This window comes from Coffea arabica, chromosome 2c (assembly GCF_036785885.1).
Source record: "Coffea arabica cultivar ET-39 chromosome 2c, Coffea Arabica ET-39 HiFi, whole genome shotgun sequence".
In the NCBI taxonomy this organism is placed as follows: domain Eukaryota; kingdom Viridiplantae; phylum Streptophyta; class Magnoliopsida; order Gentianales; family Rubiaceae; genus Coffea; species Coffea arabica.
Window position 1 is genome coordinate 63372755 of NC_092312.1, and position 72089 is coordinate 63444843.

At 36.6% G+C, this 72089-nt stretch overlaps 4 protein-coding genes across 5 annotated transcripts; all 4 read left to right on the top strand.

Moving 5' to 3' along the window:
• The first annotated feature begins 3478 nt into the window (after positions 1 to 3478).
• LOC140035732 (uncharacterized) lies at positions 3479 to 4168 on the top strand. The gene has a single exon (XM_072077084.1). It carries the CDS (start codon positions 3479 to 3481, stop codon positions 4166 to 4168), a length of 690 nt encoding a protein of 229 aa, XP_071933185.1.
• Positions 4169 to 23535: 19367 nt separating this feature from the next.
• On the top strand, positions 23536 to 24789 carry LOC113724482 (uncharacterized). The gene has a single exon (XM_027247381.1). The coding sequence runs from the start codon at positions 23536 to 23538 to the stop codon at positions 24787 to 24789; it is 1254 nt and encodes a 417-aa protein (XP_027103182.1).
• Positions 24790 to 34286: 9497 nt separating this feature from the next.
• Positions 34287 to 39290, top strand: LOC113727425 (light-inducible protein CPRF2). Of its 2 annotated transcripts, XM_027251583.2 has the most exons (7): positions 34295 to 34875; positions 35277 to 35379; positions 36815 to 37028; positions 38195 to 38270; positions 38352 to 38477; positions 38662 to 38842; positions 38923 to 39290. In XM_027251583.2, the coding sequence occupies exons 1-7, from the start codon at positions 34372 to 34374 to the stop codon at positions 38988 to 38990; spliced, it is 1272 nt and encodes a 423-aa protein (XP_027107384.1). In that variant the 5' UTR covers positions 34295 to 34371; the 3' UTR covers positions 38991 to 39290. The 2 variants fall into 2 exon arrangements, with proteins under 2 accessions (XP_027107383.1, XP_027107384.1); XM_027251582.2 differs by having other exon boundaries at positions 34287 to 34875; positions 38662 to 39290.
• Positions 39291 to 41649: 2359 nt separating this feature from the next.
• Positions 41650 to 43398, top strand: LOC113724483 (endoglucanase 17-like). Its single transcript, XM_072077296.1, has 3 exons — positions 41650 to 42084; positions 42181 to 42383; positions 42476 to 43398. The coding sequence occupies exons 1-3, from the start codon at positions 41821 to 41823 to the stop codon at positions 42477 to 42479; spliced, it is 471 nt and encodes a 156-aa protein (XP_071933397.1). The 5' UTR covers positions 41650 to 41820; the 3' UTR covers positions 42480 to 43398.
• The last annotated feature ends 28691 nt before the right edge of the window (positions 43399 to 72089 follow it).

Genomic DNA, 72089 nt, shown 5'->3' on the forward strand with positions numbered 1-72089 from the left:
CTTGTGAATTGCATTGCACTAAAAGTAGTGAAACCAATAGGTAAAAGAATAGTGGAACCAGTAGTTGAATTATGCTCAAGGAATAAGAAGACAAAGATGCCAAAATAAGATGGGTCAAACCCTAATTTGTAGATTTTATTCTATCTAAGTCGGGTGCTCATCTTTATTCCGCAACTTTATTAAAGCGCTTTGATGCGTGCAAAGTATTCAACTCATTTTCAAAAATTCTATAGACTTTAGCAAAAAAAAAATCCAAGTTGATTATTTTGGCAATTTTTAGTCTTAATTGATTAGGCCAATAAGATATTTGACATATAATCATCCTTTAAATTTTGCATAAAGAGTATATAAATGTTATTTTATCAAAATCAAGTGAACTGTTAAGTAACTTTATTAGGTAACCTTGGTGCATACAAATAATTCAGCCCATATTGCAAAAGTTATGGGTAGACTTTAGCCTAAAATCTAGATAAGTCATCCGTCAATTTGTACTCCACACTAAGCACACCAACAAGAGATTTGACAAACAAATTGCCATTTAAAAATTGCACAAAAAAGTATAAAAGAGAGGATAGATTTCAAAAACACACGGTTTGAAGAAAATCATAACTTTGAAAAATAAATAAAACTTGACAATAACACAACAACAAGAGCATTTGCCCAATCAGAGAAATAACTGTTAGTAATATATACAAAATAACTAGGATGATTATAATGCTAACTTAATATGAAAAGAAGAAAGATGAAGTGCAATATCTTAACAATATTTATAAATTAAATTACAAGGAACATAATTATAATGAATCCATGTGTAAATCAAAACCATTCTCAAAAGGAAAAAGTCTTATCAAACTAGAAAAGAATGAAACTCGGAAGAAGAAGTAGAAAAATCAAGCAACAAGGAAAAAATTGAAGATTTTATGGTTAATTATCGTATTACTCATTCTAACTGTCATAACAAAGAAAATAAAGACATCGTTTAAAGTATTTCATTACTTGGATGGATGCTACATATGTTGAATTTAATTTGAAATCTAAATTTTACATATGTGGCATTCATTCAACCATAATTGTATGCACACTACTAGTGTATATAAGGTTAATTCAATGAAAAATGTGATAAACGATACATACTCTTTGAACTAGTATTAAGTAAATTTCAAAACTAGTCTCATATTTTTTGAATTTTAAGATTTATACAATTAGTATCAATTCCTAACCAAAGCCAATACTAATCTTATGCTTTTTTATTTTTAAGGTTAGTTCAACTTAAAATTTAAAGATTATTTATTTATTTAACTTGTTGATGAATGATCAACAAAACTTGGACATGACTTCCTACTTTTTTTGTCTCATTTCAATATCAATTTATTTTTAATATTTTTTGTTGATTAATTACATAGTTAATTAGAATGTTGGTTTTTTAACATGTGTTAGTTGATAAAAAAATTGAGACTATGTAAGACATAATTACTTTACATTTTTCATTTATGAATTTTTAGTTACTATAAAGTTATAGATAGATTTTTAATTGAAAAGCTCAAGATCTTAAAATATTTGGAGAAAATTATTGTAAAATATTTTAAGAGTTTCATAAAATATTTCAAAATAAAATCTAAAAAAGATATTTTATATCCGTTTGTCTGTCCCTTTAAAAATTAGCTCTTATACATAGTTATTGCAAGTGCAATTATTGAGAGAATGTTTTTTGGTCAAAAAGGTGTGGTTAGTCATGTCTAAAAGAAACTAACAATAAATTGATTTTATAACATCAAATATCTATGATCTCGTACTAAGCAACATTTTAGTAGTTGTTTGTAACGACCCCACCTCCCCCTAGGGCGTACCCCAGGGTTGGCCGTGGTTGTATGTTGGCTCCTACTCCCTTCTCGCGATCGGCTTGGGCAATTTGCGATTTGATGATCTGCGCTCCCACAACGCAGACATTTTCTTCCTTTTTTCCAGCAGACATCCTCCGTGTGATTTGGCTTCCCGCAGTACAGAGAGGCTCAGTCTCCGCTTCCCGTGGTTCCTGCGGGTACTGCGGGAAGCCAAATCACACGGAGGATGTCTGCTGAAAGAAAGGAAGAAAATGTCTGCGTTGTGAGAGCGCAGATCATCAAATCGCAAATTGCCCAGACCGATCGCGAGAAGGGAGTAGGAGCCAACAGACAACCACGACCAACCCTGGGGTACGCCCTAGGGAGAGGTGGGGCCGTCACATTGTTTTAGTTAATTGTAAATATATATTAGTCATTTTTTTCATATCAATTCAAGCAAACTTTGTCTTTTTTTTTTGTTTGGTGTAAAAAATGTAAAATTCTAGATGATGTTGAAATTGTATTTATGCACATAAAGTGTTACACTAAAAGGTGACGTGCTAGATCTCATGCATTTCTTTATTGTCACTGGTGTGGTGATTAATGTCACCAGATTTTATGCATTTCTTATTTGTCACTGGTGTGGTGATTAATAATCAATCAGTGTTGCTTACATTGTTAGATTGAACTCTCGATTCGCTGCTTAACATCAATGGCATGTGGAACTTGCTTGATATTGGATTTACAAATATCGCATGAAGGCTTATTAATCCTAAAAGTGAAGTCCTTTATGTACAGGGTTGTGTTATGAAATAACAAAAATGTGGATGTCCCTTTGTATTCCCAAGGGGATTAATTTATGATTTTATGGCTACTTATGTATATAAGTTACAATTCATAAATCCATTCATGTAGTGGAGAAATCGTTTCATAGGTTTCTTCATATTATTGTAGTAGTGGATGATTAATAAGATTTATGTACCTTTAATCTTGTAGTGCCTATATATAGAGGTACATTGAGACCCTTTGTGTGGACTTTTGTATCTTGTTGAAATATAAGGATATCATTCTCCCTTTCTCTACTCCTTTCTCTAATACTTCTTCAATTCCTATTGTAGTATCTTCATTTTATTAGTTTTATAACACGTTATCAGCACGAAAACTCTACTTTTGAGCAAAAAGGTGAAAACGGTGGCGCTACTTTGAACAAAAGTGAAGCACAAGATTTTGCCGAAATTCTGCCCGTATTTCTTCAAGTGACTTTTGAGGTAAATTTCTAAGTCAAAATCTTATTTCAATTTTTTATGGCTAATATTACAAAACAAGAGTTTGTACCTCTTGATATTTCTGGAAAAAATTATTTATCATGGGTATTGGATGTTGAAATCCATCTTGAGGCAATGGATCTTGGTAATACTATTGTGGAAAAAAATTAATTCTCAAACCAAGACCGTGCCAAAGCTATGATTTTTCTTCGTCATCATTTAGATGAAGGATTAAAATCAGAATATCTTACTGTTAAAGATCCTCTTGTCCTTTGGTGAGATTTGAAAGAAAGATTCAACCACCTGAAGTTGGTCGTTCTTCCAAAAGCCCGATATGATTGGCTTCACTTACGGCTGCAAGATTTTAAATCTGTCAACGAATATAATTCAGTTATGTTCAGAATTACTTCCCAATTATCATTATGTGGCGAAAAAGTCACTGATGAAGATATGTTAGAGAAAATATTTTCTACTTTTCATGTCTCTAACATGCTCCTGCAGCAGCAATATCGAGAGAAGGGGTTTAAAAAATATTCTGAACTTATTGCATGTCTTTTCTTGGCTGAACAAAACAATGAATTGTTGCTGAAAAATCATGAGTCCCGACCAACTGGTGCAAGTCCATTCCCTGAAATGAATGTGATCCAATTTCAAAATTCTGGTCGAGGTTGTGGACGTGGCCGTAGAGGTGGCCGTGGAGGAGGCTGCGGACGTGGTCGTGGCCGTGGACGTGATCGTAGTAAATTTGTGCCTCGTGAAAATTTTAACCGTGGCAAGCAACAAAATGTTTCCCAAAAGAGGAAAAATAACTACGATCAGAAAAATGGAGAAAAGAAAGTTTATGAAGAAAAATGCTACCGGTGTGGTATGGAAGGTCATTGGTCTCGTACCTGTCGTACGGCCGAACATCTTGTTGACCTCTATCAAGCATCATTGAAAAAGAAAGACAAAGTTGTTGAGACAAATTTCATTGATCAAAAGAATGACTATGATGATGGTGATGATGCTGACATGACACACCTCGATGTTGCTGATTTTTTTGAACATCCTGAAGATGTCAACAAATATCTCATGATTATTTAGATATTTTAATGATACTTTATATCTTTCATGTAATTTCCTTTCCATTGAATATTTATTTTCGCATCTTTATTAATATTTATTTTTGTTTGAAATTTTCTTCCTGAAGAAGAAATGGATGTCAAATATTTGGAATTAAATAATGGTGATGATGATATTTGTCTCATTGATAGTGACGCACACCATATTGAAAAATAAAAAATATTTTTCTTGTTTGAAAATGGGAGAGACAAATGTTAATATCATTAGTGGTACTGCAAAATTGATTGAAGGCTCCGGAAGAGCCACTATATTTCTCCCTGAAGGGACTAAAATTATTATAAATAATGCACTATTCTCTCCCAAGTCTCGAAGAAACTTATTGAGTTTTAAAGATATCCGCGAAAATGGATATCATATCGAGACAATGACTGAGACAAATGGTGAATTTTTATTAATCACAAGTATCATTTATGGGAAAAAATGCGAAGTAGAAAAATTACCTTCTTTTTCTTCCGGGTTATATTATGCACAAATTAGTGCAATTGAAATTCATCACCTAGTAGACCAGAAGTCTACTCATCCCGATGATTTTATGATTTGGCATGATCGTCTCGGACATCCTGGATCTATAATGATGAGACGAATAATTGAGAATTCACATGGCTACTCATTGAAAAATAAAAAAGTATTAAAAGCCAATGAATTCTCTTGTGTTGCTTGTTCTCAAGGAAAATTAATTATTAGACCATCACAAGTTAAAGTTGGGACTGAATCCCCTGCATTTCTAGAACGAATTCATGGTGATATATGTGGGCCTGTAGATCCACCATGTGGACCATTTCGATATTTTATGGTGCTAATTGATGCATCAACTAGATGGTCACATGTATGTTTATTATCTACTCGCAACTTGACATTTGCGAGATTGCTTGCTCAAATAATTAAATTGCGAGCACAATTTCCAGATTTTTCAAAAAAGAAAATTCGTCTAGATAATGCTGGTGAATATTCGTCACATGCTTTTGACGATTATTGTATGTCCATTGGAATAACTGTTGAACATCCTGTAGCTTATGTTCACACAAAATGGTCTAGCCGAATCACTTATTAAACGGCTACAATTAATTGCTAGACTATTGTTGATGAGGTCTAAACTTCCTTCATCTGTTTGGGGACATGCTATTTTACATGCAGCAACACTTGTGAGAATTAGGCCGATAAATTATCACACTTATTCTCCCCTACAATTAATTTTTGGTTATGAGCCAAATATTTCTCATTTACGAATATTTGGTTGTGCGGTGTATGTTCCAATTGCACCGCCCCAACGTCGTAAATTGGGCCCACAAAGAAGATTGGGGATATATGTCGGATATGAATCACCTTCAATCATTAAGTATATGGAACCATTAACAGGTGATTTATTTACTGCGAGATTTTCAGATTGTCATTTTGACGAATCACATTTTCCGACATTAGGGGGAGATAAAAATCAACCGAAAAAGGAAATCACTTGAAAAATATCATTGAATTTCCTTGATTGTCGTACTAAATAATGTGAATTAGAAGTTCAAAAGATTATACATTTGCAAAAAATTGCAAATCAATTACCGGATGCATTTAATGACTCCAAAAGAGTTACTAAATCACATATTCCTGCTGAAAATGTTTCGATTAAAATTGATGTCCGTGAAGGACAAATCACAAGTGCTAATAAGTCTAAAGCACGCCTGAAGCGTGGGAGACCTCTTGATTCCAAAAATAAAAATTTTTGAAAGAAAAGAGGAGTAGATGAATCAACAATTAGTGACAAAATTCAACCTCCTGAAGAGGTCGCTCCTAAAAAGCCAATTCTTGAAGAGAATTAAATTATAGAAAATTCAATAAATTTTGTCACTTCAAGAAAAAGTTGGAACCGAAAAGAAATAATTATTGATAATATTTTCGCATATAATATAGCACTTGATATTATGGCAGAGGACGAGAATCATGAGCCTAGATCGGTTGATGAATGTCGAGGTAGAAATGATTGGCCAAAATGGAAAGATGCAATCCAATCTGAATTGGACTCACTGGCTAAAAGAAAAGTTTTTGGACCTGTAGTTCAAACACCTGAAGGTGTAAAGCCAGTAGGATATAAATGGGTATTTGTGAGAAAAAGAAATGAGAAAAATGAAATTGTGAGATATAAAGCAAGACTTGTAGTTCAAGGATTTTCACAAAAGCATGGATTTGATTATGATGAAACGTATTCACCTGTAGTGAATGCTATCACATTTAGATATCTTGTGAGTTTTGCAGTACATGAAAAATTAGATATGCGTCTAATGAACGTCGTTACTGCATATTTATATGGGAATCTTGAAAATGATATTTATATGAGAATTCCCGAAGGATTCAACATGCCTGAAGCATGCAAATTAAATCCTAAAAATATTTATTCTATTAAATTACAAAGGTTTCTGTATGGGCTCAAACAATCTGGACGTATGTGGTATAACCGTCTCAATGAATGTCTGACAAAAGAAGGTTATACCAATGATCCAATATGTCCATGTGTTTTTATCAAGAAAAATGGATCAAATTTTGTGATAATTGCGGTATATGTTGATGATCTAAATTTAATTGGAACTCCTGAAGAGATTCAAAATAGTGTTGAATATTTGAAGAAAGAATTTGAGATCAAAGATTTTGGAAAGACAAAATTCTGCCTTGGTTTACAAATTGAGCATTTGAAAGGTGGAATTTTTTTCCACCAAACTGCTTATACCCGCAAGGTATTAAAGCGATTTTATATGGACAAAACACATACATTGAGTACCCCAATGGTTGTCAGATTATTAGATCCTAATAAGGATCCTTTTAAACCACGAGAGGAAAATGAAGAGATACTTGGTCCTGAAGTACCATATCTCAGTGCAATTGGTGCACTAATGTATCTTGCTAATTGTACAAGACCTGATATATCATTTGCAGTAAATTTATTAGCAAGATTTAGTTCCTCGCCCACAAGACGACATTGGAATGGTATTAAACATATTTTTCGCTATCTCCAAGGAATACTAGATCTTGGTTTATTTTATTCAAATAAATCCAAACTTGAATTGGTTAGTTATGCTGATGTTGGGTATTTATCTGACCCGTATAAAGCAAGGTCTCAGACTGGTTATTTATTTACATATGGAGGCACAGCCATTTCTTGGCGATCTACAAAGCAATCACTAGCCGCCACTTCATCGAATCATGCTGAAATAATAGCAATTCATGAAGCCAGTCGAGAATGTGTTTGGTTAAGATCAATGACCCACTATATCCGGAAGAATTGTGAGTTATTCTCCGGAAAAGAAAATCCTCCAACTATATTATATGAAGATAATGCAGCTTGTATAGCTCAATTGAAAGAATGATATATTAAAGGAGATAGGACGAAACATATTTCACCAAAATTCTTTTTTACTCATGATTTGCAAAAGAATGGTGAAATTGATGTGCAATAAATCCGATCAGATAATAATCTGGCCGATTTATTTACCAAGTCATTACCAACTGCGACATTTGAGAAATTGGTGAAGAGTATTAGAATGCAACGATTAAAAGATCTCAAATGACGTTTGCATCAGGGGGAGAAATTATTACACAAGAATAGTGTACTCTTTTTCCTTCACTAGGGTTTTTGGTCCCACTGGGTTTTTCCCTAGTAAGGTTTTAACGAGGCATATTCTCAGTGTAATGGACATCCAAGGGGGAGTGTTATGAAATAACAAAAATGTGGATGTCCCTTTGTATTCCCAAGGGGATTAATTCATGATTTTATGGCTACTTATGTATATAATTTACAATTCATAAATCCATTCATGTAGTGGAGAAACCGTTTCATAGGTTTCTTCATATTATTGTAGTAGTGGATGATTAATAAGATTTATGTACCTTTAATCTTGTAGTACCTATATATAGAGGTACATTGAGACCCTTTGTGTGGATTTTTGTATCTTGTTGAAATATAAGGATATCATTCTCCCTTTCTCTACTCCTTTCTCTAATACTTCTTCAATTCCTATTGTAGTATCTTCATTTTATTAGTTTTATAACATCGTATTTTTATGAGTTTTAATTCTCGAATATCACATAAAGCACTAAAGAATACCTCAAGGAAAAATTTATTGTTCCTTTCTATGTGATTGACATATTTCAAAGCATTGATGGAGTGGAAAGCCTCTCAAGACTTTATGTGATGAGAGATTTAAATTATATTGACAGCATGTCGAAGGAGATGCTGTAAGTTAACAAGGTGTTGTATGAGATAATTATTAGCTCTTTAATAAGGTACTGTATAAGATAATTATTAACTCTTACTTATAATTAAAGCCTTTAAAGGAGCTATATGCCTCCAAATCAAATCAATATAGAAGTCAATCTTCTTATCGATTGTGCTGCACGTATGGGATTAAGATTTGGTAATTATATAGATTTTGATAGTAAGGAATGGCAGGAGATAATTCAAGAGTTTGAAAATTTTGTGCAAGATGGTTCCTTCTATTGTATAAAAATATATATATATAGTGATTAGAAGATCAGATCTGCCTCCCTTACATGCCAAGCTGAGAATGAGGCTAAAAAACTCTCATGGTGTTAAAAAAATGTTGAACGAATAATGTGAAAAAAAGTATTCTATTATAATTATTGAACACAAATTTCTATGTAGCATATTGATTGTATCAGAATTGGTTATATTATTGGTTACATCATTATTTGGTGGCATTGAGATATATTTGATTTTCTCTAACCTATCTAGAGTTATTTGGATAGTATTTTAGACATTTGAATTGATTTTGTTTAATGCTATTTTATATAGTATTTTAGATATTTGGATATTTTCTATTTGAATGGTATTTTAGACACTTGATTTGGCTTTATTTTGATTGGAACTTTTGTTTCTTTCATGCCAAAGTTTAAAAATCAATATTGAAAATCAACCTTTTTTTATTTATTTCAAGTGATGATTTGTAGACTTCACCTCTATGATACCAAAACTTTTTCTGTATTGAGTACTTAAAATTAATATTGAAAGCTAATATCTTTCCTTTAATTTATTTTATACTTATGATTTGCATATTTCAAAAGATCAAAGGTGTGGAAAGCCTAGTTTGTATACTAGAAAATGCAGATTATACTATTTGCACATCAAATGGAATTGTGAAAGTTGACAATATGCTATATGAGAGATTTACCCGTTCTTGTTTGCAGTTGAAAAAAAAATCTTTGTAGGAAATACATGCCCTTCAAATCACAAGAGAAGTCAACTTCCCCATCGATTGTGTTGCACATATAGTAGTGAGGTTTAACGATTATACAGAATTTAATAATAAGGAATTATAAGAGATAACTGAAGACTTTGAAGAATCTATGCAAGAAGATCATATCCGTCTTCTTTGCATGTCATGCCAAGAATGGCCTTGAAAAAGCCGTATGTGGTGTTAAAATGAAAGTTAAAAGCAACACTGCAGAAAAATGATTAAAAATGCTAAAAATGGTTTTCTGTATAGCATGTTCGGTGGTTCAATTATTACTAGCAGTTGTATGATTATTGGAGGATTGTTGATTGCAATATGGTACACGTAACTTAATATTTTCTCAAAAGCTATTCAGATGCTATTTGAGCCACTTGAGTTGAGTTTATATTGAAACCGATATCTTTTCTCTATTTCAAATAATGATTTTTAGACTTTAGCATTATCTATGATACCTAAAATTTTTTATATTGAGTATTACTTTATCTTGAGAAAGTTAATTTGGTTGTGTAGATTTTCAAGTTCATTTGATTGTGTAGATTAGGGTACCTGAACTTTTGCAACATGTTGATTTTTTAAAAATATATTTCATATTTTGCTTGAGCTACATATCATCTTTTGGGATGGTTATTATTATTGCGAAATAAATATGACTAAGTAGTTCTTAGTCTTTCTTTAGCTAGTTTTTAAGTTTGTCGTGTCAATTGAATCTAAAAATACATCACTGATACTTGCTGTTTCAACACTGAACATATTAATGCTATTATCGTTCCAATTTCAACACTGATACATACTAATTACAGAATTTGTTCTTTTATTTCTGAAATATTAGTACAAACTGTCCTTTGAGTTGGCCGAGATAATAGAGTAAATATCATGTCTTCTTGCCAATTCGATTTCGAATATCTTTTAGGACATCTGCCTATCGCACAGGACTTGTCTAATATTTTTCACCCCTTTGTGTGATTGGCAAACTATTACACGGGATGGGGTTTACCCTCTACCCATTCTCGGGTTGCGGCTGCGGGTTCTCTTGTCAACCCAAAAAAAAAAAAAAACATTAGCACAAACTTAGACTTTACAAATATATTTTGGAAGAAAAAATCAACCTCTAAACTTAAGATGCATTTATCAATCTATAAAGTCATGTCTCATTTTTAAACTCTATACCGAGATTTGGTTACAAAATTATTTAGAATTTACTTGGTAGGGGCACTAGAGTAAGTTGAGATTTGTCTCCGCTAAGACAAATACTATTCGTAGTTAAATAGACCACTCCAACTTATGAACTACCTTGCACAAAAAATAGTGAAACCAACAATTAAATTATACTTGTGGAATAGAAAGAAAAATGATGCCAAAATAAGATTGGTCAAACTTATTTGCAAATCTTATTCTGTCTAAGTCGGGGGCTCATTTTTGTTTAGCAACTTTATCGAAACACCTTGTTCCACGCAAAGTGTTCAGCCCATTTTCAAAAACTCAGTGAACTTTAGCAAAAAAATTCAAGTTGATTATTTTGACAATTTCTAGTAGAATTTGATTACAGCAATAAAATATTTGACCTACAAATCACTATTTAAAATTTACAAAAAAAAAAGTGTGCAAAATAAGTTATTTTACCAAAATTGAATGAATTGTTAAATAATTTTACTAGATAGCCTTTGTGCATACAAATAGTTCAACCCATATTACACAAAATCTAGACACACTTTAACCAAAAGTCTAAGTTAATTCTTATCAATTTATAGTCCAAATTGAGTACACCAATAAGAGATTTGACAAACAAATTGTCTTTTAAAGATTGCACATAAAAGTACAAAGGAAACAACGGGTTTCAAAAACATGTGGTTAAAAGAAAAGTATGATGTTGAAAAATAAATAAAACCTGATAATAAAACAGTAACAAGAGCATTTGCCAAATCATAGAAAACACTTTTAGCAATCTGTACAGAATAATGAGGATGATTATAATGCTGACTTAATATGAAAAGAAGAAAGATGGAGCATAATATCTTAACAATCTCTATAAAATTATATTACAAGAAACATAATTATAATGATTCAATGTATAAATTAAAATAATTCTCAGAAGGACAAAGTCTTACCCGACTAGAAAAAAATAGCGAAACTTAAAAAAAAGTAGAAAAATTGAGCGACTAAAAGAAAATATAATATTTTGTACCGCTCATTCTAACTGTCATAAAAAGAAAATAGAGATATCAAAGTATGTCATTGTTTTAATGATAATTGATAGGTTAAATATGACGGCTTTAAATTTATTCAAATTCTACAAAAAATTTAGAAAAAGAAAACCAATAAACTTGAATATGGTTTTTATAGTAATAGTTTAAAAGAGCATTGTTGCGCATAGTTTTTAAAAACTTTTAGAAATAAATTATAAATTCTATTTTATAGTTATTTGTTACATTGTTATGAATGTATAAAATATCCATGCAAAATGGAATTGCAAGGAGGAAAAGCTCATAAGCTCCTTTTTTTGGTGCAATATTTGGAGACGTGCATAAAAATTCAAACCGTACCTGCCCCCATCCTTTTGAGACTATGCTTATTCATTTAAACTTGTACATCCTTTCTAACTCTAGACACAAAATACTGGAACATTTTGGTAAGAATTTCCAACGTGCATAACAAGATCTTTTCTTCTTTCTTTCCTCTTCCATGCTTCTATTGAAGACTTCATTGCAATTGGAGTTCTGAAAAATTTTGGAAGTCTCAATCTTTACCAGGAAAAACAGAAACCAAGCTTGGGACATAATCAACCACATAATAGGAATCAACAAAATCTTTACATTTGAACTCTTTTCCATAGGTTCCTCAACACGCTATTTGTTTAGGCCATACATGATCAGACCATTTGCCCTTCCTTTTGATGCTGCCAAAAGCTGCCCTGATGCTATTAGCCTTGTTCTTTGGTACAAGGGATGGCTCTTCGAAACCTTAATATGCATTATGCAAGAAATATGTTCACCATGTTCCTTCATCACCCATAACTCATAACTTTTTGATGCTACGTGTCTAAGATTGGATAATGCAAGACATTCTTGAAATTCTTCTGGAGTAGGATACATGAAATTGGGTAGGCAATCTACTAGCAATAATTATCAAATCTTTTCTTGATTTATGTCCAACGCATTCAAACAAAGTTTGAATCCATTGGATTCCAAGCACACCAATGAGCAAATCCATTGTGAACTGCTAACTTCCATCTACGCACCATGGGGGACGCTACAAGATTTTGGTGAGGAAGGGACTTATCTATTTCCAGAAATTGTTACTTAGACTATATATGTCAACCTTGAAGTAGCCTTCTAGATGTCAAACTTTCACCACTTGGTAATCATGACTAACTAGATTATGAATAAAGTAGACATTAAGTTTTAAACAGTAGTTGATGCAATCGAGCCAGGGAAGAGTCTTGCATTGATTTAAAACAGGGTTTCATAGATGCATGCAAAGCTTCCTAAGACGATTGCAGTGGTGATATAAACATACTATACAATTACAGTAATCTGCCAAAAAGAAGGCACTTTCTACAACTATTAGCCTGCAAAGATTAATATTTGCTCTAGGATTAACTCTGAATTGCTCTATCAATTGTTTGACACCTGGAACAAAGCTTTAAGGGCAGTCACAAGAATCGCGTGAACAAATTGCAAGAGTGTCCATGAGGATATTTCTAATTTGGCCATAGTTGTTGTTGTTTTTGAGGGACTTTCATAGATAATAATAGATAAAAATAGGATCAGAGATCAAAAGGTTTCACCACGACTTGGATATTCAACAAAATCAAACCAATGTCTTCATAGGTCGTTTAGACAAGACATCAAAGATAATCTCTTCCCGTATATGCAGGGATGATGATGGCGGTATTTGATATTGGGTGAGGGGATTACAGAAGAAGAGTAACTACCGTCTCTTGATTCATTGCAATGGAGTTATTTGATACTGAGAAGAACTCTAATTCCTAGTTCAGATTGCTATTGGATGATAATCAATTTATCAAGAACCTTTCATTTGATTAGACTCAAGTCAAACTCAAATCTTACATACATTTTTTGTTTTCCAGATGGTTGGGGAAACCTCCTAACTACATCGGATTCAACATTGCTGATTCTTTCGCTCATAAGCTCATGTAGCTTGAAAAAAACACAAAATATGTAAACATTGAACAATAATAAGGGAATTTGATCTATTTTATCTTTGATAAGAATTTCTTGATAAACAAAATTTATTCACAAAGATTTTGTGTAAGAACCACTGTTAAAGGTATTTATGAGTAGGCAAAAAGAAAATTTAATCACAACTATATAAGATTAGCTTTGATCCCATTTCGCTTTAGTTTTATGTTTTTTAAAATTTAATTTTATAATATGATTTTACAAAGATTTTAAACTAATATTTGGTTAGAAAATATGTTCCTTTGAATAGAAAATGACCAAAAAAACTATTGGTTACTTTTCTTGCCAAACAAAAGATAGACTTTTGTAAATATCAATTTAAATAGCTTTAATTCTTCTTTATCGCAGTTTTTTATTAACAACATATTTGTTGAACATACTTACAATAGCTATTAAAAAAACTTAAACCCAAATCTAATTTTATTTCGCAAGTTTGTTCAATTTCTTTTTTTAAAAAATCGCATTAGCTTAACTTTGTTGCAAATCCAACTATGTTTCAAATAGAAATTAAAAAGTTATCTTCCTTTTGAGGCTGTGGAAGTTGACTATCTTTGGAAAACAAAGAGTAAAAGTTTTTGCTTTTTATCTTGCGGCTATGTTTTGGTGAGAATGATGATTTGAATTGCTAATATTACTATACAATATTTTATTTTTCTTGTGGCCCTTTATGGATATGCAATACTCAACTCGAATCGACTTCTATTTTGGATTTTTTTTTCCTTTTAGAAATTAAAAATTACGTAACTTCATTCCAAACGAATTCGCTTCATGGGATTTCTGTTAACTTTTTCAACATATTAACATAAATATTTACCCTAAATCCAATGATATTTCAATATTAATATCTTGTACATACCTTCAAACAAGGGTTATTACCACTTTACCCCCTTAAACTATATCACTACTATCAATTTACCCCTTAACGTTATCTTTTAGTCACTTTATCCCTATAAGCAATTCAACTCAACATGTTAAGAAATTTGGACAAAAATACCCTTTTATTTTATAGCATTACTACATTGTTATTATCACTTTATTCGTTTAGATTATAGTGATACAATTACTTTAGTTTCTAACATTATTTTTTAGGTATTTTATCTCATCGTTAATCTAACTAATATGGTCAAAAAATTTTAAATATATTTACCCTTTTATGTATAATTAAAAATAAAAAAGCTGGAATGGTTATTCTTCTTTTTTTTCACTTTAATAGATCCAAAAACATAAAAATAAAAGGATTTTCTCAAATTTCTTTTTTCCACATTTATTAATACTAGGAAAAGAAAAAGAGATAGGAAAGAAGGAAACAAAAAATTAGATTTTACAAAAAAAGAAAATAAAGAAAAGTCTAACATTATCGTATTACTTTAAGGTTGTCGAGATTAGAATTGGAATTTGGTGATAAACAAAAAAGTGAAATAATTTTAAAATAATAAAAGTATTTAATTCTTTCTTATTTGTAATTTTTAAAAAAAGAATTGAGCTCTCTCTCTCCCTTTCCCCCTCCCCCTCCTTCTCTCCATCTTTCTTTTTTTTCAATATTAATAAGATTGCCAAGAAGAAAGAAATTAATACTTTGACTTTTTTTATTGATACTAAAAAGGAAAAGAGTCACTCTAAATTTTTAGTATTTTTATTATGCAAAGAGGAGGGTATTTTTTTCTAAAATTTTTTAACTTACTCAGTTGGTTTAATGGTAGGATAAATTGACTAAAAAATAACTCTAGGGGGTAAATTGATAATGAAACTACATTTTATGGGGGTAAAGTGATAATAATTTTAAGGGTTAAACATATCTTTTCACTTTAATTAACAAACTCCGTTTAGTTTGATCGTTAATCTTGGGGTAAAGTGACTAAAAGATCATGTTAAGGGGAAAATTAATAGTAGTACCAAACGTTAAGGGGGTAAAATGATAATAACCCTTCAAACAATGTCTGGAACAAATTCTCATTTTTGGAGATCTAATGTATTCTAGGGGTGGCAATTCCTGAAACGACCCGAAAACACGACACGAACCTAACACGAAATTAATGGGTTTGGGTTGAGATTTTGGGAGTTCGGGTCAGAATCGGGTCGAACCCGATGAACCCGAAAAGAAAACAGGTCAATTTCGGGTCAATCCGTGGTGACCTGATATGACCCGATGTGACCCGTTTACGAATTAAAACTAATTTAATAAACATAAAAATTATTTTATCTAACTAAACTAAATCATTCTTTTTTCCCAAAGGCATTAATTACTTAATCCTAAATAAATTTATTTAACTTGTGTGAAGTTAAAATTATTATATTTGGACAAATAATATATTATGTTATTTTTTACTTTTATGTTGTTTTAATTTAAATTATATTTGGTTTGGGATAAAACACTTTTATGGTGTTTAATTTATTTTAGATTTGGTTTGAAATTATTTATTTAAATTTTTATTACTTGATGATGTAATTAATTTTGTGAAAAAATTGATTTTATTAGAAATTACAGTGATAAATTAATAAATTAAAATTAAGTTTCGGGTCGTTTCGGGTCGACCCGCCAACTCGAAATTTTCGGGTTCGTGTCAGGTACCCTGACCCGTTTCGGGTTGGCGGGTCGGGGTCGGGTCAGCAGGTTCTTTGTTATACTTAAGCCTCAACCCGACCCGCCAACCCGAACCCGACCCGTTTGCCACCCCTAATGTATTCCACATTATTTAATGATAAGGGTATTATTGAAAAAAAACTAAATTGCTAAATCACAAAATCATATTGGCACTTATAATATAGTAGGGATTGGCTAAATCTAAACTCCTACAATCTAAGTTCACATCCTAAATTCATTGATGATTTGTACCATTCTGACTTATATTATATACCATCCTATTCTTACCAAGATGGTAAATAGGTATAAAGAGATGTGTTTACTAAATGTTCAATGTCATTTTCGTCATTTGGTGTCATTGATTTATTGTCAATTAACCCTTTCTTTTGACACCGTAAAGTGATAAATAAATTTTATAATTAGTGAGACAAAGTTCATATTACATGGGGCAAAGTTTAATTAACCTAATTAGACTTTTTCATAATAAAAAATGAATACGAGAGATAACTAGGAATAGTTTTTAAGTCTTAACTATGCTATTATTGACTGACACCATTGGATGCTTACACTAGTATTATTTGTGTAAATTTTTAATATTTTAAATTGTTAAAATATAGAACCTCCCATTAGATAAATGCCACATCATTAATTCATCCCTACTTAAAGTCTTAAGTTCATTTGCATTGCAAATTTTGTAAGGAAAAATTTTTAGAATATTTGTGTGACGCATATGTGAATTACTTTTTAACATCATATAAATCACATTGCAATATTATATTTATCTACGAAAAAATTTCAAAAATTCCAATTCAAATGGGGTTAGTGGTACTTGCCAAATTTAAAACTAAAGAGATCATTAATTTGGTTATGGGTACATTTTTTAGCCTTAAATTGAATTGGACACATATTGAAATCCTAGCAAGTTATTTCGAAGAATAAAACTTATAACAATTAATCTTATACATATGGATAATGTATATACTGGTGGACACATGTCACAAGAATTGAAATTTAAATTTAAATTAAAATTAAGTGGCATGCATGGCCATGCATACAATATTAATCCAGTTTATAATAACTAATAGTAATGTGACAACATGAAAATATATCGAACTATCTTCACAATAGATTAGGGCTAAAAAACACAAGGGTGATTGCGGAATATCTTTACATTAGATTAGGGGTTAAATGAGAATATTGTTATGATATAAATCAGAGGTTAAACAATTTGAGAATATTGCAAAATGTCTTTTCGATATATTAGGGGCTTGAGATTTATCACGCCATACAAAATGTAAGAGACAAAATAGGGGAAAAAAAAGGATCTGACTCTTACCATAGAACGTAATCTCATGGTTGAGACAACATATGAGATTAAGGGATTTAGAATCTGATGGTTATTCATTAATCATGATTAGAGTTTAAAAAAATCAAAATAAAATAATAAAATGGATGGGACTCTTAATCCTCTAAAGTATAGGTCTCTTATCCCCAAATTATACGTTGATTCTCATTTTATTCCCTTACTTTCATTTTATGTCACTTAACTCCATGAGAGACAAAAATTCCTCTCTACCTAGACATGGCTACGATTCCAAAATCACCGCTTCCAATTTAAAAACTGATGGTTCTGGTTCTTTTGAAAGGTGGAATCTAAACCAACCCTTATGGGAATAGTTATGATTACGGTTCTTGAACTTCTGATTTCGATTACAATTCTGGTTTCTTCCAATTATGATTCCAATTCTTTTGCTGTATTTAAATATTTGTTCTTATAAAATTGATTTTATGAAAATATCACAATGAGAAGGAACATTAAACGATCTATGAATCCATGAAACTTCCCAACACATGCAATCTTGACATAAGACAATGGCATCATCAATCAACAAACTACATGATGAATCATCAGATACCAAATGGTCCAGCATTTTGATGACCTTTTGTGAATCTCCTTCCAAAACAATCTTATTGAAACCCAAATCATGTAGTATTTGAATAGCATGTTTGGCCACATATGATTCAACTACATTTGGTTCCAATATCCCAAGAATTTTTTTTGGAAAGTCCAGCAATGAAACTTCCTTTATCATCGGATAATAACACCAACCCCTAATGATTTATCATCCATAAACATAGCTCCATCAAAGTTTGCCTTAACAAAATCTACATTAGGTCGTATCCAATGAGATATTGACAATCTTGATTGGATAGAAGTAGGCATATTGAACTTATCTTTGGAATTTGCTTCATAGAATTGATTTAGGAATGCTATAGACAGGGAGACTAAACTAAGAGGATCCCTACAAGGCCTATAAAAATCGGTCCATTCTAGTTATTCCATAAATTCCAAAGAATAACACCCACCAATTTCATCTCTTTGCTTGATAGTCAAAAAAAGAAGGATAGGAAGCTAAGATTTGATCTGATTAGTCGAATGCAATTGAACTTTCTAGCTTAAGAAACTAAGCGCCCACGATTGCATAGGTACAGGACAAGTTAAGAAGGTATGATCAATATCATCAACTGGAGCAAGACATAAAGAGTAAGAGGTATCTAACTGAAATCCTTTAGTAGTGAGTTTAGTGCTAGTTGTTAGTACATTTTTACATGCCCTCCATAAGAAAATTTTAATTTTCTCTAAAAGATTCAAGTGCCAAAGCCAAGACCAAATACTTTGCTTTAGAGTGCTACTACTTGATGGCAAATTCTCCCAATTAGAAGATCGCTGCTGGATCAAGTGATACATACTCTTCACAGTAAAAGATCCATTCTTTGAAAAGTGCTAGATTAGCTTATCCCTATTGCGAGCGCCACCAACTGGAATGCTTTGAATTAATTCAATCTCCTTAGGCCAAAAATCTCCTGTAATAAGTGAACTCGCCAAGTCTTTCATTCATAGTCAATTAGGCAATCAACCGTTGGAATTCTCTAGTAATGCAGTAGACCGTGACACGATTTTAAAAGTAGATGGCCGCGGAAGCCATCTAACGTTTCGGATTTTGATAGAATGGCCAAAACGAATTCACCATCTGCTTCCTGTTTCAATATACTTCCTAACCTAACATAAACTGCGCCAAGACCAGGAAGGCCAAGATCCTTCTTGAGCTTGAAAGAAATTAGTATTGGGAAAATATTTAGCTTTATATACCCAATGAAGTAGACTAGACGGTTATGTAACAATGCGTCAGGATTGCTTAGACAACAATGCGAGATTAAAAGTCTTAAGCTGCTTGAAATCTATTCCTCCATCTTCTTTTCTACTACAAAGTTTATCCCAACTTACCTAGTGAATTGGTCTAGCCTTATTTCTATCATCTCACCAAAAATTGCTCATCATTGATTGGATGTCCATCAGCAAAGAATTTGAAAATTTGAAACAAGAAATCGAATATGTGGGAATTGCTTGAACTACTGCTTTCAGCAAAATTTCTTTTTCCTCTTTCAATAATCGTTGTTCATTCCATCCTTGAATTCGTTGCCAAATTCTATCTTTGATAGAAGAGAATACCTTACATTTGGAGCATCCATTAATGGTGGGAAGACCAAGATTTTTTTCATGTGCGACCACTTTTTAATATTCAGGAACTGATTAATATCTTTTTAGGTTGACAAATCTGTGTTACTATTGAAAACCATAGCTGATTTCTCAAGATTGATCTCTTGCCTAAAAGCCTTCTTATACAGTTGCAAGATATCCTGAATATGTTGAGCTTTGTGTAGTGTCGCTTTGTCAAATAACAAAGTATTGTTTGCAAATATGAGAAAGATTGGGACCACTCTGTCCTATTCGAACTCCTAACAATTTACCACAAGCCTCAGCTTCTTGTAATAGACAAGAAAAAGCCTTTGGACATATAACAAATAAATACGGAGAAATTGGATCGCCTTGTCTAATGCCCTGCTGAGGTCACAGATAACCAAATTGAACACCATTTAGTTGAAAAGAATAATAAATAGTAGAAAAACAACTGGAAATAATATCAACAAAAGATAGATGAAAACCTAGATCCAACAACATTCCTTTAAGAAAAGGCCACTCAACCCTATCAAAAGCTTTGCTCATGTCCAATTTAATGGACATGGTTCCCTCTTTGCCTATAGACTTGGATTTAAGAAAGTGATTAACTTCATAAGCTATCAAGATATTATCTGTAATGAGACGATCAGGAATAAAAGTAGATAAAAAGGGAGAGAGAATTTTTGAAAGAACTTTATTTAATCTATTAGCTATAACCTTAGAAGCTAATCTATAAACTACATTACATAAATTAATTGGATGAAATTGAGTTATATTGGATGGACATTGGCATTTTGGGATAAGCACAATGTAAGTGAAATACAATTAATCATTAAAAAGCCCATTGTTTAGGAAGTCAAGAACACATTTAACTACATCCTGACTAACGATATGCCAAAATTTCTGATAAAATATTGGAAACATGCCATTAGGACTGGGAGATTTAAAAGGATGCATTTGATTTAAAGCTTTTGTTACCTCAAAAGTTGAGGAAGTTTGCATCAGCGAATCATTTATTCGTTTAGATACTTTAGGTTGCCCCCTATCTAAAACTACATCAATTATCTCAGGGGATGGCTTTGAACTAGAAAAAATGGATCCAAAGTGGTCTAAGATAATGTTCTCAAGATCATCATGGGAATTGCATCACTGCCCGACATCGTTGAAAAGGCCATTTATCTAATTTTTCTTTCTTCATTTGGATGCATGTGCATGGAAAAAAGCTATATTCTGATCTCTCTCTTGATACCACTGAGTTTTACTCCTTTGCTTCCACATAGTATTTTCCCGATTCAAAACATCCTCTAATTGATTTGTTAAAGTTCCAATTTGAACCTTAATAACATCAGTGAGAGTCCCTTGCTATAGTTTAGCAATCTTTTTCCTTAGATCATCTGCTGCAGAACAAACATTACCAAATTTTGATTTGCTATATTGTAAAAGACCCATTCGACATTCATCAGTGTTCTTTAACAAATTAACACAAGCATTTTCTGCAAATGTATTTTCCCAAGATTGACGAATATGTTTTCACAATTATCCGCTTGTATCCACATGGCTTCAAACATAAAATGCTTAAATCTCTTCACCTTATTTTTAGTCTTTGAAAATTTAATGAAATTCTCAAAGCTAAAAACTATAGGCAAATGATCAGAGAATGTAGAGTGCATATGTTTGATTTTTGACTCAAGGAATAAGTCTAGAAAATCTTGAGTTGCATAGGCACGATCAAGTCTCGCTCTAATTGTATTTGAATAAGTCTGACTACGGCACCACGATCAAGTCATTGATGATTCGATTGGATTGGTCTTTAATTTATATTAGGCATGGGATATAGAATTAGGGTATGTTTGATAAAACTGAAATATGAAAACTAAAACTGAAATCTAAAATTGAAGTGTGAATTCATTAAGTTATTAAATTATTGAATTGTTAAGTACTACATCTGATACATTCAGGGGCGGAGGGAAGGGGGGCCAGGGGGGACAACCGCCCCACTCCAATTGTTAAAAAAAAATTTCTAAGTAAAAAAATTTTTATTATTATGTTTTGCCCCCCCAAAAATTGATCAAAAAATTCACTTTGCCTCCCCAAAGGGCCCAAACAATAATGTTTGAAAGTTATTTGGACTTGGTCCAAATAACAGAGAATTGCCACTATTTTCTTAACGGAGAATAACAGACTTGGTCCAAATAACTTACCTACTATTTTCTGAACTTCACAATTGCCGTTTTTCACCAATTCATCTATTATTTCCTTCTTACAGAAAAGCCTCAACTCTCAACTCCCAACTTCAATTCCCTCTTCGATCTCCAGTTTTTTTTTTTCATTTCAAAATACAAGCCAATACTCTATGGCAAAGAATTGTAACTCCTCAGTTCCCACCCGAATTTTTCTGCAAAAGTTGAAACGCACGGCTTTGAAACTGGATGTACCAAAAGCTTTGAAATTTCAAGCTATTACCATTTACCAGGTTAGTTTGACATTGCATTTATTTACTGAAATGTGGGTGTAAAAATTTCGCCCGCCAGTTGTTTGATGAATTGCTCGAGAGGGACTTGTATTGTTTTTCGTACTTGGCCTTCTGAATTTGGATGATAAGCATTTATTTTAGTTGATTCTGAGATTGGTTTCCTTTTCCAACTTTCATACTAATTTTATTTTGAGGATCCTATTGGCTTCCTTGGGTGATGGCCGGGCTTTTCAGTCAGGCTGAATGGCCGAAATTTGTAAAGGAATTAGGGAAACCAGTCTTTTGCATTGGTCAAATTCCCATCTCTATAGGCCATAACCAGCATTTCTCAATCAATTTTATTTCGATTACAGGTTGTTGTTTTGTTGCAAATGTAGTGGTAATGGCCAACAGGACAATTGATTCTTTTTTCAAGAAAAGACGTCTAGAACCAAGTGGAAGTGGTGAAACTCTTTGTCCTCTTCGTAATTCTTCTCCTAAGCATCAAACAAAGAAATTTTGTAGAGCTGAATCATTAGAGTTTGATATTTCATCCATAGAACGTGATCCTGGAAAGCAAAAATCCATTTGGGAATATCTAGAGTATCAAAGGGATGAGGTACGGAGAGCATATATTAAGTTTGGGCCATACCAACCTGAGCTTCCGATTGAATCAATGGTTGTTGACAAGAAGGGCCGACGTTTTCTTTTCTCTTGGTATAAATTGTTTCCAGATTGGTTGGAATTTTCTCCAACAAAGAATGCTGCCTTTTATCTTCCTTGCTTATTTTTTTCCGAGCCAACGGATCGTTTTGGATCAATGGCCTTCACAACTAGTGGATTTAGATCATGGAAGAAGGTAAATGATGAAAAAAATTGTGCTTTTTAAAATCACATTGGAAAAGATCCTAACTCATCACAGAAAGTGGCAATGCAATGCTATCATGATTTGGGAAACTCATTGCAACATCTTGATAAAATTATTGAGAAGCAAAATTCTGAGCAGGTTGCAAAAAATCGCTTGCAACTTCAAGTTTCCATAGATGCTGCAAAATGGTATGCATTTCAAGCGGTGGCTTTTAGGGGTCATGATGAAAGTTTAGATTCTAACAATCGAGGTAATTTTATTGAGTTGATCAAGCATGTGTCTTCTTATAATGAAAAAGTGGCTGCTGTGATCCTTGATAATGCTCCTCGAAATGCATCTTATACTTCTCCTACGATCCAAAAGGAGATATTGTCCATTTGGTCGAGCAAGATACAAAAGTATATTTGAGAGGAGATTAGTGATTCAAAATTTTCTATACTTATTGATGAGGCTCAAGATAGATCAAAAAGAGAGCAAATGGCTATTGTTCTTAGATTTGTGGACAAGCAAGGCTGTATTCGAGAGAGATTTTTTGACATTGTTCATGTGCACGAAACCAATTCCTTGACTTTGAAGAAGGAGATATGTGATGTCTTTTCTCGCCATAATCTTAGTGTGCAAAACATTCGTGGCCAAGGATATGATGAAGCTAGTAACATGCGTGGAGAATGGAATGGACTGCAAGCATTATTTATTCAGGAGTGCCCCTATGCATATTATATTCACTGTTTTGCTGATCGACTGCAATTCACATTGGCAGCAGCATCTCAAGAGGTAATTCCTGTGGAACAATTCTTTACATACTTATCTCTTCTTATAAATTTAATTTCATCTTCTTGCAAACGTGTGGACCAACTGAGAGTTGCTAGAGCTGCTAGAATTGCTGAATTGATTGCTATTGATGAACTTGAGACTGGTAGGGGTCAGAATCAGATTGGTACCTTAAAACGGCTAGGGACTACAAGATGGGGGTCTCATTTTAGTTCTATCTGTAGCTTATTCACAGAATATGAAGACATTTGCTCTGTCCTAATTGATGTTATCAATTATGGAAATACATCAACTCAAAGAAGTGAAGCTGACAGAGTTTACGATTTCATGACATCTTTTGATTTTGTTCTTGTTATGCATATGATGAGGGACATTTTAGGATTTGCACAAGTACTTTCTCAAGCTTTACAATGCAAATCTCAAGATATTTTGAATGCCCTTATATTGGTTTCAGTAACAAAGGATCGACTTCAAAGTTACAGAGATAATGGATGGAATGAATTGTTCACCAATGTAAAGACATTTTGTGATACACGAAATATAGAGATGCTTGATATGAATGTCATTTATAAAGCAGGTCGAGGAAGAATTCGAAAACAAAATGATCCAATTACCATGGAGCATCACTACAGGATTGATGTGTTTTTGGCAACGGTTGATTCTCAAATACTTGAAATGAAGAATAAGTCTAAGGAAGATGTAATAGAGTTGCTTATTCTTAGTTCAGCGTTGCACCCCAAAGATAATTTTCAGGCTTTCAATATTGAACAAATTTGTCAACTTGCAAACAAGTTTTATTCAGCTGACTTCACATATCAAGAGAAGTTACACTTAAGAACTCAATTAGAGCTTTTCCAGATTGAGTTTTCCTGTAATTCTCAGCTTCAAAATTTGTCATCACTTCAGGAGTTGTGCCAAGTGTTAGCAAAGACAAGAAAGTCAATGTGCTATACTCATTGATTCATCTTATTTTGACTCTTCCTGTTTCAACAGCTACAACAGAGCGTGCATTTTCTGCTATGTAAATCATCAAGACTTGTTTGCGTTCTAGGATGGAGGAAGACTTTCTTGCTAACTCTATGATAATGTATATTGAGAAAGAAATTGCTAGAACTTTTGATATAAATTCAATCATTGATGACTTTGATAAAATTAAAAGTCATCGTACACAATTTCATATGTCCCACACAGTCAAATAAATTTGTAAATAGGATGATATTTTTGTATATGTGAAGGGAATAAGTAATTTTCATTCTATATAAGGTTGTTTCTAATCTTGTGGTATATATGTTCACATTATTTTTTTTGAAAATATATTTTACTTTCATTGCTATAGACACACCCCCCCCAAAGTTAATTCCTAGCTCCGCCACTGGATATATTTGACTATATAACACATTAAGTGATAAGTAAATACTTTATCATTTATATTTTGGAGCAAATTTTGTTTAGAAAATTTAGTACCACTTAATTAATTTCGATATTCATTTTTTTTTGTTATCAAATGCTTTTGAACATGTTAATATATGAATCTATTAAATTTAAATACTGAATTGGGTTATTAAACAAGGCCTTACTAATGGAATAGGACAATGGTCAAGCAACACCTCTTCCTGCTTCTTTATGTGATGAGCTAGATAGAATTCAAAGGAACTTCCCCTAGGGCTCAACCAAAATTTTTTTAAAAAAAAACTCCATGTTAATTGGGATTTTGTTTGCCCCTCCCCTTTTGGTACAGAAGAGTGAAGGGAAGAGGTAGACGAGGAGGGAGGCAGAAGAGGATGAGGGAGGAAAGGGGGAAGGGGAGTTGATCTCAGGTATTGGTAGTGAACGGGAAAGGAGGTGTAAGAGTTAGAGGAGTGTGGTGGTAGGTGGTTGAGGAAGGGAGGATAAAAAATTTTAAAAATATCAAACAAAGTTTTAAATTATAAAAATTTCCTCAAAACACATCTACAATGAAAGTTTTCAATATACAAAATTACAATAAAGTTTTTCAAAACACTTAATCCATACGAATCCATAATTTTCAAAAAAAATTTCACCTGTTCAATAATTTTTCATGCTAAAAATCCACTAAATTTCATCTAGACCATTTCGTTATATCTAGCTATTATGTTAGACTAGGAGATGTTCACCGTGCTCGCGCACAGTGGTAAGTTGTAGGTATGCCCAGGTTGAAAGTACAGTAAATATTTATTTTAGAAGAGATTTGTTGTACAGGGAACTTATTAAGCTTGGTTGGAATTTTTTTTAATTCTATAGGTTATTTTATATTTAAAGAGATAGTCAGAACATTCAAAATTCCTTGCTTTCCTGGTGTACACTAAGTATGCAAAGAAAATGAATATGCTATACTTTAAAATGTCCACATGAGAAGTTAATGCTATTCCAATGTAATGCATTCAGTTTCAGTTGGATTGATGCAAATTTTTCTTCTTCCCCAAAAACAAAGACACCATAGTGAGTCTACAGGGAGAAGAAACTCTAAAGCATCATCCACTCAATTAAGCTAATAGCAAAAGCTGCTACATATTGACCCAAAGAATCCAGTATAAGCATCCTGACATCCTATACCCAATTGCAACAAAAGGAAAAAGAACAAGGCAAAGAAACACAACTAAATAGCAACCTAGGCAAAAAGTAAATTATCAAAAGGACACCAAAGCTTTCACAGTACCCTTTAATTTTCCAGTTTTGTGTGTGCATGTGAGAGAGAGCCAATAATTAATAAAAATATTACAATGCAAGTTCCAAATCACCGTGGTAAGGAAAAATGACATAATCCAAATACATTTTCGTTTTCTTATCCTATAGCCTGTGATATGCACTCTGGTTGCTTTTTAGCAGTGAATGCAGATGCATAGAGGCTAGAAAAACGAAATGTTTGCGGGCAACTTTTTCGGTAGGAGGGTTTTTCATTTGTTAAGTTTAAGCTAGTAAAGAAAAAGGAGTTATGGAGGATGGAATAATACATGAGCAAAAATAGTCCTTATACTAAACGCTGAAAAAAGAAACACGGCGCAGGGAAATTTCTTATTTTGATAGATCTAAATTCACTCATTTTTCATGATGGAGTACACATGGAAACTATGATACCATGAACTGCTTTTCGACACCATAAAAAATTAGAACATTGTAGGTGTAAGCTGATTCAGGAAGGAAAGCTAAAATTTCATCCAGTTCCAGTTGATGCTCAGTAGCAAAGACGTCCCAGAGATTATCCTTCTTTTCCTGTGGCATTTTTGCATAACGCTTGCAATGCTTGGTATTTCTATCCATTAAGCTGGTACCAATGAAGTAAATAATTCACACACTCCCAAACACAAGTTAGCTATCAGCCAAAAAAGGCCAGAACAGCGGCAAGACATGAAGGTGATATATATGGTTACTTTCATACCACATAACATCTATAGTAGACAAACTATCCAAGCAAACTAACAGAAACAAGACCAACAAGAAAGGAATAGCAAATGATAGCAGAAAAAGTAGGAAAACTTGCAAAATAAAAACAGAAGAGGTTAAACAAATTTACAAAAAAAGAATGAATGAGCAAGGAGGTTAAACAATAAAAGTCACATAGTTCGAAGAGTAGAAAGTGGCTACAACTCCAGGAGATGCACATACAATCTGCATGTAAGAATGGGAAGCAGCACATCTAGTGCAGCAACAGTGCGAAACCAAGGAAAAAGGAGCAAACATCTAGTCTAAAAGAACCTGGATAGATATCCAAGAAACAAGAAATATAATTTGATTAAAAGAAGTCTAAAGTGGAAACAGGAGGAACACCTCTTCCATCTCATGGCAACAAGGAGTATACCGATGCTGATGCCAAGAGCCAGAAAAAAGAAAACCAGGGGAGGCTGAGCAACTGGTACAGAATGAGCTGCATGGGAGGAATATAAGGTCTGAAGTTTGCATGAGAAATGAATGGAAAGCTACTTTCCATTTCCGTTCATGAAAAGCCGGGTGGAGAAACTTCATGAAAAGCTGCGAAGAGAAGCCTCACAAGCGTGCAGTGCCTATGCGTTACAAATTCAAGGAACCATTAAAGCGTCAGAAGCTAGTGTAGCCAGTGAATATATGGCTGTCCATGCACATGAAGAGATGTACATTGTCGGCCAGTGTTAGTAATTCACTAAAAATCATGTTCCTATTAGACATTCTTATTTAACCAATAAATCGCACAATAGCGGTATTTAACATAACACAATTAGCATAATTACATGGATCACTGCCATGTCTCATGCACTAAACAAAAATTATTTAGCAATTTCTTATCTATCACACTATAAAGTAAAGGTAAGACAAAAATAGCCAAAACATGTACATTATTGTCAAGTGCTATTATTCCACTTAAATACAATTTCCTGCAGTAATTTAATATAATATACGATTGTAATTAATAAATCACAAAACTGCAGTAATATGATATAATATTATTAGTAAAATTACATGGGCTATTGACATATTCTATAGCTTGGGCAAAAGTTATCAAGCAATTTCATAGTTATCACACTATAATTTAATATAACATATCATTGTAATTAATAAACGGCACAATTGATGGTAATTTGATTAATATTATTATTAAAATTGCATGGGTTGTTGACATATTCTATAATTTGGGCAAAAGTTGTCAAGCAATTTCCTATTTATCACACTACAATATAAACCAAGACAAAAATACCAAAAAGCTGTATAGGGGCGGCAAGTTCTGGTAATTCATTCAAGCTCTATTATCTGCTTTTAATAGGAAGCAAATCATCACTTCCTTGCTTTTAACAGCTCGATAGAAAGCATTCTGCCTTTCCATAAGGCTCTTAGTAAAGATGTAATAATTGCTCCTAGGTTCCAAGGACAGAGAACATTTGACGCCTTTTTTGGTTCCAAGGACAAGAGACGCATGACGCTGAGTCCATACAACAATAGAAAGAATAGGACAAAAGAAAGAACAAGTATAAATACAAAAAAAAAAAAAAGAATTCCAGTTTCCGCACGTGAGGAAGACATGGAGGACGACCATGCTTTGGCACCCTCTTCCCAGTTTATATACATTCTTTAAACAAGAGACATCCTGTATGAGAGGAACATTTTGATCAAAAACCACCAACTTGAAATTGATGATGTGGCCTATTAGTAGAGACTCTTGAGTTCCTAAATTCATGCCTGACTTTTATAAAATTCCCTAGAAATCCCAAATCGTTTAATCTAAAGATCTCAAAATCACACAAAGAAAGAACTTGGATAGACTTCAACAATTAAAGAAAAATACTTAAATCCCCAGCTATGTAAATTAACTTCCACAATTCTCTTACCTCATTAACAACAAAAATAGCAAACATTCTTTTGGGGTTCTAGGGTGTCTCTGAAGTTTCAAGTATGCAATTCAAGCCATATGGGCAATTCGGGATATTTGGAGGTTGTTTTCTTGGCACCTTTCAATTTTCTCCTTTTATTAGGCTAACAAATTTGCTTTCGAACTTTGTTGGCCGGAGATGTGTTAATTGATTTTGGGCCAATTGGTTTTATGTGAAATATCCTCAGTGTGCCTTTAGAATAGGTGTGCCTTTTACGTGGCTTGACTCCCAACCGTTTAATAGTAATATTTAACCAATGTTTTTAACCTTGGACCGGAGAGTGAACCAAAAAACCTTCTAGTTTATGGTTCGATCAGTTCAAAGGTTTAATAAATTTTTATTCATTTTAGTATTAAGAATTTTGAATAAAACTAAAATATTTATTTTATAAAATAAAAACCTAATAAAAACCTGTTGAACCTCCCAATTTTTACCAGTATTTACCGGTTCTTGATCGGTTCAATTAATTCTTTGCTTTTTAATTGAACCGGACCAGAGGCATAGCCAGTTTGACTAGTTGAACCGTCCGATCTAGTCTGATTTTCAAAACATTGTATTTAACAAAGCACTTTTTATAGCGATGACAATGGAACCCACCCCGCGGGGGAAGAAATGAGGTAGGGGTTGGGGTTTGGCCAGAGAGAGGGGATTTTTTCCCACCTTAAACAGGGTGATCCTCGTCCCTGCTTCAATTAATATATATATATATATATATATATATATATAACTATACGTAAAAACTACTAATTATAAATTCATTCTAATTAAAATAAACTAGCAATTAGTTATGTTTAATATTAAGTAATTAATCTTGTATAAATTTTATATTTGACTAATTTAGGAATTAGTCAATTTGACTATCAGTCTGAAATGTTACATCACTGAGTCAAATTGAATTGTGCCACATGAGTCAATTAGAATTTGCTTTCTCTGTAATGCCTTAAATTGTTGTTTTGATGTTAGTTGGAAAGACGACTTTCCTTTCTGGCTTAAAAGTGCATCTAGGAATGACACATGATGGAGTAGTTGCCCTAATACCTTGTAAGGTTTTGTTGGCAATGAAATCTGTTACCATTTGAAAAAAAAATGCTTAACTTATGACTCATGTTGCTATTCTGGTTTTTGGTTCTGTTGGTGAATTGAGTTGCATTAACTTTTTGTTAGTTTTTGTGAAAGCAAACAATCAAATGATCGAATTTTTGTCCTTTCCCCCAAGCACCCACAGGAGGAGATGGGCAGGGAAAGGTAGGGCAGGGGTAGGTATTTGGCAATGAGGTGGAGGACAGAGAGGGGATTCCCCACCCCATCCTCGTCCTGTTGCCATTCTTAACTTTTAGGTATTCAATGGCCTATGTGATGTAGAAAATAGTTTAATGGACAAGATAAAATATTAAAACATTTAATAACCTATAGTGTATTTTACCCTTATAAAGACCCAAGGATCTAGCTCATTCAGTTGGCTCTCTTAAGTTTCCTCTTTCTTCTTTCTCCTTTCTCCTTTTTCGTTGTCAGAGTTAGAGTACGTTTAATAAAACTAACTCTGAAAACTGAAAATTGAAATTTGAATTCATTAAATTATTGAATTATTAAATACTAAATCTGATACATTTGAGTATATATTATATTAAATAATAAGCGAATAGCTTATAACTTATTTTTTTGGAGCAAATTTTATCTAAATAATTCAGTATTAGTTAATTAATTCAAATATTTTATTTTTTGTTATCAAATGCATTTGACCGTATTAAAATTTGAATTCATTGAATTTAACTGTTGAATTGGTTTTTCAAACAGGCCTTAGAGTCTTAGTCAAACAACAAACAAAATAAAGAATATTAATTTTAGAAGTAAGTAATGTGAACTATTGTAAATTGGAGTCACTAAACCTTAGTTGTAAATGCATACGTGGCATCAATTAGGCAGAGTCACATTCCGCAATTAAATATTAGCAACAAACATGTACAAACAAGCGAGTGACAAGGCAGTCTCCACTTCGTTTTGTTATGAATACAATCCATTCCATTAGCTCTAAAGCAAAAAGTGAACCTACATGCTGTAAATACTGAATTTTACTATTTTGTAAAAGGAAAATCCTATATTAAATGCTATATGATTTAACAGATAAAAATAAATTAGAAGATGATTCGTCTCCTTAATTTTAAAATTTAATGTTTATATTTATCAATTAAAAATGTCATAGTTTTCAGTCACTTTTCATTGATACATTTTTTATGAAATATCATATATCATTGGGCCATCTGACTGAATCATCTCTATCCTATAACCCTTAAGAGTTGAATGAATCTCTCAAATCATAGGCCACGTTTGCATCACCTTTGAAAATGTTTCGACCGAGTGGGCATTAAAGAACTACTAATATTTCGACCAATTAATGATAATGATCAAAAAGGTGACATTGCATTAGGAATTAGCCACAAACAAACGGAGCTTTATGCCACCCTCTTTAAATTGGAAAAGCATTTTGGGTCCACAAGTAAAAGTGGGCCAACAAATTTTGTAGGTCAAATTTTATGTTTATCCACAATTGGGCCGCCGCTTCCCGACGCTAATTATCCAATGAAATTTGTGGAATTGAGAGATGGAGAGAATGTCGCCTATTTGCATCAACAATGATAGGCAAATTGCTCGAGCAGTGATAAAACAAATCTTTCAGTTGTTAGATATTTTGGGTTGAGATTTTGCAATATTCTATTATATTTTGGAAATTATTAGCTTCTATTCTTATTAAGGCAAGGAATTAATGATTGAGAGATTTTATGTAATAAAATAAGATTTTTTTTAATAGTGTAAGTAAGAGAATTCGAACCCAAAACTTCTCGTAACATAAGACATTGTATGGATTAATTTTCTATACATTGATTGTGTATATACATTCATTATTAGATGTATAACACATAATCCAAATTTATATTTGAAATTCAAATTTTACATATGTATTTTATATCCAACCGTGATAGTGTATACGCCGTTAGTATATATAAAATTTACTCATATTGTATTGTATCATAAGATTTTTGTCCCAATCATCAGGGCAAGGGATTTTAGTCTCTTCCTTGTTGATCCCTCGCTGGCAGTTTGGGAATGAGAGGGAATCGGGGGAGGGATAAAAAAAAGGAGATTTTTTTCCCACAGGATTTACCTAATTGATGTCTCGATGTTAATTCAAACAATCTTCATTTATTAAAAACTAAATTAATTCAAGGAAAAGGGACCTATTGCCAAAGGACGGTAAAAGTAAATATGTAAATCTATTTTGTAAGTTGTGTACATCCACTGCTCCGACATATTCCGCAAAAAAATTCTCAATTTAATAAGGTGATCTTATCGTTGCACCCTTCAGCTCTTTTAGGCTCATCTCCTTCTACTTTTCGTTTTTGGATTTCTTATTCTTTTTGTTTTGATTTTTCTTATAGTCTTCTCCGTCAATACGCATACACGTAGCTAGAACTAGAAGTGTTTGTTTGGATAGGGTATTATTTGAAATATTTTGTTTGGAATAATTACTGTAACACTTTTTGTGATGTGATGTATGTGAGATAAAAAACTGTATTGAAAATTATAATGATGATGTCAGCAAATATATTTGACCAAATATATTTTTATCTTCCTCTCTTTTGGGAATAAAGTAACAAAAAATTTAGAATGTGTGCGTTTTGAAATAAATGAATTTTAGGATGTTGATGCCCATTATTTGTTGCATCATAGTTGAATTATCTATTGAATGAAATCGTACTGGGAAAAATTTGGCTAATGGGACATGGGGCTTTGTGTCCAATGGTCACTCATTAACAAGCTTTTATTCCATTAAACCTATTATGTATATATACATTAACAATTTATCTGTCATTACATTTATACACTATGTCACTATCCATAATTAATTTCCTTGCATTTATATGTTTTCCTTAATTAATTTTATATTTTTAAAAATTTAACATCTCAAATACATCTTGACGTGTGTTTGAAAGGAAAGATCAATAAGACAAATCAATAAGGCGCTGGTTAATCAAGATTAGTTTTATATTTATAGGACACTCGTTGAACAGGTCCATAAGATATTTTAGATTAGCAAGGAGAGTTGGTCCAGTTTCCTTGAATTCTAAAGCATGCACACCGGATTATTGGGTTCAAGCCTTCAAGGGCCTTGCGGATAGAGATATCTTGAGAGAAGGTATTCTAGAAATAAAAAAATTTCCTACCATAATCATAAAACGATAAAAAGGGCATGTGTCCTCATCCAATCATTAGACAAAATTAGACTCTTTCACACGCCAACCACAAAAAACTACATATATGACCGAAATTAAAAATCTATCTTCTTATAGTAAACTTTTTTTTCCCACACAAGCGGTTAAATTTTCAAAAATTTCTTTTTATATATTCAATTATGTATTTAGACTCATCTGCGTTCAACATCACTATGTTTTGGTTATGGATGCATGATATATAAATTTCTTTTCAAATATCCAATACCCCTCAAATACCCTATTGTAACAAACAGAGTGTAAGATTATTGTTTGGATGGCAGTTTTCTAAGAATTTTTTTTGTACTTTCCACATATTTTTTTAATCTCAATTACATCAAATTACTATAGTAATTATTACAATGCATTTTTCTAAAAAAAAAATCCAAAAAATAGTAAATCAAACGGTATTCGATTTAATAAAATGATTTTGCCGTATCTAGATTAATACCAATCCAAGTCATTTCATGAATAACATATGATCAATTAATCAACTAATAAAACTACTTGTTATAAATAACATTTTCTTGTTGCATCGAAATATATAAATGTTAACTAATTTGACTAAATTGAAGTTGTTAAAATGAAATAGTTAAATAAATGAAAAATAAGATTATTCAGAAATACACATTGAATGCTGAGATTGGGCATTGAATTCCTATGATAATATTTGAAAGAGATATATGATATGCCGCTAGTGTCATATGATCTTGTAGATTTATTATAAATCTTTTGGTTACTTGCTAAAAATGATTTTGATTTACCAATTTCTTTCACAATTTCCTTTTTTGTTTTCTAGCTATTTTTCTAGCTAAGTACTAATAATAAGTAGTTAAGTACTATACGAATAAAGCAAGAGAAAAGAGAATAAGAACAAAAGAAAAACAAAAAGAAAGAAGGGAGAGAGAAGACCGGAGAGAATGGATAGGGTGTTTTCAGTGGACGACATTGCGGACCAGTTCTGGTCGCCGCCTCCGATGCAGATTCGACTCGGCGGCGACGAGGAGGAGTCGGGCTCGGTCTCATCGTCCGCTAACAACAATAACACCGCATCTTCAGCGAAGATGATCAACCGCAGCTCATCTGAATGGGCCTTTCAACGCTTTCTCCAAGAAGCCTCCGCAACCAATCATTCGCCATCTCCGCCGCAGCCCCAGCCGCAGCCGGCGTCGTCTAATCCTAGGCCCCAGAGCGACGTCGTCGAGATCAAGGATAATATCTCCAATCGGGATTCAAATGCTGCAACTAGTGATAATAAAAATAAAATTCTTAATAATAGTAGTGATAATCAGGAAGTCAAGGTGGCTTCCACGACGTCGTTTGGAGGTCCTGTGCCGCCCAATATTCCCGTTGATTCTGAAGAGTACCAGGCTTTCCTCAAAAGCAAACTCGATTTGGCGTGCGCCGCTGTCGCTTTGTCTAGGGTACTTGTTTTGTCTCTCCCAAATTGGAAGCTCCATTTCCCTTTTCCTTTTTCTTTTGCATTTTAATTTGGCTTTTTTGTTTTCCGAATTCCTACCAAATAAACTAGTAGTAGAAATGATGGAGGAAATGCTTTACATGTTTTTTTTCCCCCTCAGAATTAGTTTGAAAAATGGATAAAAGTTTGTTCAATAGCCTTTTTCCGATTGAGTTTTTTTTGGCTTCAGAACTGGTATGTAGGATATTTATTTCATTTTATTTTTATTGCTATTGCTGATACCATGCGAATTTGGACACTTCTTTTTGCGTTGCTAGTTTTATGTATTTTCATTCTAATTTCTGTGAATATGTGAAGGATATATTTTTTAACTTTGTTATTTTTTGGCGGCAATGATGTGGATAGGCCAACTATATGAAACCTCGGGAATCTGCTGCCATGCTGCCTGACAGTGCATCGCAAGGATCCAGTACGAGTACGACGCCAGTATCTCAAGTTGTTTCTAAAGGTTAGAGTTTTGATAATTTTTAATGGTGGAAAAGTTGAATATTTTACTGATTTATTGTTAAGACTCTTATCTAGCAAAGCATTAAAGTTAGAGTTCAATCAGTGGAGTGATTCGCGTTAGGTAGATACTTTACTTTTGACCATATGTCGCATATAGGAATCATGAGAACGTATTATGTACATCATCTATTGATTCATGTCTCAGATTGTTCTTGTTAATGTGCTATTGAGGGAATAGTAGGTAAAGTTCATTAGTATGATAAAATGACTATGTCAATGAAAACTGTGTGAAGACGTCAAACTAATGGCTAATGACAACTTCAAGAATGTCTGTAATGGACCATGCTATGTTTTATGGGAGCGTAGAATGTTAAAAGATGAAGATTGAGTGTTGTGCATTGGACTTGGGCTAGGATAGGTTCAATAATAGCCCAAACTAATCAAAAGAGATTGGGGTAGATAATTGGCAATTCTAAAGGAACCTGATCGTCTCTCTGAAAAAAGTGGAGGGTGTGACTGACTAATTCTGATATATGGTGAGGTGTTATTACCATGCCTATCAAGTTAGAAGATGGTAGAAGTCCAGTTATGCTTGCATTGAACAAGATGGTAGTTTCACTTCTAGTACCTTCGTTCAAAGTTCTAAGTTAATGGATTGGTTTTGAAGTTAGTCAAGGGCTTATCAGAGAATTCAAATTTAGGTAACCTAAACTTTTGAATCCTCAAAGTGAGTCCATTGTAAGTAACCTCTACGATAAAATCCTAATCCAAATATGTGTTAAGAGAAATTATCTGTTATCCAGTACTGCTGGGTGCAACACAAGTGAATAGAAGATACAGGAATATGAAAAAGAATGAAAACAAAAGAAATATTTAAACAGAAGGGAAAAAGGAAGCAAAATTGAACTGCAGGAAACATCATAAATTCTATTTAATAATTTAGGGCAAGAAGATAGATATGTCATTAGTTGATCATCATATTGAAAACAGATTGTAGCAGCAAATGTTCATTTAGAAATTCCGCACATGCCAATTTGTGTCTCATGACTTTTGTTTTTGTTTTTTCCTTTGTCTTTCGGGCACTCAGTCTTTAGATCCGAATTAGAACAACTTGAGTTGCATTGGTCTTTGTGGAAGTATATTACATGGTCACCGAAAATACTCCTTTTTCCATTTTGTCTTTTTTTTTTTTTTTTTAAATTTTGAATCCTTTTTCTTCTTATCTTGGGAGTTGGGTACAGTGTGGCAAATAAAGTTGCTGCTTCAGCAAAAAAGTAACTTAAGATAGAACTGCTGCACCAGAATGCACAAATAATCAATATATGTGTTTATCTTATTGGCAGCATCCATTTTAGGAGCTCAATGTAAAAGGTATTGTGAGGTACAAATGGGTAATCATTTAAATGACCATCATTTCTCCCTACTATTGTAAATAGGAGTTGGGCCTGATCCTGTCAAAGGACAAGACAACGATGTTGGGGGGCCACTTGGAATACCTTCATTGCCTGCACTGCAGAAGAAATCTGGGATCCAGATGAGGTCAACCACAAGTGGTTCTTCCAGAGAGGAGGAGTCAGATGAAGACGAAGGTGAAGAAGAAATAGAGGCAGCTGAAAATATGGATCCAGCTGATGCAAAACGAATGAGAAGGTAATCACTCCTTCCAGTAGGGTGAGTCTGTAAAATCTCGCTAATTAGTTTTCATTCTAATTTCCAGAGGAGATATTTTGGAATAGCTTCATTTCGTCTTCTACTGCTTGATTGGACTTTCTGCTTTATTACGTTTTGGCAAGTGATGTGGTTCCTATTTGGATCCCTTTTAAGTTGTACCACCATTTTTTATTGCTTCTGGGTGAAAGTCCATAGATTGCTACTGATTAGCTGTTGTTTTGAGTTGAATGCTTTAGTTTTCTGTGCTGGTTATCTTCTAAGTTATTTGCATTTGGTTATAATGCAACTTATTTCTGATAAATTGCACAAATCCTCTATTTGTGTAAATCCACACTTTGGAAAAGTTTCTTCAGTTAACTAACAATAAGTGATCTGCAGTGATCCTTTTGATGGATTTGAATTGGTTCTGCCATAGTTGCCATCAATATGAGGTAGGCAACTCTGAAATGAAGAAAATTACATGGGTTAAAATTGAGTTTGAGAATGACAAAAAAAGGAGGAAGCAATCGAAATTTGATGATTGGGAAGACATTTGGTTTACCTTTGACCTCTAAGTGTCTCCTCATCCACCTTTTAATATGCTTTCTCTAATTAATCTCTTATCGTGGAGCATTGGTGGTGAACTGAAGATAAACTGTTGGGAGTAATGGAGAACCTAGCATTTTTATTGGGCCTGAGTTTAGTTCCAACTGAAACAGGCAAGGCGTTGCTGATGGTATTAATTTAATGCATTGTCTAAATAGTGTATGGGTAGTTGTTTTAGTTATCTTCCTCACCTGTCATAGAAAGAAGCAAGCTTTAACTGCTGCTTGTGGTCCCAATGCGATGACTGATAGTGTAACATCTTTTCTTGTTTGTATACATAATTGAGTCTCCAAAACATTAGATTTGAGGCTAGCTTGCTTGAGCTTTATGAAATAGAAGACTGTAAGTTGAAAGTTCAGCAGCCTTTACAAATTCCGCATGCTATGCCAATTTTCCTTATTGACATCTGAGTTTTCAATGTTGATGCTCCTGGATAAACTTTTCAGTGCTTTCTAATTTCCATGCTTATATTCTGAGAAATTTTGATACCATTATGCAAACTATAGAAAAGGAAGATATCAGTTTGGTTTCCTTGTGTTAATTAAGCTAGTGTTCATCAGAATGCTTTCAAATAGAGAATCAGCTAGACGCTCAAGAAGAAGAAAGCAGGCCCATTTGACTGAGCTTGAGACACAGGCATGCTACTGTCATTGTTTCTTTGTTGGCAACTGTTGATTTTCTGAGAGACCTTCTGACATACTCTGTTTATTCTCCTAGGTTTCTCAGTTGAGAGTTGAAAATTCTTCTTTGTTAAAGCGCCTAACTGACATTAGTACGAAATACAATGAAGCAGCTGTTGATAATAGAGTTCTAAAAGCTGATGTTGAGACATTAAGAGCAAAGGTAACTGTATCCCCCAAAGGTTCTAGTGGTACTCTATAACGGCTTCTGTACCTATGACAGACATTTTAGTCTTCTTACATAAGAATCTGAATGAGAAACCGAAATCCAATAAAAAAAAAAAAGCAGTCTGCTTTAAGCAAATCTTTGAGTTCTGTTGAGTTCTTGCATTTGTCTCTCTTCGCAGGTGAAGATGGCTGAAGAAACTGTTAAAAGGGTTACCGGCTTGAGTCCATTGTTCCAAGCTATGTCAGAGATATCCACTATTTCCCTGCCATCATTTGCTGCTAGTCCGTCAGACACATCGACTGATGCTGCTGTTCCCGTCCAAGATGATTCACAGCGCCATTACTATCAAGCCCCATCGGGTAATCATCTCCCTGCTCACAATCCAAGAATCCAAAATGGTATGTTAGAAATTCCTTCCATTGATAACAATGTGTGCCAGAATCCTGCAACAACAGCAGCTTCCGGGAACAAGATAGGGAGAACATCCTCAATGCAACGCGTGGCTAGCTTGGAGCATCTGCAGAAGCGCATTCGTGGGGGGGTGAGCTCCCATGGCAATCAAGGCAACGGAGACCAGTAATCCTGATAGAATATCAAAGCGCGATTAGGATTTAGTCAGTAGAGATGATTATGTTGATTAGTGGTTATATTCAGGAACGAGGATTAATTGTATAGAGATGATTATTCTTTACATGCCCACATGTAAACTTGTCGATGGAACCAGTTTTTGCTTTTCATTAAGCAAATTGCTGCTTTGAACAGCTTAATCTATATATTCCTTTGTGGAGGACAGGATTATCTGGAGCACTTGGGGCTTATTCAGTTTGTTGCATACATGTTTATGTGAACTGATACCTCTAGTCCCGTCTCACAGAAAAGTCTTGCACAAAAAAATTCTGGAGTAATTAGAGAGTGTGTTTTGTTTTTAGTGCTTTTTAGTCTCACAGAAGATTTTGTGTACAAAAACTTTTTGAGTGTCCAAAATATGCTCAAACAGAAAAATTTTGGTTTGTACACAGCGCAATTTTGCTTAGGTCATGAATAATCTCCTAATTTTTTTTTATGTCAAATTCCAAAACATAATCATGATTAGGATAATGTTTACAACAATTCATAAACTAGCAGTTTGTGGATTGCACGCGATTTTTATTATACGTTATTGAAAAACGTATTGACAAAGAAATTCTGAAGTTTGTAAAGCACCAGATACAACACAAACAGAAACTTTGCAATATTAGGCATTCAAATGCACGTGGAATGCGTGAAAATCTTGTGACGAGTTTTCTAAGATGTCAGAAGTTTAATAGTTATACAAGTCAGAAAAACATTAATAATTTTCTTACTTGATTTAATGCTGCGAAAAGTATACATGAAAGACTATTATAGTAACAAGATAATGAAACATTCATCTAGATTTCAGATCTCAAAAATAGATTGTCAACATCATAAAATAGAGTTTTTTTTTAATATTATTTTCACATCCTACGATTGAGATATGTTCATCATTTGAGGAGGAACATCTTGAACATGAGCAATGTTTCAAATCTATTGAGCCTTGGGACATTTTGTTCAAGATAGAAGTGTGATATTTTGGAGCTCAGTTCCTTATTTACCCAGAAAAAAAAAAGGGAACATTTTGCAACTGTGGTAGGGAAACTGGGGAAATGAATAAAAGTGTAGAAAAATAAAAATAAAGGCAAAATTGGAATTTCAGACATTTTCTAACCATCAATGCAGGAAAAGTGCAGCAAAAGTAACGTAAAGGGCAAATCACATAGAATCGTAGGCAGGTTTTGTGCATTTAACCTTTAACTAGAATTTTGCCCCATGTCTTAGCACAGTTTCTTTTCTTATTTATTGTGAATTTATACAAATATGAATAATTTAAGTATGAAAATTAACAACAATTCTACATGTCCATACTTATTAACTTTAAAAAATTAATGTATTCGAAATGTTCAATTATTTTCTAATTTTTAAAAATTTGTTTACATACTTTCACTATAATGTGATAGGGTATATTAAACAATGTATCACATATCAAAAACTTGGTAGATATTATTTTTTTTTATAAATATTCTTTTAGATAATTTAAATTTTTATAATGACCATAAATCTAGAACTATATATTCACATTTAATTAAGTAGAAAAGATCCAGCAATCCAAATTTTTTTTCAATCAATAAATATTTAATTTCCAACAATATTGGTAAATTTGTTGGTGTAACAATTAATTCTTTTTTTGTACTAAGTTAATTCAAAATTAAGCGAAGATGTGGTGAACAATTTGAATACTAATCAATGATATAGTGGTGAAAGGAAGTAATTTATGGAATATATAAGATTTTAATGATTGTGATTTAAAAAAGATTTTACTATAGTTTTATGTAATAATTTCATAGGAAGCATTAAGATGAGATTAGTTATTTTTTAAAGTTATTTTATATATTATTGAGATAAGATTAGTTATTTTAAAATTAGGGATAATTTTTAAATATATAATATAATGTTCAATATGAATAAAATTCAAATGACCCATAACCCGTTAATTCTTTTCAATTAGGCATGTCACGTAAAAATGAGAAATAATTCTAATTAAAATAACTACTTTTATATATATATATTACTGAAAAAATAATTAGAAAAAAAAACAAATGTGACGTATGCCAGTTTGCCACCAATTCAGTTACGTAGTCAAAACCAACATTTGACTTCTTCCATCATACAATCCAGTCAGATTCTTTGACCAAATCAAATCAATAACGTATTTATCTCCAAACAGGAGGCCGTCAACGGTTCGGGGCCAGACCCAAATTTGAATCGGATCTGTCAACATTTTTCGGGTACAAGTAGGTATATAGATTCGCGACCGAAACTCGAACTCATTTTATTTAATGAAAAAATAAATTAGAAACGGAATATACTATTTTGATCCGTATGTGACTGCAATCCATTTTAATTAATTAATAATTTAAAAATATATATATTAATCTATCATATCAATACTACATTACTATTTCCGGACAATGCTACTATTTCCAAATTTTTTCAACCCTAATATCCCGCCGTCGGGGCATTCTGTGGGGTTTTCTATCCCATATCGGTATTGGGAGGATTGGGGTTTGAATAAATAAGTCCCTCACATAACTTCAAAAGTTACCGGCTTTTGAAGTTACTGCGGGGAATCGATTTATTTAGATAAATTCTTACTTCTGTAAGAAAATGTCAGAAAAAAAAAATATCCCGCCGCCGCACATCTCTTATTCCCTCACACTCTCTTTTCCCTTTTGCTCTGCCTCGGCCAGTCTGCCGTCAAACGGGCAAGGGCAGCGGTAAAATGACTAACTACATTTCCTCTGCTTCACTGGTGGTGACCACCGCCCTCGTTTTGCTTTCCTTCTACTCCACCTCTTTGCTTCTCTGCAATGCTGCTGCTTACCCACCACACTACCGCCACCCTCGCTTCGCCTCTCACAACTACAGAGATGCTCTCTCCAAATCTATTATCTTCTTTGAGGGGCAGAGGTCAGGAAAGCTTCCTTCTAACCAGAGAATCACTTGGAGGAAGGATTCTGGTTTATCAAATGGCTCTGCAATGCATGTACGTCTTTCAATCTTTCGGGGTTGTTGAGCCTCGTATCTACTTCGGTTTTTTTTTGCCTTATTTCTTTACTTTTGAGGGACAATGCTGCTGCAGGTTGATTTGGTGGGAGGCTATCATGATGCAGGGAACAATGTTAAGTTTGGGCTTCCAATGGCGTTCACCACCACCATGCTCTCCTGGAGTGTCATTGAGTTTGGCGGCCTCATGAAAGGCGAGCTTCAGAATGCTAAAGACACCATTCGCTGGGCTACTGATTACCTTCTCAAAGCCTCTGCCCACCCAGACACAATCTATGTGTAGGTTTCTGTCCTCTCCAAGAATTATTCCCTCCCCCCCCCTTTTTTCTCTTTTGGTGTTAAATGTGACATCTTGACTTCTGATCCATTAGGTAGGAGATGCAAGCAGGGACCATGCTTGTTGGGAGAGGCCTGAGGATATGGACACCCCCAGAAGTGTGTTCAAGGTGGACAAAAATACTCCAGGAAATGAGGTGGCAGCAGAAACAGCTGCGGCTATAGCAGCTGTTTCTGCTTCTTAGGTCTTCAGAAGGAGTGACCCCACTTAGAAGGCTTCTGACTGGCCTTTTTTCAGGGTAGGCCCGACCCAGAGCCGGGACCGGGGTGATTCCGGGAGAAAGACTAGAAGACCGTCGAGTATTTGGACCGAATCCAGAACTAATAGAATATGATGGGTTCGAATTCATTAATTTTGACTTGGACCTGGCCCGTTGACAGGCGTACCAAACAGCAACAACAAATGTATCTTGGACTACCAAACAGCAACAACAAGTACACCAAACACTTATTGGTGAATATCTGAAATTCAATCATCTAAAAATCGTACGTACAAATCCCAATTTTCTCAACCGACAACTTCATAGTTATGCCTAGCAGGAGAAATTGCCGGCGGCCGGTGGAGGAGGAGGTGGAGAAGGAAGAGGACGACCGGCCTAGAGGGTTTGGCTTTATTTTTTGCATGGCTGCTGTAGGCTTTGCATATATACTTATACCGGCCCTCTTTTTCCAGAAACATATGGGGAATACTTTGTTGAAATTTGTTCATTCGGAACCTATCCAACATGATGACAAGATTGCCTTCGTAGTATTTATAGGGCTGGTCTTGATATCCTTTGTAACGGGGTTTTTCTACTTTTTTCTTGCTGTTTTTCATTCCATTAGTCTTTTTATATTCTATAGGGAGAAGAATATCAGACCAATATTGGACGAGGGACAATCGTTGGTACAAGTCAATGAAGGTTAAGTAAAACTAGCCTGGCTGTTTGGGTTTTTTTTTTTTTTTTTTTTTTCAGGGTTGTACTTGACATCATTGTGTGTATGGTTTCTTTCGAGAATCAAAGTTAGCTCATTGTTGAGAGAGATTTATCTTTGGACAATTCTTGTTCATGTTTTATAGATAGTTGCATTCTTATTATATGTCACTCCTTAATTTACTTCTTTCTTTTCCAGATGAATTATTGCTTCTGTGCTTCGTAATGTTATATCCCATTTGTTTATCCTGTGAAGCATTGATTGCTTGCTTTCTTTCTTCACCCCAAGCTGTTCAAGCATCTTGGGTTCTTGTATTGTAAATATTTTGTCAAGAAATTTGTAATGTCACGAAAGGCAGCTTTCTCTTTGAAGTTCTTGCAAGGTTGCCATTTGACTCTAGAAACTAGTGGGGAGGTGCCTGAATTTTTAGGTGTAGTTCAAAAATTTTTTTTTTGGAAAATAATTTTCCAAGAATATAGCTTAATTCAGGAAAATTAGAACAAAAGTTAAGCCTTTGCTATATTAAGCAGCAAATAATAATAACAACAACGACAATAATAATAATAAGGTATAATTTTAAAAATCTTGAGAAAGGTTTTTGACAATTTCACTTGTCTCATTTGCCTTCCTTAAACTTTAGAAAATTTCACTTACTTCCTTTATTTGAATTTGTTTTGGTACAATAAATGCCCTTTGCATTTCTCGGAGTAATTTGCTTTAAAAATTTTATATGCTAATTAAAATTTAGAATGTAAAAAGCAAAAGGCTGGGATGTATGTGAAATTCATGGCATTTCTAGCAGTTACACCAGCCCTGTTAAGATGACTAGAAGCTCTAAAGACTAAAGTTCGTTCTAATTTAATAGATAAAAGCACCGGAAATAGAGAATTCGAAAGACAAATTTCTATGGAGATTCAAAAGCTATATCCTGTAGGATTTGAAGTTAGCTAACACCTGTATCAACCATTTTGAATCAATATAATCATTGATCACCAGAAAGGAAACCAATATAGGTTGAATTTAAAAGATGCAATTTATGTATAAAATATATCATTCAAGAAAGGATTGGTCATGTATAATCCTTCTGAAATAAAAGCAGACTCTTCCATCCAGAATATTAAAGTGGAAGCCAAACGAGTCATGCATGAAAACCAAGTGCAAAATAGAACTAACACACGAGCCCACAGAAGCGAATACATAATAGATAATGCAATCTAGAATTCAATACCATAACATTCTTATCTTAAGATTACAATCCAAGCATGCACAAAACACCATCTAACTCTAGTACTGCATAATTGGATCCTTCTATGTAACGACCCCACTTCTCCCAAGGGCGAACCCAAGGGTATCGGCGGGCCGCCTGCTTAGCTCGCGTCAGGACTCAAAACTTAAATCAATAAAACTAGATAAATCGAAAGAGCACTATATACAATATATACAATCCCAAAAGTTATATTTACATCTTCAAAAGTCTCGAGTCAAACCATACTAATACACTATAACCACAACCAGCAGAAGATAGACCCTAAGGAGGGTCCTTATACAAACCACCAAAAAAAAAACAAACATACTAACTGTCCGACTATTACAATCAAACCTAACTATACTAATGTGTGTGCCAAAAGTTCCCCGCGTCGGTCCCTACTAAGGAAAACAAAAGAAAAGGGGTAAGCTATATGTTTAGTAAGTAAACAGGGGCGAAAGCGTAAATTTCACGTAACAACAGTTACACAGCAAGAGTAAAGCAAAAGCAGAAAAGTAACATCACATAATAAGGATACAGGTGGCTCTAAAACCAATTCATGTGCCATGTATGATCTCCTGCCGACACTCCGTCGACCACAATTAATGGTCCGTAGAATTTCACTTGTACTCCCACCGTACACCTTATCACCCTCTCTGGCCAGACACCTCACAAACTTGCTCGAGTGAACGAAATTGAACTTGGTTCACAAGCTCGGGTCACAAAGTTGGTCCACATAATCGGTGAACCGGATTCACAAACTTGGTGACCTCAAACCAGGTTGGACTGACTTCGACCAAGCCCTAACCGGCTCGAATAGTCCATCTAAGTCATGAGATCGGGTTCCAAACTCACAAACTTCACAAAATTTATTCAAAAGTCACCCCGAGCCACAAGCTCAAGAGGTTTAGTTCCAAAATGATTTATATACATATGTCATGTACAAATGTGTGCGCAAACTAGGGTTTAGGTCGAGTGCGATAAAGTACACCCTCGCCTAGGTACTCTTTTCATACATATCGAAACGCATAAACAACTAACACGTAAGAGCGGCCTGAATACTTACTCAGCGAACAAAAGAGCAAAAGTTCGAAATTTGTGCCGCGAGGAATAGCTAGTAGGCCCCACCGGCTCCACCTAACTCACCACCGTCTGAAATAGAAGATTGCGTCACATAATATCATAAACGGCTACTAATATGCCTAAAACAAGCAAAACGGCAAAATCAGCACATACGAGTGCGGAAGCGACACACGGAAACGGGAATGGCGGCCTAGCCATTTTGCCGTCAAAACTGTTTTGAGGCTAATCAAAGCTATGAGTGTCGGATCAAGGTACATGAGATACCGTTGTGAAGCTAAGAGAAAAGTCTATAACTTTCATGAAGACCCCTAACTCCGGATCTGAACAGAGATGGGTCGAAAGTGCAGAAAACCGTTCCAGGAATTCGCACTCCAAAGTAACGGACAGGGTATGTTTGCTGGACTATAACTCCCAGCTCACAAATCCAAATTAGGAAATTCCAAAGGCATTAGAAAGCTGAGACATAAAGCTAAAACTTTGATGTTTTGGCCAAGACCTGAATCCACTCAGAACAGAATGAAATTTGAGTGTCAAAGTACCCGTCAGAACTGTCCAGATTCAAAGGCAGTTCTGACGATCGATCTTGTTTTGGTCATAACGGGAGCTACGGAACTCGGATTTCGACGTACTTTATACCGTTTCGAAGCTAAAACCAAGATATACAGTTCTTATGAAGGAGTCAACACCCAGATCGTACGGTATCAAAACCGAAAAGTCACGGGCAGAAGCTAAACTAAAAACGCACAGAACCTGATGTTCAAAACAGGTTTGAGTATTTCATCTATAACTCAGGATACGCTAATCCGTTTGACCTGAAATTTTACAGGCATATTCAGGACTTAAGAGGCTACAATGTTGAAGAAAGCCACTCAGTCCAATTTCGGGTGCAACTACATCAAAAATGTAACATACTACACCAGAATCGTAAAACAAGTTCACAAACCGTATTATAGTACAAACATCATAAAACCCCCTACATAAGTCCAAATCTAGAAATTCCAAAACCATACGAAAGCTTAGAAATAGGGCTACATTTCATTAGAAGAGCGTAACAACCAATTCTGAAGCAATTCCAGCTAAAACAACCAATTACAGGTGCAATTCTTACATTCGGGTAAAACCAGGACAGTAAGGGTAATTTTGACTTTTCTCATTCTACGCTACTCCGATTGACCTAAAATTTTGTAGGCACCTCTAAAATGTCATTCCCTACAACTTTCATGTTTTAAGCCAAGACCAATTCAGCCTCTAACTAGGAGCTATAAAACCGGGTAGAATATTCTTCACAAAACCCTAATTTTCTAAAATTTCTTCCAAACCAGAAATTGGTTGCAATTAATCACTTTTTCCACCTCCTAGAGTCATTAAACATCATTTCCAATCATCATAGATAGCCACACAATCATGTTCATATTAAAACAGAAAAATCCCCAAAAATTATAAAAGTTCATCAATTCAACCACAAATCAAAATATAATCCATCAAATGGCATCTCATACTACCACTAAGCATGATTTAAGCATCAATAAAGGGAGGAGAGTAGTTCTTCACAACTCACCTTAGAAACAAGAGAGAAAGAGCAATAAGTCCTCTTATCTTTCCCAATAACACCACACAACACTTCACTATCACTCCTTTCAGTGGTTTTATGGAGCAAAATCAAGGTTGGATGGTTGAGTAAGTTGATTGAAGCAAGATTGAACCCAAAATTTTGAAGAGTTTTCTTCCTTTTGTTGCTCAAGAAATTCGGCCAAGATGAAGAGAAAATGGTGAAGTTTTGGTTATTTTTGTGATTTATTTGGTCAATGGTAAGACAAGGAATAGTAGTCTTACTTAAGGACTAATCCAAGGGTGACACTTGTCACCTCCATTAATGCAAGTCTATCACTTTGTTCCCTCTCATTCTACTCCATAAAGTATCCTCTAATTATCTCTTAGCACCCGATAAATTAAACTCAGTATCCGAAACTTAACCTAATCGGCCGAATTTTTTCGAACTTACCACACTAGTGGGTCCCACGTCCGATATACGTTCTTAATTTCTCAAAAACTAACCGATACTAGAAAAATCATCGAAAATCTATATTTACTCATAAAAATTATCTGGGGAATTTTTCTAATAAAGAAAATGTGGAAAAAGGCGGGCGATAAATAAAACTCCACTTAAGTTTTCTAATATTGTAACACTAGAGGTTTGCTAATCCAGAGTTTGCCAACCATTTTCAAACTTGTTAAACCTCTGCAAACTATAACGAATCCTATTTTTACTTGTGCCAAAACACACACTAGAATACCGCAAATAAACTATAGCTCGAGCTTACGAATAATACATAAACTAGGGTTTTATCATAAGCAAGTTAGGATTTTCAATTTTAGCCGAGATCAGGGTTTCTCCTTAGCTCTAAAACCTTAATTTAACCGTACACGTTCGAAACTTAACCTAATCGGCCGAATTTTTTCGAACTTACCGCACTAGTGGGTTCCACGTCCGATATACGTTCTTAATTTCTCAAAAACTAACCGATACTAGAAAAATCATCGAAAATCTATATTTACTCATAAAAATTATCTGGGGAATTTTTCTAATAAAGAAAATGTGGAAAAAGGCGGGCGATAAATAAAACTCCACTTAAACTTTCTAATATTGTAACACTAGAGGTTTGCTAATCCAGAGTTTGCCAACCATTTTTAAACTTGTTAAACCTCTGCAAACTATAACGAATCCTATTTTTACTTGTGCCAAAACACACACTAGAATACCGCATATAAACTATAGCTCGAGCTTACGAATAATACATAAACTAGGGTTTTATCATAAGCAAGTTAGGGTTTTCAATCTTAGCCGAGATCGGGGTTTCTCCTTAGCCCTAAAACCTTAATTTAACCGTACAAAATAATGAATAACCCTAATATCAACTTATGAACGGATTGGGGTCTCACAATCTCCCCCACTTAGGACAATTTCGTCCTCGAAATTACTTCTTTGGTTAAAGCGTACCTTCGAAACCCACCGAAGGGTCAGTCACCTCTTGTTGACCCATTGCATACACTCTTGCTGGCCCTTTGGGTCGATTTTCCCTTGTATTTGACGGCTTCGTTGTAGTCCCTTCAGTCGGTGGCTTGAGTTCTTCCTTCTGCATCTTGGGGCACCGGGCAATCAGATGTTCGGTGCTACCACATTTGAAGCATTTCCGTACCGAACTATTTTTCCAGCAATTTTCATCAGTGTGATTGGCCCCACAGAAACCACAGGTTGGCTTAGTGGCCGTACTTGACCCTCCACGCTGGGCACTCCTGTGGGGCTCTTGCACTATCTGACCTCGCCCAAAGCTATTCAGGGTTCTTGTAGGTTGTGGACCATCTGTGCCTTTGCTTGTCTTAGTAGGTGGCTCGTTTCGCGAACTCTGTCCAATCGTGGAGTCATTCGAGTTGGGTTGCCTCCTTTTCCGGTCATGGAAGGCTTTAACCTGTCCCCTCGCAGTCTCAATCCGCTGTGCTTTTTCTAGTGCTTGGCTAAACGTGTCCAACTGTGCAGCTGCTAGTGCCTCCTGGATCTCCACATTTAAGCCTTGGATAAAACGGCGAATTCGCTTTTGCTCCGTCAGCACCAGCTCTGGGGCAAAACGGGAAAGTTTCGTAAACTGAGTTTCGTATTCCGCCACACTCGATGCCCCTTGACGTAGGCGGATGAAATCATCTTCCCGTTTTTCTTGCACAATGGATGGTAAATATTTTTCATTAAATTTCCGTGTAAAGTTGATCCAGGTCCAGGGAGTTTGTTCGCGCTCCCACTTGGTTTTAATCACGTTCCACCAGGCTCGAGCGGCCCCTTCAAATTGAAAAGCAGCAAAGGATATCTGCCGTTCCTCCGAGTATCTAAGCACGGCAAAAATATCTAGCATACGGTCCATCCAACCCTCCGCTAGGTCAGGGTCGGGTCCACCTACAAATTTAGGGGGCGCAAATTTTTGGAACCGTTCTAAAGCACGGTCCTCTCCTTCGTGATTACCCGAATTATTTCCAGGGTTTCCAGCGGCATTCCCATGGCCTTGACCCTGATGGTCGACCTACGTTCTAGCAAGTCAGCCATCCGCTGAATAGCTGTAGCTACTTGATCTGACTCTTGTCCTTGTTCCCTTTCAGGGCTTCGTGCTCGCCCTCTACCTCCACCTCGAGTACCGAAGGCCATTTAAATGCAAAAGTCTATAGATCGGAACATGACATATATTTATTATCCAAACTGTGAGCAAAAGTACGGACGTAAAGCGTATGCACAGAAAACACACAAAAAATAAGTTCAAAATGCTTTTTAAATATATGCATATATTTACAAAGTCACACCAAAAGATTTACACATTACCGACCTCCAGTCGGTACAAAACCCAATGTACACATGAGCACTGGCTCCAAAATCTAGTCAGCCAACCAAATAACAAAAGAGAGTAGTCATGCTAGTTCTAACAAAAGTCATACACTAGCTAAACAAAAGTAGAAAAGCGACCCTAATCGCCTCCCCTAAGGCCCAGGTTCCCAACGGAACCTAACGTGTCCACCTCGTCCATCCTCTCTGGACCGGTGGTTCGTGGCGGTGTCTCTGCGGCTAGATCTAGTAGGAGCTCGAAGTCGACAGACATACTCCGGGCCCTATCCCTCAGCTGCCTCTTCATAGCGAAGATGTGCTGGTGTGTGTTCTGAAGCTGACGGTGCAAAGCGCCCGTCCTCTCCCTCTCCTCTCGGAGACCCTGCTCCAAGTCCCTAATACGCATCGCCTGCCCAACGCCAACCTCTCTAGCCTCGTCTAGCTGTCTAAGTTGGTTGCGTCGCTCGTCGTTCACAGCCAAGACGACCTCGTCAGGATAACAGTATGTGTACCAACATCCACATGGTCGGTGCGCCACCTGACCAAAAGGGGAGTATAAAGTGTAAGGCTCTCCAGGTCTCTGCCGATAGCGGATCGCCCGCTTACGCAGCACTCGATCCTCTACGCCTCTCGTACTCGAAAATCTCAGTCCCATGCCACTGGGTCCCGCACTACTCGAACTGCCCGGATACATACCTACAAAACATTAAGTCGTCAGTCAACCGACATTTCAGCTTAAAAGATATCATTCAACTTAAAATGGTCAAATATGCCTAGTGTCTATCGCTTATGTCCCACTTGCCCAAGTCCTCTAACCTAGGTGCTCTGATACCACCTGTGATGACCCCACTTCTCCCAAGGGAAAAACCCAAGGGTATCGGCGGGCCGCCTGCCTAGCTCGCGCCAGGACTCAAAATATAAAACAATAAAACTAGATAAATCGAAAGAGCACTATATACAATATATACAATCCCAAAAGTTATATTTACATCTTCAAAAGTCTCGAGTCAAACCACTCTAATACATTATAACCACAACTAGCAGAAGATAGACCCTAAGGAGGGTCCTTATACAAACCACCAAAACAAAAACAAACATACTAACTGTCCGACTATTACAATCAAACCTAACTATACTAGTGTGTGTGCCAAAAGTTCCCGCGTCGATCCCTGCTAAGGAAACCAAAAGTAAAGGGGTAAACTATATGCTTAGTAAGTAAACAGGGACGAAAGCGTAAATTTCACGTAACAACAGTTACACAGCAAGAGTAAAGCAACAGCAGAAAAGTAACATCACATAATAAGGATACAGGTGGCTCCAAAGCCAATTCATGTGCCATGTATGATCTCCTGCCGACACTCCGTCGACCACAATTAATGGTCCGTAGAACTTCACTTGTACTCCCACCATACACCTTATCACCCTCTCTGGCCAGGCACCTCACAAACTTGCTCGAGCGAACGAAATTGAGCTTGGTTCACAAGCTCGAGTCACAAACTTGGTCCACATAATCGGTGAACCGGATTCACAAACTTGGTGACCTCAAACCAGGTTGGACTGACTTCGACCAAGCCCTAACCGGCTCGAATAGTCCATCTAAGTCATGAGATCGGACCCCAAACTCACAAACTTCACAAAAGTTATTCAAAAGTCACCCCGAGCCACAAGCTCAAGGGGTTTAGTTCCAAAATGATTTATATACATATGTCATGTACAAATGTGTGCGCAAACTAGGGTTTAGGTCGAGTGCGATAAAGTACACCCTCGCCTAGGTACCTTTTTCATACATATCGAAACGCATAAACAACTAACACGTAAGAGCGGCCTGAATACTTACTCAACGAACAAAAGAGCAAAAGTTCGAAATTTGTGCCGCGAGAAATAGCTAGTAGGCCCCACCGGTTTCACCTAGCTCACCACCATCTGAAATAGAAGATTGCATCACATAATATCATAAACGGCTACTAATATGCCTAAAACAAGTAAAATGGCAAAATCGGCATATACGAGTGCGGAAACGGCACACGGAAACGGGAATGGTGGCCTAGCCATTTTGCCGTCAAAACTGTTTTGAGCCTAATCGAAGCTATGAGTGTCGGATCAAGGTACATGAGGTACTGTTGTGAAGCTAAGAGAAAAGTCTATAACTTTCATGAAGACCCCTAACTCCGGATCTGAACAGAGATGGGTCGAAAGTGCAGAAAACCGTTCCAGGAATTCGCACTCCAAAGTAACGGACAGGGTATGTTTCCTGGACTATAACTCCCAGCTCACAAATCCAAATTAGAAAATTCCAAAGGCATTAGAAAGCTGAGACATAAGGCTAAAACTTTGATGTTTTGGCCAAGACCTGAATCCACTCAGAACAGAACGAAATTTGAGTGTCAAAGTACCCGTCAGAACTGTCCAGATTCAAAGGCAGTTCTGACGATCGATCTTGTTTTGGTCATAACGGGAGTTACGGAACTCGGATTTTGACGCACTTTATACCGTTTCGAAGCTAAAACCAAGATATACAGTTCTTATGAAGGAGTCAACACCCAGATTGTACGGTATCAAAACCGAAAAGTCACGGGCAGAAGCTAAACTAAAAACGCACAGAACCTGATGTTCAAAACAGGCTTGAGTATTTCATCTATAACTCAGGATACGCTAATCCGTTTGATCTGAAATTTTACTGGCATATTCAGGACTTAAGAGGCTACAATGTTGAAAAAGGCCACTCAGTCCAATTTCGAGTGCAACTACGTCAAAAATGTAACATACTACACCAGAATCATAAAACAAGTTCACAAACCGTATTCTAGTACAAACATCATAAAACCCCCTACATAAGTCCAAATCTAGAAATTCCAAAACCATACGAAATCTTAGAAATAGGGCTACATTTCATTAGAAGACCGTAACAACCAATTCTGAATCAATTCCAGCCAAAACAACCAATTACAGGTGCAATTCTTACATTCGGGTAAAACCAGGACAGCAAGGATAATTTTGACTTTTCTCATTCTACGCTACTCCGATTGACCTGAAATTTTGTAGGCACCTCTAAAATGTCATTCCCTACAACTTTCATGTTTTAAGCCAATGCCAATTCAGCCTCTAACTAGGAGCTATAAAACCGGGCAGAATGTTCTTCACAAAACCCTAATTTTCTAAAATTTCTTCCAAACCAGAAATTGGTTGCAATTAATCACTTTTTCCACCTCCTAGAGTCATTAAACATCATTTCCAATCATCATAGATAGCCACACAATCATGTTCATATTAAAACAGAAAAATCCCCAAAAATTATAAAAGTTCATCAATTCAACCACAAATCAAAATATAATCCATCAAATGGCATCTCATACTACCACTAAGCATGATTTAAGCATCAATAAAGGGAGGAGAGTAGTTCTTCACAACTCACCTTAGAAACAAGAGAGAGAGAGCAATAAGTCCTCTTATCTTTCCCAATAACACCACACAACACTTCACTATCACTCCTTTAAGTGATTTTATGGAGCAAAATCAAGGTTGGATGGTTGAGTAAGTTGATTGAAGCAAGATTGATTCCAAAATTTTGAAGAGTTTTCTTCCTTTTGTTGCTCAAGAAATTGGCCAAGATGAAGAGACAATGGTGAAATTTTGGTTATTTTTGTGATTTATTTGGTCAATGGTAAGACAAGAAATAGTAGTCTTACTTAAGGACTAATCCAAGGGTGACACTTGTCACCTCCATTAATGCAAGTCTATCACATTGTTCCCTCTCACTCTACTCCATAAAGTATCATCTAATTATCTCTTAGCACCCGATAAATTAAACTCAGTATCCGAAACTTAATCTAATCGGCCGAATTTTTTCGAACTTACCGCACTAGTGGGTCCCACGTCCGATATACGTTCTTAATTTCTCAAAAACTAACCGATACTAGAAAAATCATCGAAAATCTATATTTACTCATAAAAATTATCTGGGAAATTTTTCTAATAAAGAAAATATGAAAAAAGGCGGGCGATAAATAAAACTCCACTTAAACTTTCTAATATTGTAACACTAGAGATTTGCTAATCTAGAGTTTGCCAACCATTTTCAAACTTGTTAAACCTCTGCAAACTATAACGAATCCTATTTTTACTTGTGCCAAAAAACACACTAGAATACCGCATATAAACTATAGCTCGAGCTTACGAATAATACATAAACTAGGGTTTTATCATAAGCAAGTTAGGATTTTCAATTTTAGCCGAGATCAGAGTTTCTCCTTAGCCCTAAAACCTTAATTTAACCGTACACGTTCGAAACTTAACCTAATCGGCCGAATTTTTTTGAACTTACCGCACTAGTGGGTTCCACGTCCGATATATGTTCTTAATTTCTCAAAAACTAACCGATACTAGAAAAATCATCGAAAATCTATATTTACTCATAAAAATTATCTGGGGAATTTTTCTAATAAAGGAAATGTGGAAAAAGGCGGGCGATAAATAAAACTCCACTTAAACTTTCTAATATTGTAACACTAGAGGTTTGCTAATCCAGAGTTTGCCAACCATTTTTAAACTTGTTAAACCTCTGCAAACTATAACGAATCCTATTTTTACTTGTGCCAAAACACACACTAGAATACCGCATATAAACTATAGCTCGAGCTTACGAATAATACATAAACTAGGGTTTTATCATAAGCAAGTTAGGGTTTTCAATCTTAGCCGAGATAGGGGTTTCTCCTTAACCCTAAAACCTTAATTTAACCGTACAAAATAATGAATAACCCTAATATCAACTTATGAACGGATTGGAGTCTCACAATCTCCCCCACTTAGGACAATTTCATCTTCGAAATTACTTCTTTGGTTAAAGCGTACCTTCGAAACCCGCCGAAGGGTCAGTCACCTCTTGTTGACCCATTGCATACACTCTTGCTGGCTCTTTGGGTCGATTTTCCCTTGTATTTGACGGCTTCGTTGTAGTCCCTTCAGTCGGTGGCTTGAGTCCTTCCTTCTGCATCTTGGGGCACCGGGCAATCAGATGTTTGGTACTACCACATTTGAAACATTTCCGTACCGAACTATTTTTCCAGCAATTTTCATCAGTGTGATTGGCCCCACAGAAACCACAGGTTGGCTTAGTGGCCGTACTTGACCCTCCACGCTGGGCACTCCTGCGGGGCTCTTGCACTATCTGACCTCGCCCAAAGCTATTCAGGGTTCTTGTAGGTTGTGGACCATCTGTGCCTTTGCTTGTCTTAGTAAGTGGCTCGTTTCGCGAACTCTGTCCAACCGTGGAGTCATTCGAGCTGGGTTGCCTTCTTTTCCGGTCATGGAAGGTTTTAACCTGTCCCCTCGCAGTCTCAATCCGCTGTGCTTTTTCTAGTGCCTGGCTAAACGTGTCCAACTGTGCAGCTGCTAGTGCCTCCTGGATCTCCACATTTAAGCCTTGGGTAAAACGGCGAATTCGCTTTTGCTCCGTCAGCACCAGCTCTGGGGTAAAACGGGAAAGTTTCGTAAACTGAATTTCGTATTCCGCCACACTCGATGCCCCTTGACGTAGGCGGATGAAATCATCTTCCCGTTTTTCTTGCACAATGGATGGTAAATATTTTTCATTAAATTTCCGTGTAAAGTTGATGCAGGTCCAGGGGGTTTGTTCGCGCTCCCACTTAGTTTTAATCACGTTCCACCAGGTTCGGGCGGCCCCTTCAAATTGAAAAGCAGCAAAAGATATCTGCCGTTCCTCCGAGTACCTAAGCGCGGTAAAAATATCTAGCATACGGTCCATCCAACCCTCCGCTAGGTCAGGGTCGGGTCCACCTACAAACTTAGGGGGCGCAAACTTTTGGAACCGTTGTAAAGCACGGTCCTCTTCTTCGTGATTACCCGGATTATTTCCAGGGTTTCCAGCGGCATTCCCATGGCCCTGACCTTGATGGTCGACCATACGTTCTAGCAAGTCAGCCATCCGCTGAATGGCTGTAACTACTTGATCTGGCTCTTGTCCTTGTTCCCTTTCAGGGTTTCGTGCTCGCCCTCAACCTCCACCTCGAGTACCGGAGGCCATTTAAGTGCAAAAGTGTATAGATCGGAACATGACATATATTTATTCTCCAGACTGTGAGCAAAAGTACGGACGTAAAGCGTATGCATAGAAGACACACAAAAAATAAGTTCAAAATGCTTTTTAAATATATGCATATATTTACAAAGTCACACCAAAAGATTTACACATTACCGACCTCCAGTCGGTACAAAACCCAATGTGCACATGAGCACTGGCTTCAAAATCTAGTCAGCCAACCAAATAACAAAAGAGAGTAGTCATGCTAATTCTAACAAAAGTCATACACTAGCTAAACAAAAGTAGAAAAGCGACCCTAATCGCCTCCCCTAAGGCCCAGGTTCCCAACGGAACCTAACGTGTCCACCTCGTCCATCCTCTCTGGACCGGTGGCTCGTGGCTGTGCCTCTGCGGCTAGATCTAGTAGGAGTTCGCAGTCGACAGACATACTCCGGGCCCTATCCCTCAGCTGCCTCTTCATAGCGAAGAGGTGCTGATGTGTGTTCTGAAGCTGACGGTGCAAAGCGCCCGTCCTCTCCCTCTCCTCTCGGAGACCCTGCTCCAAATCCCTAATACGCATCGCCTGCCCAAGGCCAACCTCTCTAGCCTCGTCTAGCTGTCTAAGTAGGCTGCGTCGCTCGTCGTCCACAGTCAGGACGACCTCGTCAGGAAAACAGTATGTGTACCAACATCCACAAGGTCTGTGCGCCACCTGACCAAAAGGGGAGTATAAAGTGTAAGGCTCTCCAGGTCTCTGCCGATAGCGGATCGCCCGCTTACGCAGCACTCGATCCTCTTCGCCTCTCATACTTGAAAATCTCAGTCCCAAGCCACTGGATCCTGCACCACTCGAACTGCTCGGATACATACCTCCAAAACATTAAGTCATTAGTCAACCGGCATTTCAGCTTAAAAGATATCATTCAACTTAAAATGGTCAAATATGCCTAGTGCCTATCGCGTATGTCCCACTTGTCCAAGTCCTCTAACCTGAGTGTTCTGATACCACCTGTGACGACCCCACTTCTCCCAAGGGCGAACCCAAGGGTATCGGCGGGCCGCCTGCCTAACTCGCGCTAGGACTCAAAACATAAAGCAATAAAACTAGATAAATCGAAAGAGCACTATATACAATATATACAATCCCAAAAGTTATATTTACATCTTCAAAAGTCTCGAGTCAAACCACTCAAATACATTATAACCACAACCAGCAGAAGATAGACCCTAAGGATGGTTCTTATGCAAACCACCAAAACAAAAACAAACATACTAACTGTCCGACTATTACAATCAAACCTAACTATACTAGTGTGTGTGCCAAAAGTTTCCCGCGTCGGTCCCTGCTAAGGAAAACGAAAGGAAAGGGGTAAGTTATATGCTTAGTAAGTAAACAGCGACGAAAGCGTAAATTTCACGTAATAACAGTTACACAGCAAGAGTAAAGCAAAAGCAGAAAAGTAACATCACATAATAAGGATACAGGTGGCTCCAAAGCCAATTCATGTGCCATGTATGATCTCCTGCCGACACTCCGTCGACCACAATTAATGGTCCGTAGAACTTCACTTGTACTCCCATCATACACCTTATCACCCTCTCTGGCCAGGCATCTCACAAACTTGCTCGAGCGAACGAAATTGAGCTTGGTTCACAAGCTCGGGTCACAAACTTAGTCCACATAATCGGTGAACTGGATTCACAAACTTGGTGACCTCAAACTAGGTTGGACTGATTTCGACCAAGCCCTAACTGGCTCAAATAGTCCATCTAGGTCATGAGATCGGGCCCAAAACTCACAAACTTCACAATATTTATTCAAAAGTCACCCCGAGCCACAAGCTCAAGGGGTTTAGTTCCAAAATGATTTATATACATATGTCATGTACAAATGTGTGCGCAAACTAGGGTTTAGGTCAAAAGCGATAAAGTACACCCTTGCCTAGGTACCCTTTTCATACATATCGAAACCCATAAACAACTAACACGTAAGAGCGGCCTGAATACTTACTCAACGAACAAAAGAGCAAAAGTTTGAAATTTGTGCCGCGAGGAGTAGCTAGTAGGCCCCACCGGCTCCACCTAACTCACCACCATCTGAAATAGAAGATTGCGTCACATAATATCATAAACGGCTACTAATATGCCTAAAACAGGTAAAACAGCAAAATCGACACATACGAGTGCGGAAACGGCACACGGAAACGGGAATGGCGGCCTAGCCATTTTGCCGTCAAAACTGTTTTGAGCCTAATCGAAGTTATGAGTGTCGAATCAAGGTACATGTGGTACCATTGTGAAGCTAAGAGAAAAGTTTATATGTAACGGCCCCACTTCTCCCTAGGGCGTACCCCAGGTTATCGGCGGACCGCCTGCCCAACTCTCGCCGGGACTCAGTCAGTCACTATAAGAAAAGATAGGAAAATCCACAAAACAATCGAAATAACAATAAATCCAAACTTAAACGTGAACTTATATACATTACTGTCTCAATGGAAGTACAACTGTCAAAATATAGATTCTCAATTCACCATACAACCAGCCCGTGCCAAGCACTAGGGCGAGAACCTTTACAAAAGAAACCAAAGTACTACCACGGCTAATCTATTCGTAGCTTCCGTCCTCGCACATCTTCCCCTGCTAAGGAAAACAAAAACTAAAGGGATGAGCTGGAAAGCTCAGTGAGGTTCCGTACACATAGGCAACAAGAGAAACAAATGCATGTAAACAACAATTCACGATACAAGTACAATAAAGCGATAAACACATTCATTAAAAGGATACGGGCTCACAAGGAGCCAATCGTTCATTCATTCATTCTCCTTCCATTCTCCTTCCTTCAATCATTTAAAAAATGCATTTTGTATAAGTAAAACCCCTCGTTCATTCATTCATTCATTTCATTCACCCCGTCCCTGGCTTTTGGCCAGGCTCCACAAACCTACAGGGTAATACTCGAGTATACCGGATCGTTCACCCAAGTTCCTAATCGCTCGACCGAGTCCGACTGGCTCGAGACGACCGGTAACAAGGGGCAATGGCCAGTTCAGCCTGAAGGCCTACATTCATGCACAATTAACATTTCAATCGCTCAATCATTAAAATTTCACAATCATTTAGGCTAAGTGCGGTAAAGTACACACTCGCCTCGAAAATCGTTTTAGCAATCATTGAAAGCGTTTAACATGTTATCAATCATTCAAACAAGCCATATAATCAGGAAATATAACAAATAAGGAACACTCACCTATAACCGCAAAACAACGCCCAATTCTCAATCACCAATGAAACCTAAAATTCCACAAAGATCACATTACAATCCATCTAACATGATTTAGAGGAAATCAACCAAAACCTGACTACTCGCGAGTAAACGTATAAAAGACTTTCAAAGTGTAAAGAGGCACTTGGATTCGTAGACAAGAATAACCCTAATACAACCCAAACCAAGAAGGTTATAAAATCTCTAAGAGGAAACACTCACTCCAAACAATTCGAAATTCCAATAGAGCTAAGAAAACATTCTTTCGGAATTGCGTATGTGATTCAAAAGCATATATATACAAGTGGTCAATAACTAACCAATGCCTTGATAAAAATCATGTAAAAAGGAGGATACAATACTTTAACCTCCACACTTAAAACCTTGTTTAAAAGCAATTCACTTGTGGCCGTTAAAACCCGAACTCATACCTCTATCGGTTGGAAAGGCTTAAGGACCATTTGAAGTTTGAAACGAAAGAGGTATCATGTTTTCAAAAGATAAAACGGTCACATTATTTGCCAAAGACAATATACGAGTTCGAATAGAAATTTAGTTTTCGATCCTTTATTCAAAAACCCGAAGACGCTTCCAAGGGAATACGTTCAATATGATACAAAATACATTTTCGAAAACCACTTTAACTTATTCATTTTACAAGAAAATAAACGGACGGCATGTCCCTTGTGTTTACCTATTTTTCCAGCCATTAATGGCTTCATTATTTTTCTCAAATCAGTCCCAACATGTCGTATAGAATAATCTCATGTCCAAAAGCCGTTCACTAGGCTTAAAGTCATATAAATACAACAATAACTATGAAAAGCAAGCTAGAAACATTTTCAGATAAAACAATGCTTGACATCATTTTGCGGGAATGGCACTAAAGGCACTACGATTATTGGATTAGGGTGCAAGACCCACCGTTTCGAAGCTAAGAGATAGTGCTACAACAATGTAGAAGGTCACTCAGTCCAGTTTGTAGTGCAACTAGGTCAAAAATACAAGATACCAGATCAGAACCGCAAAAACAGGTGGACAAACCACGTTCTGGTTAACGAACTACAATTCGGTCTACTTAGGTCCAAATCCATTGATTCCAAAGCCAAATGATAGCTAGGACATCAGGCTACATTTCATTAGAAGACCTCTACAACCAGTTCAGAAGTTTTCCTAGCCAAAATAGCTAATTACTGCAACAATTCCCAAGTTCGGATGAAACCAGAGCAGCAGGGGTAAATTTGACTTTTCTCACTCTACACTACTCCGATTGACCTGAAATTTTACAGGCTCCTCAAACACATCAATACCTATAACTTTCATGTTTTAAGCCAAGGCCAATTCAGCCTCTAACTAGGGTGAACAGTGCCGGACAGAATTGAAGGGTGTGACACCCTAACTTTTCCAAATTTCCTTCCAAACAACATTTTCTTGCAATTAACCATCATTTACACCAAATAGCCTCATTCTATAACATTCCCCTTCATCATACATGGCCACATAGACAAAATCAAATGCAAACAGAAAAATCATAATTAAATATAAAACTTCACCATAAATTCCTTAAACCCATGAAATACTTCACAATATAGCATGTATAACCGCCACAAATCACTGCTATACCATAATCAAAGCAAGAAAGAACTTTCTTAATCATCTTACCTCACAATCTCAAGAAGGCTAGCAATTCCAAGCTCCCCTTTAAAATCACTCCACCCAAAAGCTTTAACCTTCCAAGAAGCTCACTTGTATGGAGGGAATTAAAAATCTATTGGTGGAGTTTCAAGATTGAAGCAAAAATCAAAGATGAAAATTGAAGAGTTTTTCTTTCTTTGCTCTCAAAGCTCACGGCTGGACAGGGAAGAAATGAGATATTTTGGACCCAAAAGGTGAGATAAGAATGAAAGAAACAGCCGGTCAAAGCCTCTGACCGGCTGTGACACGTCACAATCCGGCCAGAATCTGGCCGGATTTCCGGCCGGATTCTTGGCCGGATATGAGGCAGAGGCTAAACAAATTTTTTTTCAAAACTGCAGGGCAATCCGGCCAGCTATCCGGCCAGAAACTGGCCGGATTTGGCCACTTCAATTTTCCAGAATTTTCTCTTCTTTTTCCGAATTCGATTGCCGCGTTCAACCGCACTTCTAACACATACACATATACACATATCTCACACACAAATGCACATAACAATGAACCTTCCATTGTTTAAACAAAAGGGTTAGCAAATTCTCACTAAAAATGGGAAAAGAAAATAAGCAAATAGGCCAAGAAAGTTATGGTAGGTTAGGGTTCTCACACTCTCCCCCCCCTTAGGAAATTTCGTCCTTGAAATTTTTACCTTCATTAGCCTCAGGCGAGTCTGGAACCGTTCGGTTATCTAATGCATATGCTTTGGCCGGTACATTGGTTCGGTTCCCTCTTTCTTTCACTGGTTTTGATTTCGTTCCATCTGGTGACTGAGTACTACCCTCACGTGGATGCCTCCTCGGACAATTGCTTACTTGATGCTCACTACTTCCACAAATTAAACATTTCCGTCCTTTCCGCCAACAAGCATCTTCGGTGTGGTTGGCCTTTCCACAGTAACCGCAAATCAAGGGAGAGGTCATCTTTTGACTATCTTGAGAAATCTCTTTGGGTCCAATTTGACTTCCTTTAGTAGACCTCTCATCCATCGCCCTTATTGTCCATGGCGGATAGGATAACTGGCTCCCCTTTTGTACTTTAGACGGCGCCATCATTTCACTAAACTCTTCCAATCCACTGCCCGATGCACCTCTTTTCCGAGTTTGGGAGGCCTTTATTTGTGCCTTGGCTCTCTCGATTCGTTGAGCCTTCTCAAGGGCCTCCGTAAACGTATTCACTTGCGCTGCTGCCAACGCCTCCTGAATGTCCAAGTTCAATCCCTGTATGAACCGCCTTACTCTTCTCGGTTCCGTGGCTACTAGTTCTGAGGCAAACTTGGATAGTTTGGTGAATTTCGTTTCGTATTCAGCCACACTTAATGTCTCTTGGCGTAATCCAATAAATTCGTCCTCCCTCCTTTCTTGGACTAAAGGTGGGAGGTACTTCTCATTAAATTCTCTGGTAAAGTTCGCCCAAGTCCATATGGTCCGTTCCCTTTCCCATTTTGCTCTAATTACGTTCCACCATGATCGAACCGGTCCTTCAAATTGAAACACTGCGAAGTTCACTTGCCTCTGCTCAGTGTAGTTTAAAGCTGTGAATATATTCACCATGGCCTCTAACCATTGCTCAGCGATATCCGGATCAGGCCCTCCAGCGAATTTTGGAGGTGCAAACTTCTGAAACCTCTCCAGAGCTTTATCTTCGCCCATCTCAGGGTTCCGGGGTTGATTTACAGGTATTGGACCTTGTTGGTCCACCAACCTTGTCAAGATGTTTGCCATTTGTTGAATTGCCGTCGCCATTTGGTCTCCGGCCTCAACTCTAGGTTCTTGTTCTTGTTCGGCGGACGTTTCCCTTTCTACTCTAGGTTCTGGGGTCCGTTTAGTTCCACGGCCTCGACCACGTCCCTGACTACGTCTCCCGTCCATAGATATATCTTTCCCTTCTCTCTTTTTTTTCAAAATTAATTTAATGAATAAAGGCGATAAGAGGACTAAAACAACAACATCGATGTACCAAGTACACAAGTAACATATACGCACATAACACCCCACATATCGAGTAACTAGAGGATCAATTTCACAAGTACATATCAAGTCAGGAAAACATTCATACGCACAATTACATCAATAGACGTCATTTAATAAGAATATACTGGCGAATCAAACGAGGAGGTAATGGTCGCCCCAGTCTCAGCTAAGGTAGCCCCGTCCGGTCTCTCACGTCACTTACTGTTCACACTGGATATCCCTTAACCTCTGGTACTCATTCTAGTTGGACAAAGCCTGTTCATGGTCCCAAAATATAAATCTCATATACTTAACATCGTCTCAACTCTGGAGTACTCGGGTACGAGAATCCGAAATAAGATAATTCACTTCTCGAGCTGGCCAGTCCCAAGAGTAAACCATCTACAATCGAAATTCCTCCCAGACGTACCTATCTATTGTCCTTAGATACCCCGAGAAAGATTTAAAACCTATAACATTCACAGTTCAAAACTTATGCTCAAACGAGCACTTAGTCCGACATACCTATTTATCACTCAGTCCAGGCACACTCCGCGTAGAGACCACGCGAAGCAGGCTCTGATACCAACTGTAACGGCCCCACTTCTCCCTAGGGCGTACCCCAGGGTATCGGCGGACCGCCTGCCCAGCTCTCGCCGGGACTCAGTCAGTCACTATAAGAAAAGATAAGAAAATCCACAAAACAATCGAAATAACAATAAATCCAAACTTAAACGTGAACTTATATACATTACTGTCTCAATGGAAGTACAACTGTCAAAATATAGGTTCTCAATTCACCATACAACCACGCCGTGCCAAGCACTAGGGCGAGAACCTTTACAAAAGAAACCAAAGTACTACCACGGCTAATCTATTCGTAGCTTCCGTCCTCGCACGTCTTCCCCTGCTAAGGAAAACAAAAACTAAAGGGATGAGCTGGAAAGCTCAGTGAGGTTCCGTACACATAGGCAACAAGAGAAACAAATGCATGTAAACAACAATTCACGATACAAGTACAATAAAGCGATAAACACATTCATTAAAAGGATACGGGCTCACAAGGAGCCAATCGTTCATTCATTCATTCTCCTTCCATTCTCCTTCCTTCAATCATTTAAAAAATGTATTTTGTATAAGTAAAACCCCTCGTTCATTCATTCATTTATTTCATTCACCCCGTCCCTGGCTTTTGGCCAGGCTCCACCAACCTACAGGGTAATACTCGAGTATACCGGATCGTTCACCCAAGTTCCTAATCGCTCGATCGAGTCCGATTGGCTCGAGACGACCGGTAACAAGGGGCAATGGCCAGTTCAGCCCGAAGGCCTACATTCATGCACAATTAACATTTCAATCACTCAATCATTAAAATTTCACAATCATTTAGGCTAAGTGCGGTAAAGTACACACTCGCCTCGAAAATCGTTTTAGCAATCATTGAAAGCGTTTAACATGTTATCAATCATTCAAACAAGCCATATAATCAGGAAATATAACAAATAAGGAACACTCACCTATAACCGCAAAACAACGCCCAATTCTCAATCACCAATGAAACCTAAAATTCCACAAAGATCACATTACAATCCATCTAACATGATTTAGAGGAAATCAACCAAAACCTGACTACTCGCGAGTAAACGTATAAAAGACTTTCAAAGTGTAAAGAGGCACTTGGATTCGTAGACAAGAATAACCCTAATGCAACCCAAACCAAGAAGGTTATAAAATCTCTAAGAGGAAACACTCACTCCAAACAATTCGAAATTCCAATAGAGCTAAGAAAACATTCTTTCGGAATTGCGTATGTGATTCAAAAGCATATATATACAAGTGGTCAATAACTAACCAATGCTTTGATAAAAATCATGTAAAAAGGAGGATACAATACTTTAACCTCCACACTTAAAACCTTGTTTAAAAGCAATTCACTTGTGGCCGTTAAAACCCGAACTCATACCTCTATCGGTTGGAAAGGCTTAAGGACCATTTGAAGTTTGAAACGAAAGAGGTATCATGTTTTCAAAAGATAAAACGGTCACATTATTTGTCAAAGACAATATACGAGTTCGAATAGAAATTTAGTCTTCGATCCTTTATTCAAAAACCCGAAGACGCTTCCAAGGGAATACGTTCAATATGATACAAAATACATTTTCGAAAACCACTTTAACTTATTCATTTTACAAGAAAATAAACGGACGGCATGTCCCTTGTGTTTACCTATTTTTTCAGCCATTAATGGCTTCATTATTTTTCTCAAATCAGTCCCAACATGTCGTATAGAATAATCTCATGTCCAAAAGCCGTTCACTAGGCTTAAAGTCATATAAATACAACAATAACTATGAAAAGCAAGCTAGAAACATTTTCAGATAAAACAATGCTTGACATCATTTTGCGGGAATGGCACTAAAGGCACTACGATTATTGGATTAGGGTGCAAGACCCACCGTTTCGAAGCTAAGAGATAGTGCTACAACAATGTAGAAGGTCACTCAGTCCAGTTTGTAGTGAAACTAGGTCAAAAATACAAGATACCAGATCAGAACCGTAAAAACAGGTGGACAAACCACGTTCTGGTTAACGAACTACAATTCGGTCTAATTAGGTCCAAATCCATTGATTCCAAAGCCAAATGATAGCTAGGACATCAGGCTACATTTCATTAGAAGACCTCTAAATCCAGTTCAGAAGTTTTCCTAGCCAAAATAGCTAATTACTACAACAATTCCCAAGTTCGGATGAAACCAGAGCAGCAGGGGTAAATTCGACCTTTCTCACTCTACACTACTCCGATTGACCTGAAATTTTACAGGCTCCTCAAACACATCAATACCTACAACTTTCATGTTTTAAGCCAAGGCCAATTCGGCCTCTAACTAGGGTGAACAGTGCCGGACAGAATTGAAGGGTGTGACACCCTAACTTTTCCAAATTTCCTTCCAAACAACATTTTCTTGCAATTAACCATCATTTACACCAAATAGCCTCATTCTATAACATTCCCCTTCATCATACATGGCCACATAGACAAAATCAAATGCAAACAGAAAAATCATAATTAAATATAAAACCTCACCATAAATTCCTTAAACCCATGAAATACTTCACAATATAGCATGTATAACCGCCACAAATCACTGCTATACCATAATCAAAGCAAGAAAGAACTTTCTTAATCATCTTACCTCACAATCTCAAGAAGACTAGCAATTCCAAGCTCCCCTTTAAAATCACTCCACCCAAAAGCTTTAACCTTCCAAGAAGCTCACTTGTATGGAGGGAATTAAAAATCTATTGGTGGAGTTTCAAGATTGAAGCAAAAATCAAAGATGAAGATTGAAGAGTTTTTCTCTCTTTGCTCTCAAAGCTCACGGTTGGACAGGGAAGAAATGAGATATTTTGGACCCAAAAGGTGGGATAAGAATGAAAGAAACAGCCGGTCAAAGCCTCTGACCGGCTGTGACACGTCACAATCCGGCCGGATTCTTGGCCGGATATGAGGCAGAGGCTAAACAAATTTTTTTTCAAAACTGCAGGGCAATCCGGCCAGCTATCCGGCCAGAAACTGGCCGGATTTCCGGCCAGAAACTGGCCGGATTTCCGGCCGGATTTGGCCACTTCAATTTTCCAGAATTTTCTCTTCTTTTTCCGAATTCGATTGCCGCGTTCAACCGTACTTCTAACACATACTCATATACACATATCTCACACACAAATGCACATAACAATGAACCTTCCATTGTTTAAACAAAAGGGTTAACAAATTCTCACTAAAAATGGGAAAAGAAAATAAGCAAATAGGCCAAGAAAGTTATGGTAGGTTAGGGTTCTCACATTATAACTTTCATGAAGACCCCTAACTCCGGATCTGAACAGAGATGGGTCGAAAGTGCAGAAAATCGTTCCAGGAATTCGCACTCCAAAGTAACGGATAGGGTATGTTTGCTGGACTATAACTCCCAGCTCACAAATCCAAATCAGGAAATTCCAAAGGCATTAGAAAGCTGAGACATAAGGCTAAAATTTTGATGTTTTGGCCAAGACCTGAATCCACTCAGAACAGAACGAAATTTGAGTGTCAAAGTACCCGTCAGAACTGTCCAGATTCAAAGGCAGTTCCGACGATCGATCTTGTTTTGGTCATAACGGGAGCTACGGAACTCGGATTTCGACGCACTTTATACCGCTTTGAAGCTAAAACCAAGATATACATTTCTTATGAAGTAGTCAATACCCAGATCGTACGGTATCAAAACCGAAAAGTCACGGGCAGAAGCTAAACTAAAAACGCACAGAACCTGATGTTCAAAACAGGCTTGAGTATTTCATCTATAACTAAGGATACGCTAATCCGTTTGACTTGAAATTTTATAGGCATATTCAAGACTTAAGAGGCTACAATGTTGAAGAAAGCCACTCAGTCCAATTTCGAGTGTAACTACGTCAAAAATGTAACATACTACACCAGAATCGCAAAACAAGTTCACAAACCGTATTCTAGTACAAACATCATAAAACAGCCTACATAAGTCCAAATCCAGAAATTCCAAAACCATACGAAAGCTTAGAAACAGGGCTACATTTCATTAGAGGACTGTAACAATCAATTCTGAAGCAATTCCAGCCAAAACAACCAACTACAGGTGCAATTCTTACATTCAGGTAAAACCAGGACAGCAAGGGTAATTTCGACTTTTCTCATTCTACGCTACTCCGATTGACCTGAAATTTTGTAGGCACCTCTAAAATGTCATTCCCTACAACTTTCATGTTTTAAGCCAAGGCCAATTCAGCCTCTAACTAGGAGCTATAAAATCGGGCAGAATGTTCTTCACAAAACCCTAATTTTCTAAAATTTCTTCCAAACCAGAAATTGGTTGCAATTAATCACTTTTTCCACCTCCTAGAGTCATTGAACATCATTTCCAATCATCATAGATCGCCACACAATCATGTTCAAATTAAAACAGAAAAATCTCCAAAAATTATAAAAGTTCATCAATTCAACCACAAATCAAAATATAATCCATCAAATGGCATCTCATACTACCACTAAGCATGATTTAAGCATCAATAAAGGGAGGAGAGTAGTTCTTCACAACTCACCTTAGAAACAAGAGAGAGAGAGAGCAATAAGTCCTCTTATCTTTCCCAATAACACCACACAACACTTCACTATCACTCCTTTAAGTGGTTTTATGGAGCAAAATCAAGGTTGGATGGTTGAGTAAGTTGATTGAAGCAAGATTGAACCCAAAATCTTGAAGAGTTTTCTTCCTTTTGTTGCTCAAGAAATTCGGCCAAGATGAAGAGAAAATGGTGAGGTTTTGGTTATTTTTGTGATTTACTTGGTCAATGGTAAGACAAGAAATAGTAGTGTTACTTAAGGACTAATCCAAGGGTGACACTTGTCACCTCCATTAATGCAAGTCTATCACTTTGTTCCCTCTCACTCTACTCCATAAAATATTCTCTAATTATCTCTTAGCACCCGATAAATTAAACTCAGTATCCGAAACTTAACCTAATCGGCCGAATTTTTTCGAACTTACCGCACTAGTGGGTCCCACGTCCGATATACGTTCTTAATTTCTCAAAAACTAACCGATACTAGAAAAATCATCGAAAATCTATATTTACTCATAAAAATTATCTGGGAAATTTTTTTAATAAAGAAAATGTGGAAAAAGGCGGGCGATAAATAAAACTCCACTTAAACTTTCCAATATTGTAACACTAGAGGTTTGCTAATCCAGAGTTTGCCAACCATTTTCAAACTTGTTAAACCTCTGCAAATTATAACGAATCCTATTTTTACTTGTGGCAAAACACACACTAGAATACCGCATATAAACTATAGCTCGAGCTTACGAATAATACATAAACTAGGATTTTATCATAAGTAAGTTAGGGTTTTCAATTTTAACCGAGATCAGGGTTTCTCTTTAGCCCTAAAACCTTAATTTGACCATACAAAATAATGAATAACCCTAATATCAACTTATGAACGGATTAGGGTCTCACAATCTCCCCCACTTAGGACAATTTCGTCCTCGAAATTATTTCTTTGGTTAAAGCGTACCTTCGAAACCCGCCGAAGGGTCAATCACCTCTTGTTGACCCATTGCATACACTCTTGCTGGCCCTTTGGGTCGATTTTCCCTTGTATTTGACGGCTTCGTTGTAGTCCCTTCAGTTGGTGGCTTGAGTCCTTCCTTCTGCATCTTGGGGCACCGGGCAATCAGATGTTCGGTGCTACTACATTTGATGCATTTCCGTACCGAACTATTTTTCCAGCAATTTTCATCAGTGTGATTGGCCCCACAGAAACCACTGGTTGGTTTAGTGGCCGTACTTGACCCTCCACGCTGGGCACTCCTCTGGGGCTCTTGCACTATCTGACCTCGCCCAAAGCTATTCAGGGTTCTTGTAGGTCGTGGACCATCTGTGCCTTTGCTTGTCTTAGTAGGTGGCTCGTTTCGCGAACTCTGTCCAACCGTGGAGTCATTCGAGTTGGGTTGCCTCCTTTTCCGGTCATGGAAGGTTTTAACCTGTCCCCTTGCAATCTCAATCCGCTGTACTTTTTCTAGTGCCTGGCTAAACGTGTCCAACTGTGCAGCTGCTAGTGCCTCCTGGATCTCCACATTTAAGCCTTGGGTAAAATGGCGAATTCGATTTTGCTCCGTCAGCACCAGCTCTGGGGCAAAACGGGAAAGTTTCGTAAACTGAGTTTCGTATTCCGCCACACTCGATGCCCCTTGACGTAGGCGAATGAAATCATCTTCCCGTTTTTCTTGCACAATGGGTGGTAAATATTTTTCATTAAATTCCCGTGTAAAGTTGATGCAGGTCCAGGGGGTTTGTTCGCGCTCCCACTTGGTTTTAATCACGTTCCACCAGGCTCGGGCGGCCCCTTCAAATTGAAAAGCAGCAAAGGATATCTGCCGTTCCTCCGAGTATCTAAGCGCGGCAAAAATATCTAGCATACGGTCCATCCAACCCTCCGTTAGGTCAGGGTCGGGTCCACCTACAAACTTAGGAGACGCAAATTTTTGGAACCGTTCTAAAGTACGGTCCTCTCTTTCGTGATTACCCGGATTATTTCCAGGGTTTCCAGCGGCATTCCTATGGCCCTGACCCTGATGGTCGACCATACGTTCTAGCAAGTCAGCCATCCGCTGAATGGCTGTAGTTACTTGATCTGGCTCTTGTCCTTGTTCCCTTTCAGGGCTTCGTGCTCGCCCTCTACCTCCACCTCGAGTACCGGAGGCCATTTAAGTGCAAAAGTCTATAGATCGGAACATGACATATATTTATTATCCAAACTGTGAGCAAAAGTACGGACGTAAAGCGTATGCACAGAAGACACACAAAAAATAAGTTCAAAATACTTTTTAAATATATGCATATATTTACAAAGTCACACCAAAAGATTTACACATTACCGACCTCCAGTCGGTACAAAACCCAATGTACACATGAGCACTGGCTCCAAAATCTAGTCAGCCAACCAAATAACAAAAGAGAGTAGTCATGCTAGTTCTAACAAAAGTCATACACTAGCTAAACAAAAGTAGAAAAGCGACCCTAATCGCCTCCCCTAAGGCCCAGGTTCCCAACGGAACCTAACGTGTCCACCTCGTCCATCCTCTCTGGACCGGTGGTTCGTGGCGGTGCCTCTGCGGCTAGATCTAGTAGGAGCTCGAAGTCGACAGACATACTCCGGGCCCTATCCCTCAGCTGCCTCTTCATAGCGAAGAGGTGCTGGTGTGTGTTCTGAAGCTGACGGTGCAAAGAGCCCGTCCTCTCCCTCTCCTCTCGGAGACCCTGCTCCAAGTCCCTAATACGCATCGCCTGCCCAAGGCCAACCTCTCTAGCCTCGTCTAGCCGTCTAAGTAGGCTGCGTCGCTCGTCGTCCACAGCCAGGACGACCTCGTCAGGATAACAGTATGTGTACCAACATCCACAAGGTCGGTGCGCCACCTGACCAAAAGGGGAGTATAAAGTGTAAGGCTCTCCAGGTCTCTGCCGATAACGGATCGCCCGCTTACGCAGCACTCGATCCTCTACGCCTCTCGTACTCGGAAATCTCAGTCCCACACCACTGGGTCCCGCACCACTCGAACTGCCCGGATACATACCTACAAAACATTAAGTCGTCAGTCAACCGGCATTTCAGCTTAAAAGATATCATTCAATTTAAAATGGTCAAATATGCCTAGTGCCTATCGCGTATGTCCCATTTGCCCAAGTCCTCTAACCTAGGCGCTCTGATACCACCTGTGACGACCCCACTTCTCCCAAGGGCGAACCCAAGGGTATCGGCGGGCCGCCTGCCTAACTCGCGCCAGGACTCAAAAATTAAAGCAATAAAACTAGATAAATCGAAAGAGCACTATATACAATATATACAATCCCAAAAGTTATATTTACATCTTCAAAAGTCTCGAGTCAAACCACTCTAATACACTATAACCACAACCAGCAGAAGATAGACCCTAAGGAGGGTCCTTATACAAACCCCCAAAACAAAAACAACATACTAACTGTCCGACTATTACAATCAAACCTAACTATACTAGTGTGTGTGCCAAAAGTTCCCCGCGTCGGTCCCTGCTAAGGAAAACAAAAGGAAAGGGGTAAGCTATATGCTTAGTAAGTAAACAGGGGCGAAAGCGTAAATTTCACGCAACAACAGTTACACAGCAAGAGTAAAGCAAAAGCAGAAAAGTAACATCACATAATAAGGATACAGGTGGCTCCAAAGCCAATTCATGTGCTATGTATGATCTCCTGCCGACACTCCGTCGACCACAATTAATGGTCCGTAGAACTTCACTTGTACTCCCACCGTACAACTTATCACCCTCTCTGGCTAGGCACCTCACAAACTTGCTCGAGCGAACGAAATTGAGCTTGGTTCACAAGCTCGGGTCACAAACTCGATCCATATAATCGGTGAACCGGATTCACAAACTTGGTGACCTCAAACCAGGTTGGACTGACTTCGACCAAGCCCTAACCGGCTCGAATAGTCCATCTAAGTCATGAGATCGGGCCCCAAACTCACAAATTTCACAAAATTTATTCAAA

Excerpts from the sequence above, each read along its gene's own strand:
- LOC113724482 (XM_027247381.1), top strand. The coding sequence starts at position 23,536 with ATGGCTATTGTTCTTAGATTTGTGGACAAGCAAGGCTGTATTCGAGAG.
- LOC113727425 (XM_027251582.2), top strand. The coding sequence starts at position 34,372 with ATGGATAGGGTGTTTTCAGTGGACGACATTGCGGACCAGTTCTGGTCG. Across the intron at positions 34,876-35,276 it reads CCGCTGTCGCTTTGTCTAGG|GCCAACTATATGAAACCTCG; the intron begins GTACTTGTTTTG and ends TGATGTGGATAG. Across the intron at positions 38,478-38,661 it reads TTGAGACATTAAGAGCAAAG|GTGAAGATGGCTGAAGAAAC; the intron begins GTAACTGTATCC and ends CTCTCTTCGCAG.
- LOC113724483 (XM_072077296.1), top strand. The coding sequence starts at position 41,821 with ATGACTAACTACATTTCCTCTGCTTCACTGGTGGTGACCACCGCCCTC. Across the intron at positions 42,085-42,180 it reads CAAATGGCTCTGCAATGCAT|GTTGATTTGGTGGGAGGCTA; the intron begins GTACGTCTTTCA and ends ATGCTGCTGCAG.
- LOC140035732 (XM_072077084.1), top strand. The coding sequence starts at position 3,479 with ATGTTCAGAATTACTTCCCAATTATCATTATGTGGCGAAAAAGTCACT.